This window comes from Callorhinchus milii, unplaced genomic scaffold (assembly GCF_018977255.1).
Source record: "Callorhinchus milii isolate IMCB2004 unplaced genomic scaffold, IMCB_Cmil_1.0 Scaffold4, whole genome shotgun sequence".
Taxonomy (NCBI): domain Eukaryota; kingdom Metazoa; phylum Chordata; class Chondrichthyes; order Chimaeriformes; family Callorhinchidae; genus Callorhinchus; species Callorhinchus milii.
Genome location: NW_024704745.1, coordinates 4,515,325 through 4,579,176, shown reverse-complemented (window position 1 = coordinate 4,579,176; position 63,852 = coordinate 4,515,325). Strand labels below are relative to the sequence as shown.

The window sequence follows — 63,852 nt, the reverse complement described above, 5'->3', positions numbered from 1 at the left end:
CCCCCAAAATTGCAGTCATTCAATCCACGATTGTTTGTGGGAACGCCGCTGTGTGCAATTGGCTGTCACGTTTCGTCCACAAAATACACAGTCAATTCACTTTACGGGATATTCTGTGCAGCGCTTTGAGGCTTTTGGAACCTTTTGGTTCCAACTGGAATGGCACTGAGTCAGACGGCTCAAACTCCATGTCGGGACTTTGAGCTCCGAGTCAAGGCTGACGCCCCAACAACAACTTGCATTTGTATAGCCCCCTTCACGCAGTGTAGTGTTCTGGAGCACTTACAGGCACTTCACAACAGTGAGACATTAAGATGAGCCGCAAGGACAGGTAGGCAAAGATTCTTTACGTTTAAGCTGAGGCTCCGTCTTTCTGTTCAGGTGGACAGTAAAGATAATAATAATCATAAAATCCTTGCATTTTGATATAGCGCCTTATCATGTCGTTGGAGGCGTCTCAAAGCGCTTCCCAGGATATACTGTAAAAGGAAGTGACTGTAATATTTTGTCCCGTAGCACTATTCAAAACGAGAAGGGAGTTTCTCCCAGTGCCTGGCCAAAGTGAAAGGTGCTATACAAAAGTAATTTTGTATTGTACTGTATTATTTTTCCAGGGCAACATTGGGGTTAACAGTTAGTTAATAGAATCACACTGGTTCTGGAGTGCATTACAGTGTCAATAAACACAATGTGCCGCGCTTTCAGACCTACTGGCGCCAGCCTAAAAATATCTGAATAGTCAGCATTTTCTCACAAGGTTTTCAAAGCTACAAGGTTTTTTTTCTTAAAAAACGAAGTAAACAGAGGGCAGCTACGTGAATCAATCTGAGATCTCGGAGTTTAATGCACTTGATAGGTTTAGGACGTGAAGAGCATACATATTGTTGAAGTGAATCTCGCAAGTGGGAACAACAACATGCATTTTATTAGTGCCCTTGATGGACGGACGGAAGTGTCTGAGCACTTAATAGTGGCGGAGCCTGATGCCGAGTCTGGGGAGGGAGGAGATGACCGTAAGCACAGTCGAAGAGGAAGGTCGTGATCTAAAAGAGGGGAAGGAGGGAGCAAGCCGGAGGGATTGGAGGAGAGAATGCTCCTAAGCTTTGGGGTGTAGTTGCTGAAAGCGTGGCCACCGATGGTGAAGCGGAGGGGACAAGGGACGAGCAGGAGGCTGGAGCCAGAGGGTAATGGAGTGGGGACAAAGCAGATCAGAGAGATAGGGAGATGCCAGGGTGTGAAGGGATTTGTATCAAGCGTTAGGATCAAGAAGAGGCAAAGAAGTTATTAACTGAGAGAACTTGGGGGGCGTGGGTGGGAGCTGGTTAGACCACAGCATAAACTGAGAATGAACCAAAATACTGAGTGCCACCGTTAGTGCTGCTGAGTGAAGAGAATTGTATTGTAATATAATACTAATAATAATCATTGCATTTTATACAGCGCCTTATCACGTCATTGAGACGTCTCAACCCGCTTCACAAAGTGTATATTGTGAAGTGGATTGCCTGTGTATTTTGTGGGCGAAACGTGGCAGCCAATTGCACGCTGAAGCGTCCCACAAACAGTCATGGATTGAGTGGCCAAATGTGTTTTTTGGAGGGATTATAACCCCCCCCGAAAGCTAATCGACTAGCAACCGGGTTCCTAATTACTGCTAGGTAAAAGAGAGGCGTGTCGATTAAGGAAACTTGCCCAAGGTTTGGCCCTGCCCGGGAATCGAACCCAGGTCCTCCATCTTGCGAGGCGAGAGCGCTAACCACAACACCTCAGGACTCCACGAGTTTAAGCCATTGACGCCGAGTGGAGTGGCTCTTATTGTAGTTACATTATGCAGAGGGTGGCCTTTCATGTCGGGAGGACGTCGCAGGGAGCTTAACAATACTTGCTGAGCACCTGAATCAGGGTGAAAGGGGAGGGAGGGAAGGAGGGAGGGGAAAGATGGCAGAGAGTGCAGCCAAAGAGGTACTTATTGAGAGAGGGAGGGTCAGTCAAGATGCACGGCTCTAGTTGAGCTAGAGACGAAAAGCGAGACTGACACGGTGGGAGTACTCACAGGTTCCCATCATCGGAGAATATTTCTTCATCTTCCTCCTCTCGCCCTCCGGTATTGAAAATGCTAGATAGGACGTGGAAAGGCTGTGGGCAAATGACAGGGATCCAGCACTTATAGTAATAATAATAATAATAATGCTTGCATTTGAGTTCACGCCTTATCATGTCATCGAGACATCTCAAAGTGCTTCGCAGGATATACTGCAAAGTGGAAATGCCCCGTAAACAGCCATGGAGTGAGTGACCAATTTTATTTGGGGGACTGTTGACCAGGACAATGGGAGAGAGAGAGAAACTCCCTTCTCTATACAAGTAGCGTAGGCGGGATCTTTAACATCTACCTGAACAGGTAGAATGGGATCTCGGTTTAACGTCTCATCTGAAGGATGGCATCTCTGACAATGCAACACCCCCCCTCCCACCCCCACCCCAAACACACTGCATTAGAACGTCTCCTTAGACTATGTGATTCCAAGTCCTGACGTGAGGCTAGAACCCATAACCTTCTGACTCAAGAGGCAAAGAGTTACCACTGAGTCGGGCTGATACAGAATCAGACAGGAACCTCTGCTGGTGCACAAAGTCAACGTCACATCCTTGCTTTTGCATTGAACGCTCCTACGTATGAAACCTGAGTGGCCGTGGCAGATTGTGAGTAGAATATTTGTGAGCATTGAATCCCTTTCCCCAACATGGACGCTGGGAGATAAAATCCTTCCCTCTGCCCCCCCTTCCCCCCCACAGACACACACACACACACACACACACACAGACAGATACACACAACACACAGACAGATACACACAAGACAGCTACACACACACACAAGACAGATACACACACACACACAGTTAGTTCTCAAATGCAGGCTAACCTTTGGATCTTTTAACTTCTTTTTTCTGTTCCTGATTTTACTTTTCAGGCCAATATTCTGCACCGGGGTGGGATGTGGGGGGCAAAAAAACAGACAATTACAAATATTTTACAACAAAAATCCACAAAATTCAGTGCAATTTATTCATTGAAACTTCATCACCTTGAGGACTGGCCTCAGGTCCTTTATTAACTATCGCATTTATTAACTATCGCAACCCCAAGATTTTAAGCTCCAAATATTCCCAATTAAAGAGCAACCACGATCAAACTCACAGATAATTCTTCATTTTCTTGCTTCTTTAGTGCAATAAACGGAGCATCTGAAGCGGGGGGGGAACCAGCACAAGTTATAACACGCAATAGTAATAATATTTCTTGCATTTGACACAGCGCCTTTCGCACGGGGAATGACATATTAATCCGTCACCACATGCGCACTTACTGGCTGCAATGAATTACGAGTGTAAATTATTGATTAAATTGGATTTTGTACGATTTATACAAGTTTGCCTGCAACTCGGACTTCGCGTAATTCATATCAAATGTGATGGTCCTGACTGATCAGATTTATGTGAGTTTTACTGTGTGTGTGTATATATATATATATATTTTATATCTTAAAAGTATATTTTGTTCGATTCCCTTTAATGCTCGATGGCAATTGCCAGCGATTGCCAGGTCCATCTCAAGACCTTCCTCAAGACCTTCCAGCTACAGTCGTCTTCCACCCCCACCCCACCCCTCAGGTCAGGTGCCAGACCAGGATTGTTAAGTGCCTCGGGATGATATCCGGACGTGAAAGGCACTGTATAGATGTAAATTTGTATTGTAAAGATCCTGCGGCGCTATTGGAAAAGAGAAGGGAGTTATTCTCTCTCCCGGTGTCCTGGGCAACAATCCCCCAAATAAAATTGGCGACTGACTCCATTTAGGCTATCTGTGGGACACTGTGCGCACAATTGGCTGCCCGCAAAATGCAGTCACTACACTTTGCAGCGTATCCTGTGAAGCGCTTTCAACAACAACAACAAGATTGCATTTATAGAGCGCCTTTCACGTTGGGAGGACGTCCCAAGGCGTTGGACAGTTGGGTCGGGATCCGAGCACGGGGGAAATGGTCAGGGTGAGGGGAGGGAAGGGAGGGAGCGAGGAGTGGGTAAATGGTCAGGGTGAGGGGAGGGAAGAGAGGGAGCGAGGAGAGGGTAGAGAGTCGAGAGGGGAGCTGAAGGCACGATTGAAGAGAAAGGTCTTGAGACCGACCTTGAAGGAGGAAAGGGAGGAAGCGGCGAAGGCACTGGGGGATGGAGTTTCAGACATCTCAACGCAGTGATCAGGCGCTCTATCAACTGGCAAGGATTATTACTGACGAAGCACGTACCCATTACGTTAAAATATTCGTCTAAAGCGTTGTGCAGGGAAGGGAAATTCTCTCTATTCTTCTCCAATATCCATATAAAAGTACGGGTGTTCACTGGCGAGACTATTTTTAGGGTCTCCACAATGTGTTCGGTGCCGTGACTCTCCGGGGCAGGATAATCCCTGCCTCGTCCAACACCTCCAGCAGTGGGCCCGCATCCAACCGCTCTATACAGTGCGAGTAGCGCAATACGAACAGCTCTGCGGCTTTGAGGCCTGGAAAAGGGGATGAAACGACAAGAGTAACTACTTCTGAATCACAGCCATTGGCAGCCGGGCGTTCCCAGTGAGGGATTTTATTCCCCCACTTGGTTCCCTTTCACCGTACAAAGCCAAAGCTCCAAAGGGTGATCCCAGTGGTCCTATAATAATAATTATAATAATAAGACACTGCTGCATGTAAATGACTGCGGTGTTTCGCCCACAAAGCACGCACAGTCACCGCACTTTACAGTACAGCAAAACTCACGTGAATCTGATCTGTATGAATCGTATAATCACCCAAGTTCTACATCTGCCCAAGTCCCGTTCAAGAAAGTTTATATTCTATGCAAGTTTGACGTAACTCGTACTCTGCGGCACAAGTCACATCAAATATACGGTCCAAACTGATACGACATACGGGAGGTTTACTGTATATCCTGTGAAGCGCTTTGAGATTAGTCAATGCCGTGGAAAAGCGCTACATCGACTGCAAGGATTATTATTATCATTATTATTATCTAGAATTATAGAATCTATTAGAAGATAAGAACTTGCTCAGCAAAAGAAGACCAAGGTCCATCTAATTCGCCATCCACCATCCCGGCAGTCGCTTGACAAGTCGTGCCCCAAACTATATAACGGATCCCGAAATATTACCTTCCAGTGGAGATCTATCTAATTTGTTCTCGAAACAGACAACATTTTCCGTACTTGTGTTATTTAAGCGGTTGATCCACTCCAGGAGCTTGTTATCGACCCCTTGGCACTTGGTGAGGGCGTAGAGAAACAGCCTGGTTTGCACACGGTTATTCCTGTGCACGATCAGGTCCAGGAGCCTCCCCATGGCCTCCTGGGCTTCGCAGGCTCCGGCGAAGATGGCGGCAGAGTCCTCCTCGCTCAGCACGTGAGACGACAGCAACTCGGGGAGCAGGCCCGAGAAGTCCTGAACCCCGCTTTGCAACTGCTCCTGGTTCTCGCTGACCAGCTGCAGCATCCAGTCTCGGTGAGCGCTCCGGGAGGGAGACAGACCTTCACGAAAAGGAGCACACAACGTCACAAGCAACAACAACAACAAATTACATTGATACAGCACCTTTCACGCTGGGAGGACGTCCCAAGACACTGGACAGGTAAGGGTTTGCGCCGAGCTGGGGGTTGGAGGAGAGGGAGTTCGGGAGATAATAATAGTGATGGTGATACTACTCGTATTTGATACAGTGCCTTAACACGTCATTGAGATGCCTCAAAGCGGCTTCACGGGATATACTGTAAAGATCTAGAACACGGCAGTGAACAGGCGCAGACGGGACCTGGGTTTAAGATCTCATCTGAAGGACGGCATCTCCGACCCCATGCGTGAGCTTAAAGTCCCGATGGGCTGACTTCTGACTCGGGGGCGAGAGTGCTACTAATCCAGCCAGGCAGACGTGAGACTGGAAAGTTGCGCAGAGAGCTGCTACGGTCTGGAACGCACTGCCTGAAAGGGCGTTGGAAGCAGATTCAATAATAACGTAACAAGGGAATTGGATATTTACTTGAAAAGGAAAAAAATTGCAAGGCTATGGGGGGCGGGGGTTGAGCGGGACTAGTTGGTAGCTCTTTCAAACAGTCGGCACTGGCACGATGGGCCGAATGGCCTCTTTCTCTCCTGTAAGATTCTATGATTCTATTCAATATTGGAATAAATCTCTTTTTTTTAATACCCATTTTGAAATTGGCCTCTTCGCATTTGCCGATGTTTGCGTGACTTTCCTTTGCCTGTCTCTCAGCGATGATTCGAGATGCTTCTTTTCTTGACTGTTTCCTCTTTAGTTTACGCTCCTCTTTAAACCTCAACTTGAAAGCACTGGATGGTGGTGGGGAGGGAGGGAGGGGGGAATAAATTATAATAATGATCCTACATTTGATGCACGCCTTTCACGCAGGGAGGACGCCTCAAAGAACTTCAACGGGATTTTACTGGAAAGTGCAATGACTGTGTATTTTGTGGACGAACGCCACGAATGAATTAATCCAGACCATAAGCCACGTACTAACGGACAGATGGGGGCAAGGGTGGAGGTGGGGGGGGGGAGAAGGAGCGACAGACACGGAGAGAGACGAATAACAAAAGGAAAGTAATAATGAGAGGGAGTGAAAAATAACAAGCAGTGAGACAAGGCAGACCAAGGTAAGTCACATCAATAATAAATATTAATCTCTTAATAATAATAATTATAATCCTTGGATTTGACACAGCTCCTTGTCGTGTCGTTCGAGACGCCTCAAATGCGCTTCACAGAATATACTGTGACTGTGTATTGCTTGGGTGAAACACGGAAGCCAGTTACGCACAGCAGTGTCCCACCACGAACAGTCATGGAGTGAGTGACCCATTTTATTTGGGGGATTGTTGGCCAGGACACCAGGAGTAACTGCCTCCTCTTTTCGACTTACCGCCACGGGGTCTTTAACGACAGTTAGACGGGACCTCGGTTTAACATCTCTCATGGCACCGCTGACAATGCATCACCCCCGCAGGGCTGCATTGGAGCGTCAGCTTATAGACTGTGCGACTGCAAGTCCCGAGGTGGGGGCTTGAACCCACAACCTTCTGACTCAAGAGGCGAGAGCGTTACCCACTGAGTCAGGCCGACACACTTATACCAACTCATTTGAAACTGGGGCTGAACTTGGTTGGGATCAAGGAGGGGAACATGTCTGCCTGGGTCAATTGGGAGGGCTCTCGCCTCCTGGGTTGTAAGGTTGAGGGTTCAAGCACCTATGTTGGGACGCTGAACTCACAGTCTAGACTGCTACCTTGATGGGGCGCTGGAGAAACTGTGCTGCGTTGTCTGAGGTCCCATCTCCTGCGGTTGAGACGTTGACCCGAGTTCCTCCTGTTGTCTCTGTTCAGGTAGACGTTAAACATCCCGTGGCTCTTTATTCGAAAAGAGGAGTGAGTTTCCCTCTCCCCGCCGCCCAGGCCAACAACTCCCCAGATTTAGTTTTTCACTTCACAGCTGTTACAGGACGTCGCTGTGTGCAAATCGGCTGCCATGTTCGCCAGCAAAAATAATACCGGCAAACTTTACAGTGATTCCCGCGAAGCGCTTTGAGATGTCCTCATGACGTGAAAGGCACTGCATCATATGCAAGGATTATTCAATAAAACCAGTAGAAAACAGGGAGGAATAGCGAAGCTGGAGCATTCCCTTTACGGCTGTCTCATTCGCAAGACCATAAAATTAACAACCAACGAGTGTAACAATGCGCCAACAACGACAAATTACATTGAAACAGCGCCTTTCGCGTCAGGAGGTAAGTCCCAAAGCACTGGGCAGTTAGGGATTTGGAGCAACAATGGCCAATAAATAAATAATAAATGTGTTATTTAATATCAAACGTTGTTTGAGAGGCACATGTTGACCAAGCAATCCAGCTCACGTTACGCTTGGAAAAGGAACACGGGGCTGAATGGTGTTTAATGAGTTTCTGAAGGGAACAGATTCCTGGTGGGCGACAGAGGCAGACTTTTTTTTTTGGGTGGGGGTGTGGGGGGGGGGAAGGGGGGGAGAGGAGGTGGTTGGGTACACACAATACTCCAACCCTTCCAATGCTCCACACACACAGCCTTGAAACATTTTGAAAGCAATAATTTGAGTGACTTGTAAATCTCTACCTCGAGCATTTCTGTTTGATGACAGCTTTCGGAGGTTCCGTGTCTCTTACCATTTTAGCTTCAAACTTGAAGAAAGGGACAAGAACAACACAGTTATTTAACTCCCGAGAGTAAAGGCACCAAGTATTTATTTCTACCTCGAGGCATATCAAGGATTCCCACAACCAGCTTTAATAATAATAATAATAATAATCCTTGCATTTGATATAACATGATTGGGACGTTTCAAAGCGCTTCACAGAATATACTGTGAAGTGAATTGACAGTAGATGTTTGTGGGTGAAACGCAGCCGCCAATTACACACAGTAGTGTCCCAGAAACAGTTGTGGATTGAGCATCCAAATCANTTTTTTTTTTGGAGGTATTATTACCCCAGGAAAGCGATCCACCGATCGACTAACAATTGGGTAAACAGGCGGGTGGAGTAAGAAAACTTGCCTAAGGTTTCTCTCTGCCCGGGAATCGAACCTGGGTCCTCTCTCTAACCACTAAACTACAGCACTCTGTCACCAATTCGCCACTGGACAGTGATTTAACAAACGCGGAAACGTTTTTTTCGGAATGAAAAACTCACTGAGCGACTCACAGCAGTTATACAATAATCCTTGTGTCTAGCTGTAGCTTCCAATAACATTAGAGCATATGAAATAGGAGCAGGAGTAGACCCCTCGAGCCTGCCCCGCCATTTAATAAGATCATGGCTGATCTTCTAACCTAATTCCATTTACCTGCCCTATCCCCATATTCCTTAATCCCTTTAGTTTTTAGGGACATCTCAAAGTGCTACACAGGAAATTGTTCTCAAAGTCAAGAGGCAGGGTGAAACCATAGGTAAGTTTCTTTACTCCGCACGCCTGTTTACCCAGCAGTAAGTAGGAACCCAGTTGTTAGTTGATTGGCAGATTGCTTTTCCGGGGGTAATAATTCCCTTCAAAAATAATAATAATTTGGTCACTCAATCCACGACTGTTTGTGGGACACTGTTGTGCGCAATTGGCAGCTGCATTTCGCCACCGTCAATTCACTTTACAGTATATTCTGTGAAGCGCTTTGAGACAATAGCAACTTACAGTTATATAGTGCTCTCCATGCAGAGGAGCGTCTCAGAGCGCTTAGTCTTGAAGTTGTGAAAGGCGTTATATCAAATACAAGGATTATTATTATTATTATTTGTGGGCACGATTCATGGCTGTTTGTGCGACTTTTGCGTTGAGCAAATTGGCTGCCAGGTTCGCCTCTAATACAGAGTCACTACACTTTACAGTGAATCCTATGCAGCTCTCTGAGACAACCTTGTAGCGCAAAAGACTCTAATCAAATGTGAAGATTATTTCCTTATTGTAAGAGCAACAGCCAATTTGTGAACAACAATGTCCCATAAATTGTTATGAAGTGAACAACCAATTTTTTCAGGGCGGGGGGAGGGGGGGTGTGGGGAATTCTAAATTTTTAACATCAACCTAAAAAGACAGACAAGACCTCGGGTTTAACATCCCATCTGAAGGATTGCACCTCTGACAATGCAGTTGCACCTGAGTGTTAGCCTAGACTTTGGGCTCGAAGTTTAGATAAATATCCTAATTGGAGGAATATTTGTAAGGGGAGAGGTATGAGAGGGTGTGGGGAAAAGGCAGGAGCACGAGACTAGATGGATAGCTCACGGAGAAAGCTGGCACAGATATCATTGCTGCTTTGTAAATTTCTATGTTTTTGGGCCGCTAAGTGCACGGTGGGGCTTGAACCCACAACCTTCCAACTCAAGGGGTGACTGTGCTCTCGACTGAGCCAGGCTGACGCTTATCTCTCTGATATTTATGCACCAGATATTTCGAAAGGAAATAAGACACTTAAAAGCAATGCTTCTTACATATTAAAGTAAAACTCACGCAAGTCGTATCAGTTGGGACCATAACATTTAATGAGACTTACGCAAAGTCTGAGCTGCAGGCCAACTGGATAAATCTTATAAAATCCGATTTAATCAATAATCTACACTGCGCTTGTGGAATTCAACACAGCTGGTAAGTGCGCAGGCGGTGATTCAAAGCAGCCGGTAGGTGCGGGAGCAATGGAGGGTAGGGGAGCAGGTGTTAGGAAGTGATTAACATGAGTAGTGCAAAGAAATCTACGTGGTTTCGAAAGGAAACTGAACAGGACTCGGATGAATGTACAAACTAGCCGTTTGAATGATTTATAAAGATATATGCAAGTTTTACTGTATTATAAGCATAAGATTGTAACAGGGCGACTCTAGTATTGAAAGTGTTTGCAAATTTTGCATATTTGTTGGCTGAATTTCATACAACTAAAATAAACATTAAAGATGCACTGTTTTAGAAACAGTCTATTAACGTTATGTGGATTTTCGCTTTATGTACAATAAGCAACTGGGATTTATTTAGTGATATTCATGCAGGGTAGCACCTCGGAGCATTTAATAACATGTGACGTAACATCTTCCTACCTCACACTTCATCAGACCCTTCGAGCTGAAGATGACAATTTTTGAGATTTTGCCCCCGCAGTCAGGAGTGAAACACGCACTCCTCAGAAAATCCTGCAGACAGAGAGGAGGCAAAGTATTCAGGCAGAATCAGACAGTGATTAGAGACTGCCGTCAGGGTGTATGGGGAGAGGGGAGAGGGAGGAAATGCGAGTTTGGCCACCATTCTAATCTAAACAATATTGGATACTGGCTCCCCATCCGCCAGAGGATCGAGTTCAAAATCCTCGTCCTCGCCTTCAAAGCCCTCCACGGACTTGCTCCTCCCTACCTCTGGTACCTGCTAACCCCCTATAGACCTGTCTGCTCCCTCCACTCAGTGGGCTCCAGCCTGCTCCTTGTCCCCCGACCTTCCAGCCCCACCATCGGCATTGAAGCCTTCATCCTCTCTGCCCCCAACCTTTGGAACTCTATGTCACAGTCCCTTCACCTCGCCTCCTTCCCCTCGCCTCCTTCCCTTGCCTCCTTCAAAATGTTATCCCCGACTGTCCAGCTCCTTGGGACATCCTCCCAATGTGAGAGGCGCTGTGCGAACGTAATCTGTTGTTGAAATAGTAAATGATTTATCATAAAATATGGGGGTGAGGCAAAGAGGGAGGCAGAGGAGTTGCTTCTTAAAATAGTAATTCGGGAATGACAGTCAACCATAAAATTATCCATTCTGTGTTGCAAAAACTTTCTCACGACTTCACACTACACCGCGAACAAATCAAAAACATTTTTTTTTTTGGGGGGAGGGGTGATTTGTTTGTGGCGTAGTGTGAAAAGATGATTTGTTGCTCACGAGAGTTGCTCACCTTGTCATTTTTATCCTCAAAGGCTATTGCCTTCAGCTTCTTCCAACAGTTGATGTGGTACTCCACGTGACACTTCAGGTAACACATCACCCGAATAAAGCCCTGAGATACGAGACACCTGGTAGTCAATAGTCATATGCACAAACTAAAGAATTTCTGCCTGTCTAATAGCTGCCCCATACCAACCTGCCTGCTCTCTCAGCTCGGTGGGCTGCGGCCTGCTTCACACCCCCCCCCACTCGGCCCACCCCACCATCGGCAATCAGGCGTTTAGCCTTACTGCCCCCAACCTATGGAACTCCATCCCAGTCGTCCCTTCGCCTTGCCCCTTCCTTGCCTCCTTCCTTTTCGACTGCACCTTTGGTCATCCTCCTAACCCCTACTGCCCTCCACCCCTCCTGAATACCAACCCCCAGCTCAGGTCCTGACGTGAAAGGCGCTGTACAAGAGTAATTTGTTGTTGTCAGTCCAACACAATGTAAATCTAGATCTTCAGCATTCGGGATGTCATCTAATCCTCACGGCAAATAAAGATGAGAGCACAGAATTACATATAATACCTCAGTGTGAGTCTGTGCCAGTGTGTATATGCCACATAAGCCCTCACCCCTCCTATCCCCTTCTACAAACCTCTATTCTCCCAAAATGTATTTAGCGCAGTTTTTCTTAAATGCATTGATAATAATAATAATAATAATAACAATGATACTCAAAGTACCTTAAAGTCTGGGTCTGAGAAGTAGATTTGGACTTTGGGGTGTCCCTGGCAATGTTGGTAGCGGCAAATGGCATCTGACTTCGGAGGAAATCGGCATTTTACAATATATTCCTCCAATGCTATCTGAAAGGTCAAAAGGGACCCAAATCAGTGACAGAGTTTAGATCGCTGACCAGCTGAGGGGGCAAGATCTACAATGGAAAAAAAGTCGGGTCACACGTATGAACAAATGCACAATATCTTTAAAAAAACACAACCTTTAAACGTCCACTGTCTGTTTCTTCAATGATCACGGCTGTCTTGGGCCAGGTCAGTATCCCGGGAACAATCTTACGGTTCACCATTGTGAGGGATTTGGTGAAAGTGCTGTGGGCGTCGGTAAATCTGGAAATAAAGTGATTTAAAGATGGGAAGAGCAGCCACAGTCACCGGGATGTTTAACAAGCTTTGCATTTGATACTGTGCCTTATCACATCGTCAAAATACTACGACTAATAATCCTTGCATTTGATATGGAGCCTTATCAAGTCGTTGAGACGTTTCAAAGCGCTTCACCGAATGTACCGTAAAGTAAACTGACTGTGTATTTTGCGGGTGAAACGCGGCAGCCAATTGCGCACGGCAGCGTCCCACAAAATGACTTGAGTGACCAAATTATTTTTGGGAAGGGTGGGCGGTTAGTGATGATTATCCCCTGTAAATCGATCGGCCATTTGACTAACAACCAGGGTTCCTACTTATTGTTAGGCAAACAAGAGGCACGTGGCGTAAGGAAAGTTGCCTAAGGTTTCACCCTGCCTGGGAATTGAACCCGGGTCCTCTCGCCTGCAAGACGAGCGAGCTAACGACTGAGCTACGGGACTCCATTGGGCCTCTTCATAGGGAATGCTCAAATCAAGAGCCACTTACTCCCTTCACTGACCTGTTCTGTTTGAAGCACACTCTGCCCAGCCCGTAGAAAGCCAAGCTTCCAAACCGCTCTTCTGAATACTGCACCAAGATACGATTAAACTGATGTTCTGCTTCGTCGAGTTCCTGTTTGGGCAAAACACTGATCAATGGTGTAAGGATTCTATAATTAATGTGTTAAATATAATCTGAAATGTTTATAACATATGCTTCTTGCACGCTTATAACATAATTTCTGATACAAGTAGCAAGGAACTTTGATGGTCGACTTGACCATAAGTAGCATACTTCTTTCTTGTATGTTTATAAATAATGACTTCCTTTGGGAATACTGGATATGAGTGGAAAGGAACTAGTGGTCAAGTTGACCATAGATAAAAAAAAAAGGTACATGATTGAATATATGCCCAAGGCTGAAAAACAGAATGGTCGCTTCATCAATATGTAATCATTTGTCACAAGATTGTTGGTACTGAGATCAACTGCATTGACAGGTGATGTTGCTCTTCACTGGAGCAACAAATCCAACTGCTAAAGGTCCCAGCTCGGCAAACAGCGAGAAGCTAGCCAGACAGTGTAGGTCGCGAGCTGGTTTGCGCAGGTTAAAAAGGGTACCAGAGGGCAACCACTGGGCATGAAACCTTACCCCAGCAAGAGGAGGCCAGACCAGAGGCAGAGAGATATTAGGCCAACGTGGTGAAAATTAGGAGAATAATTCAACGTGCCGAATTCAAATTCAAATGTTAACCCACTGTGTTCTATTGATTTAGGTTAACGGAACACAGTGATAACAATAATAATCCTTGCATTTGATACAGCGCCTTATCGTATCATCGAGACGTGTCAAAACGCTTTGCAGGATATACTGTAAAGGTCAGTGACTGTGTGTTTTGTGGGCGAAATGTTTGTGCACTGCAGTGTCCCACAAACAGCCATGGAGTAAGTGACCAATTTTATTTGTTGGCCAGGACACCAGGAGAGAGAAACTCCTTTCTCTTTTCGAACAGCGCCGCGGGATCTTTAACGTCCACTAGAACAGGCGCAGACGGGACCTCGGTTTAACGTCTCACCCGGAGGAGTATTCCTGAATCACTTCACAACAGCTTACCTTGGGGTGTCCTATACCAAGGAGAGCACAGGCACGACCATAGATCAGCACCACATAATCAGTGGTCGACAACGAAATCTCCTGCGAGCAACAAAAAGAAATACAAAGAACGGACATGTTACAACAAATGAAACCTACTTTAGTATCTGGTTAATTCAGAGATGTGGGGTTATGACGTCATTCTTTCTTATAAAATAGCGATCTTTTTAACAAAATAGTCATCCTTGCACTGAATGAGCACCTTATTACATTGTCGAGATGTCTCAAAGCACTTCACGGGATATACTGTAAAGTGGAGTGACTGTGTTCTTTGTTGGAGAAATCAGCAGCCAGTTGCACAAAGCAGTGAACAACCCAAAGCCCTAACGGGTAGGGTGGTCCTAGCTGGACAAGCAGCGGAAAAGCTTGCCGGACCATGTTATCAATGGCAAGCTATGTATTTTTAGCTGGTTAGGCTCCAGCAGTTATCCTCGACGCACACTCTGGTGTCCCCCCAAGCTTTGCCTCTTTCCAACCTGCGCCTAATACTTTGCGGAACGAGGTAAGAAGAATGCGTCCCACTGGGAAGAGAGAGAGTGCGCATTCCGGACACAGGGAAATAAAAGTGACCAATTTTATTCGGAGTATCATTGGGAGAAACTTCCCTTCTCTTTTCAAATAGCGCCGCGGGATCTTTAAGGTCCACCTGAACTGGTAGATGGCACCTCGGTTTAACGTCTCATCCGAAGGACTAAGCTCATACCTTTAACTTCGTGGGATCAAGCAGTTTGAGCGCCTGTAGGAAGTCGTGCTCTGCATTGCGGCAGCGTTGGCTTGATAAGGCTGTGTGCCCCGCTTGAATTAAAGACTTCAGCCTCTCCACCAAACGGGTCGAGTCGTGGGCCTGGCAAAGAAGAGGAACCCGTCCATCAGCCTCTCGCTCGCTTTTTATCAATTCCGCGATCGCAACCTCGGCTCAGTCAGCGTCGCTGTGGCTCTGGCACCGCGGCTTATCGTTTTACTACTTGAAGGCCGGCACCTCCGATAGTGCAACACTGCGCTGCACAGCCTAGACTATGCGAGTTCAGGTTCCGATGTGGGGCTCGAACCCACAACCTTCTAACCCAACAACCATTTGCGTGTATACAGCGACCTTCGAGGGGCGTAGCGTCATGGAGCGCTTGACAGTGGCGGAGACTAACCCCGAGACAGGGGCAGCGGGAGGGGGGTGGTGGGGAAGGGGCACGATCAAAAAGAAAGGTCTTTAGGCAGGATTTGAAAGCGGGGAGTAAGGGGGCAAGGCGAAGGGCTCGAGGGAGAGAGTTCAAGAGTTTGGGGTACAGTGGCTGAAAGGCCTGGTGGAGTTAGAGAGGATGAGAGATGACTGGGGGCCAGAGCCAGTCAAGTAGGAAGCCAGAGCCAGTTGAGCGGAGGCAGCGGGCGGTGGAGTGGGGTGGGGGTATCAAATCAGATAGATAGGGAGGTGCCAGGGATTGAAAGAATTTGAAAACGAGCGAGAGGATCTTGAATTAGATCCGTACGGTAATTGGGAGGCAGCGGAGCCTGGCAAGGACTGGTGTGATGCGATTACGGAGTTTTGTGCGGGTGAGTATCAGAGGCGAGAGTGCTACCGACTGAGCCGGGCATATAAGATCTGACGGCATTTTACGACAGTCACCTTTTCCGGGGCTGGCTGGGGAGGGGCCTTTGACCCATTTCTCTCCTGGCTCCTCTTGGAGATGCTCTTGCCGTGTGGGCAGACGTGCTGGTTTAGGGGTCTTGGCTGTTCTCTGATGGGGGAGAATCCAATTTGCAAAGAAAGGGGATTAGAGAAAAAATAAAAGTAACCTTCCTCGTGCTTAAATGACTGGAGGACATGGCACACGGTGCATTTTTGACACAGCAACTTATCACGTCTTCGAGGCGTCTCAAAGCCCTTCACAGAACATACTGTAAAGTGAATTGATCGTATATTTCGCGGGCGAAACGCGGCAGCCAATTGTCCACAACAACACGTTACATTTGTACAGCGCCCTTCCCGTCGGGAGGGCGTCCCACAAAGTCCTGTTAACCCCCCCCCACACACTTTTTTCACTTCGCAATGAATTTTTATTTTCCGTTGCAGGTGAGTGAAGTGTAACAATGTCTGATACCAGTAACTTCCTCCTCACTCCATCCATGTTACGGACGATGTAGCACCAAACATGGTGACGGATCATTATCTGCCATGAAAATGATGGGCTGGAACTAACAACTGGATTCCTAATTACTGATGGGTAAACAGAGGCACGTGGAATAAGGAAACGTACCTATAGTTTCACCCCGCCTGGGAATCGAGCCCAGGTTCTCTCGTTTGCGAGGCGAGTGCTCTCACCATCTTATCTTCCTAGCGAACAAAACTAAGCTCTCAGGAAGAAGAAATAACCTACCTGGACTTTCCTTCGGGTTTTCCGTTTGAGATATCCTTTGCTTTGATTTCTATCTTTTGCTCTTTGACAGCTGCATCCTCTGGTAGATAAAAACTCGTTTAATGTGAGAGGAATCACAATAGAGAACAATTTATTGTAAAACAATAAAACCTTTGTATTTGACAGAGAACCCATAACATCGAGATGCCTCAAAGGCCTTCCAGAGCAGCTTGTGAAGAAGTCCTTTAGGAACTATTTGGCGGTGAATGTGACAGCCAATTTATAGGAACGATTCTTGCATTTACCTTATCGCATTGACAAAACATCTTAAAGCATAGGATTTTATTGTAAAGGTGTCACTGTGTATTTTGCGCACAGTAATGTCTCACAAACAGCCATGAAGTGAGCAATCGATTTCAACTCAGGGATTGTTAGCCCAGACACGGGGGAGAGAGATACGTTCCCTTCTCTTTTCAACCAGTGTCACAGGATCTTTTATGTCCACCTGAACAGGCAGACGGGGCCTCGGTTTAACGTCTCAACCGCACCTCAGACAGCACAGCTTCCCCAGCGTCAGTCTAGACTGTGAGTTCAGTGGCCCAATGTGGACATGCATAATAATAATCCTTGCATTCGATATGGAGCCTTATCACGTCTTTGAGACTTCTCAAAGCGCTTCACAGAATATACTGTAAAATTGAATTGACTATATTTTGTGGGCGAATCGCGGGAGCCAATTGCGCGCAGCAGCGTCCCACAAACAGTCCAGTTGTGGATTAAGTGACCGATTTGTTATTTTTTTTTTTGAAGGGTTTATTACCTCTGGAAAAGTGATCCGCTGATTGAATAACAACAAGGTTACTGCTTACTGCTTGGTAAACAGATGCGTGTGGAGTAAGGAAACTTGCTCTATGTTTCCACCTTGCCTGGGAATCGGACCCAGGTCCTCTCGCTTGCGAGGCGAGTGCTCTAACCACTCAGCTACAGGATTCCATGTATGCAAGAGAAAACTCCCTTCTCTTTTCAATGAGTGTCAAGGGATTTCCACGTCCACCTGAACAGGCAGATGATTTCTATTCAATTTCCCACCCGGAGTGGGGGGGGGTTTGGGATTGGAAGGGTTCCCTAGAGCGTCAGGTTAGATGATTTGAGTTTCCAATGCCATCGTCGGGGCTTGAACCCACAACCATCTGGACACGGAAGTGAGAGCGCCACCGACTGAGGGGGCATTGCAACTGCATAAAAGGCTGAGCTGGTCTCAAGGCTCCAAAAGAAAATCCAGTTACCTATTGAGTGGCCAGTGGTACCGTCCCGGTTAGCCTCTAAATCCGTGACAGATCCAGGTTGCTAATGGGCAAAACCAATAGAACAAGTGGTTGATTTCATTCAAAGAACTGAATGCAGATATACATACACACACACACACACACACCCGACTTAACTCACTAACAACGTTGCATTATGTGGAAGAAGACTGTAGGACGGGAAAGAAAAAAGAACTCGTTTTCTTAAAATAAATAAATAATAATCCTTGCATTTGGTATAGCGCCTTATCACGTCATTGAGACGTCTCAAAGCGCTTCACAAAATAAGACTGTGAAGTGGATTGACTGCGTATTTTGTGGGCGAAACGTGGCAGCCAATTGCGTACAGCGGTGTCCCACAAACATGCCGTGGATTGAGTGACTAATTTTTTTTTGAGGGACCATAACCGACAAACAACTGGGTTCCTAATTACTATTAGGCAAACAGAGGCGTGTGGAGTAAGGAAACTTGCACGGGAATGAAACCCGGGTCCTCTCGTTTACGAGGTGAGCGCTCTAACCACTACCCTACAGGACTACACAATTATAGGGCCTGATCAAGTGGAAGGATCTTGAAGAGCCGCAAGGGTGATATCTTGCAGGAACCTTGCAGATCTGAATGCATCAGGCAAGAATTAATGCCCAAACCACTGGCAGCAATAGGGCACGTGCAACCCTAACCCGCGCGGGGTGGGGGGGGGGGTGCCTTGACATGATGGGACAACTCGCCACAGCTAATCCCTGGCCTCTCTGGGCCCACACCGGCCACCCTCCAGGCAATAGCTGCACCGCAAGGTAAGACATCCTTCCACTAATTTCGGTAGCCCAGGGGCCCCGCTGACAATGTTGGCAGGGCCCCCGGAATCAAGCTTTGCAAAAATGAATCGTTGCGTTTGATGCAGCGCCTTATCAATTCTTCGAGACATCTCAAAGCACTTCGCGGGATACACCGCAAGTTGAATTAGTCTCCTCAACAGCCAAAGATCTGTCACTCATCATTCGCTGCCACAACTTCGTCACCAATACCTTGCTGTCGGTCTCACATTTCCCCACATCCTTTTGCACCCGAGTGTTTGAGTCCTTTTCGTGCTTGCAGGCATCTTTAACGCCCTTTGACTCCCGGGAGCTCAGCTCTGAGGCTTGACCACCGTCAGTCCTTTTGAAAACACAACACACGTCTTGGTCTAACAGGAATCCTTGAATCGTTTGAACGTGTTAAAGAGTTGGAATCACAGGTTTTCAGCCGAAAGGGAGACTGTTCGGCCCATCGTGTGTGTGCTGGTGCTCGCTTCCCCCACTGGAGCTCTCTACTCTAATCCCATTCCCTGCTCTCTCCCCGTCATGTCTGTGCTGGTGTTCTCTCCCCCACTGGAGCTCTCTCATCCCATTTCCTGCTTTTCCCCTCCCATCGTGTCTGTGCCTGATGCTCATTCCCCCACTGGAGCGTTCTTCTCTTATCCCATTCCCTATTCTTTCCCTATCGTGTCTGTGCTGGTGCTCGCTCTCTCACTGGAGCTCTTCGCTCTGATCCCATTCCCTACTTTTTCTCCATTGTGTCCGTGCTGGTGCTCTTTCCAAGCAGGGGAATGGGACCAGGGTTGAGAGCTCCAGTGGGAGAGCTAGCGCTAGTTCAGCGACGTTCATTCCTTCAGCTGCGCTGTAGGCATCCTATATTTTATTGCAAAAGAACCCTATACACAACCACACTTGCTTTTTGTGTCCGATTCTGGCTGGGACTTTACACAAGGGCTCAGAACGCTAGACGGCTTGCTGTTCCTACAATCTTGGGAGGCCATTCGACCCATTGTGCCTTTGCCGGCTCTTTGAAAGTGCCACCAACTCGTCCCGCTCCCCCGCTCTTATCTCACAGCCCTGCAATTTTATGCTTTCCAAGTACCTATCCAATTCCCTTTAAAAATTATCATTGAATCAGCTTCCAGCATCCTTTCAGGCAGTGCATTCCAGATCGTGACAACTCTCTGGGTTAAAGAAAATAAATAATTCTCCTCACCTCCCCTCTGGTTCTTTTGCCAATTATTTTTATTTTAAATCTGTGTCGCTGACTCACTTTTTAGCAAACGTCTCATTCTTTAACCTATCCGTCCTCGGTTTTCCACAATCTAAAGAACAAACAAATGTTTGATTAATGGAATGAAGAGCCCAACCTCCCCACCTCCAAAAAAAAAACTCTTCACTTGTGCTTTTTCAGAGCGTAAAAAGGACAATAAATAAGAGGAATAAACACAAGCGTGAACTCTCACCAACAATCTCAACGACAGTCATCATTACCAGGCCTCAAACAACATGAACACTCTGAGGCATCAATGCTCAACATAAGCACTAATATAGAGAGAGGGTCAAAGAAGCAAAGCATAGGAAGCATTTGGCTCATTATAACTGTGCTGGAACTTGCTACCCCACCACCCACACTGTAGTTATCTACTGGGATCCCATTTCCCTAATCTCTTCATATTAATAGGGAGACGCACCAGAACAGGGGTGGGCGTTGTGGGATGGGGGGGAGGGGGTGGAAGAAGAGAAGGGGATAGATAGAGAGAGAGAGAGAGAGAGGCAGGCAGTGGCAAAGAGAGAGAGAGGCGCAGAGAGAGAAAGAGAGAGATACTCAACGGAAGTCAAGAGGCAACATCGACTCTCTAATGCATTACCAGCGCATACATAGTTAGGAAGTTAATATGTAATTACTAATAATATCAATAATTCATTTTGAGACATCCTCCCAATGTGAAAGGATCGATATAAATGTAAAATCGTTGTTGTAATCCCTGCATCTGATACAGTGGTGTCAGTACCAAGATATCTCCGAACAGCTATTTGCTGCGAAGTGTAGTGACCGGGTACTTGTAGGCGAACCCGGCAGCCAATTTTGCGTAAGCTGCTGCGATCGCCAACAAAACACACAGTCACTGCACTTTACAGAAACTTGAGGAATCGCTTTGAGAGATCCCACAAACAGCCACAAAGTAAGTGGGTGACCAACTTGTAACCGGGAGCTAGCTGGTCTGGAGAAACTGCTTTCTCACCGTTCCGCAACTCTTGCTTCTCGCTCTGGCAAAGGTGGTGGGAAGATGGCCAAAGGCACGGTCGAAGAGGAAGGCCTTGAGACGGGCTTTGAAGAAGGCGAGGGAGGCAGTTCCAGAGGGCGGGGTGGGCAGGAAGCCTAAAAGCCTGATGCACACACCCAAGGCTAAAGGCATATACACAGGCACACGCCACACCACACCACGTGCACGCACACACACGCGCGCACCACATTAACCAGTAAACTCACTGCTCCAGGCAGGCGATCCTGCAGTGACTAGGAGTTGTATGTGCTTAGCTGCCGAACGTGCACTTCTATTTATTTCACTAAAAAAATAATAAGCCTCGCCCTCTGACAGCCAAGCTGGGGGTGTTGAGCCACACCCTACTGGGAGTTGGATTCACTCCGGTGTCCTTCACTGCTCTCTGCCACACCACAGCGACTGTGCTGTCATGTGTAAATGTAATTTGTTGTTGATGTTGTTTAAACCAAGTCTGCCCGAAAAGTCCCGCAGAATCTAACTGTTGTCCCCCAGGGTGAGGTCTATTGTTGTCTCATTCAGTCCCCAAGGCCAGGTGGACATTAAACATCCCCCAAACTGCCACTGCAGTGTCCTGGCCGACAATCTCCCCTTCCACCCCCCCAATCCTAACCCTAACCCCCCACTCCACCTAGAAAAATCAGTCGCTCCCTTCGTGTCTGTTCGCGGGGACGTTTCTGCGCGCAAACTGGCTGAAACAGAAACCGAGCGAACTGCTTCAAGGCTGCCTCGAACGCAAGAATTGTCGCTCTATCATCATGACAACCCCGACATCAAACACGTAAAATACACGGGTTAAAAAACCAATACCACGGCTTGCTTCCTGTTGTCTTCTGGTGAACTTTTTCTTCTGCTGGACGAGGTCCTGAAACCCCTCTTGGTTTTGCTTGCACAGCGACTGTGCTGTGATGTTGGCACTGATGGCCCGCTGATGCTCCCCCATCGAAAACAAGGCAGTGCAGAAACGATAGTGACCCTGGCAAATCAAAGTTAAGAGTCATCCACAACAACCCGCACTTAGAACCGTAGACTTATATGGCACAGAAGGAGGCCATTTGGCCCGTCGTGCCCGTGCCGACTCTTGAAAGAACTACGCAAATTAATCTCACCCCGCCTCCCACCCTCCTCCGCGCTCTCCCCGTAGCCTCGCAAATATGTCCTCCGCAAATAGCTATCCTCTTCTCTCTTAGAAAATTGTTATCGAGTCGGCTTTCCGCCACCCTTTCAGGAAGTGCATTTGAGATCCGAACAACTCGCTGTGTCCTCTGGTTACCGACCCACCCGGCAGTGGAAACAGTTTCTCCCTGTTCACTCTACCAAATCCCCTCATAATTTTGAACAAATCTCTATTAAATCTCCCCTTGACCTTCTCTGCTCCAATGAGAACAATCCTAGCTTCTCTAGTCTAATCTTATATTGACATTTATGTGCACTTTTGCCTGGAAAATATAGTCAATTCACTTTACAGTGGGCGTTTCAACGACGTGATAGGGCTCTATATTAATAATAAAAATCCCTGCATTTAATACAGCGCCTTATCAAGTTGTTGAGATATCTCAAAGGCGCTTCACAGGATATAGTGTAAAGTGAGTTGACTGTGTATTTTTGGGGTGAAACACACCTGGAGTAGGGTTACCAGGAAGTGTGGTTGGGACCCGTTTAAAAAGCATCTTGATCCAATGATTGTGGGGTAGGGGGGGAATGGAGGCATCTGGGTGGGTGTTCTGGAAGGATGAGATTGGATGGGCTGAAGGGTCTTCTGCATCCAGACCAATTAATATACAGCACCTTACAGGTAGGGAAATATCTCAGAGCTGTACAGGGATGGGGTCGGATGAGTTTGTGGGGCGGTGGGGGGGGAGGGAGAGGGAGAGGCGCGTTCAAAGAGGTAGGTTTTGAGGTAGGTCTTAAAAGATAGACGAGAGATGGAGTGGTAGATAGAGGGATTTCCAGAGGTTGAGGACATAGGAACTGATTGCTGGGCGGCTGGTGGTGAGGCCGGGGAACAAGCCCCAGTCAGCTGAATGGAAGGGAGGAGGGGGTGGGGGGGGAGAGGGAAAGCGGTAGGGAAGAAGATCACTAGCGTGAAAAGGGTCGTCTGGGATGAGCCACCAATTGGTACGCTACAAAACTCAACACAAGCTACACACCCGCTCGAGCAAACCGAGCTGCCACATCCGTGGCTGGTTTTGTTGCTCTCAAACTGCCGAGGCCCCAAATTCCACCTAGTCTTACGCAGGCCCTTCGCCTCGCCCCTCCCTTGAATCCTTCAAGGCAAGGTCTCAAGACCTTCCTCCTCCACCGGGCCTTCGGTCATCCTCCTACCCCCAACCTTCCCCCCCCTCCTGATCCCAACTCCCAATTCGGGTCCAAATCCCCGACTGTCCAGCGCCTTGGGACGTCCTTCCAATGTGAAGGGCACTGTACAAACATAATTCGTTGCTCTTGTTAACTCCATGACTGTTTGTGGGACATTCAACAACCTTTTACAAACGGTGGAAAAACTGGCTCAAATCAAGACAGGATTGAAGAACTTTGCACCATTCTGCGCCACATTCAATTTCCAGACCAAAAGGGGAGCCTTTATTAATATAATAGTAGTAGTAAGCGCTATTTTGGGGCATGACTGTATTGTGAACTTCTGACATTGGGGGCAGGTGATTGGGGGAGCGAGGCCAGAGGTATTCCACCCGCGACTTGGGAAGAACATTTACATCACAAGCGGAATAGAGATACGGTAAACAGTTTCAGTGTCGCATGTCCGAACGCACAACAAACACTGGAAACGTTCAGTGCCGATCGATGGGTCACACTCACAAAGGTCAAGCAAACCGGCACCACTCACTCATACTCTGCAGCACGAGGCTAGGCATGTCCACGCGGTCTCGGCCTTAGTAACAATAATAATCCTTGCATTTGATATATGTCTCAAAGACGTCTCAAAGCGGTTCACAAGAACATACTGTTAAGTGAATTGACTGTGTATTCTGTGGGTGAAACGCCCCCTTGGTGGGGGAGGTATAAGTGGAACCCAGGCCCTCTCGTTTGCGAGGCGAGTGCTCTAACCAAAACATTTGCATCTAAGATCGAGGCTTGCAAAATTCTGCACGAAGTGAATTTGGGACGGTTTTCCGCCATTCTTAAAAGGAAGCGGAGAGGAGTTGGGATGTGTTAACAATAACACAGTGAGGGGGGGGTGGAGGTCGGGGGCTGGGGCTTTACAAATATACAAACCACAGCTCTCACCTTCGGCCAATCAGACTTTAACAAAGTGGCTCTTTTTCCGTCACCGAGTGCATTTCTGTGTGTTTAAGGAAAAATATTAATTATCCTTGCATTTCAAACAGCACCCCATCACCTCGTTGAGACGTCTCAAAACGCTTCGCAGAATATATTGTAAAGTGGATTGACTGTGTATTTTGTGGGTGAAACACAGCAGCTAATTGTGCACAGCAGTGTCCCACAAACAGTCGTTTGATTTGACTATTTTTTAGGGATTTTTGCCCCAGAAAGCGATCCGCCATTCGACTAACAACCAGGTTCCTACTTACTGCTAGGTAACCGGGTGTGTGGAGTAAGGAAACCTGGCTAAGGTTTCGCCCCGCCCGTGAATCGAACCTAGGTCCTCTCGCTTGCGAGGCAACTGCTGTAACGACTGCGCTACGGGACTCAAGTGTGAGGATGACTATTGTTTTAAAAAAGATGATGGGAGTGAGAGGAACGCAATGGCCAAATTGGAAGTGCCAGTTGAGGTGTCATGTCCACAAACTGACCGTCAACCGGGGGAGGGAAGCCCTCGAAAGGGCATAAAGAACACCAGCAGCGGATTCTCAGCCCTTTGAGATCCTCACAGAGCTGAGAACCTTGTGACAGACAGTAATAGTTTATGTCACAGTGCTACCTTTGTCTGAGGTACCAGCGCTTGTTAAAACATCCACTGTGTTCACTACCTGAGACTCGATACTGCAGGATATAGACACGTGCATTTTATTTGGTCAGCCAGGTGTCTGCCACCCATGGAAACCCATCGCTGTGCTTGTAAGTATCCGAATTAGACTGAGTTCCACACATGTTTGCCACCTATCTAAACTTTCCCTGTGTCCGGAATGGGATGCTCACTCTCCGTCCAGGGTAACGTACCTTGCTTACCTAATCCTGGGAAGTAGTTGGCATGGTTTGGCCGGAGCCGAAGCTTGTGGACCCCAGTGTGTGCGTTGGGGTAACTGCTGGAGTCTAACCAGCTAACCAGTTTGCCATTGAGCGTGCTGTCTGGCAAGCTTTCCCGCTGCTTGTCCAGTTAGGACCACCTTACCCATTGGGGCTTTGGCTTGCAGGGTTAACAGGAGCTGAGTGGGAAGATTCCCTTCCCCCAGTGACTGGTCTGCCCTTCCAAGTCCTGCCGATGATCCAGGTTGGTTGTCAGCAGTGCCCTGGAATACTGCAGTCCCGCCTGGCTCAGGAATCGGACTCTCCTCTCCCTCTGCCTGCCTCGACTGCTATCCCTCCTCGACTCCCCCACGGCCTCCCTCTGCTCCTCTCTTCACATTCTCCGTCGTGCCCTCCGTGGTAGACGCCGTCGGCTGTCCCACAGCACCCACCCTGACTATCCCTTCCCACACTCCCGCCGCAAGGCCCACCTGCCCTCACCCACGGGAGCCAACCTTTCCTCCCTCACTCACGTCCCCATCTAACCCGTCTGCCCAGCCCCTCACCCCACCATCTCCCCCACACTCTTACCACTAACTGTCCCCTCCGCATCGGTCTGCAGAATGTCCGCTCACTAACCAACAAGTTCTTCACAATCCATGACCTCACCGTCGAGGAAACATCGACATCCTCGCCCTCAACTAACCTGGGTCACCCCAGGCGACACCTTCCCACTAGTCGAGGCCACACCTCCAGGTTACACCTTTCACCAAACTCCACGGCCTAATCTCCGTGGCGGTGGAGTGGCTCTCATCTCCCAATCCCCCCTCGGCCTTTCCCCTTACTCCTCCAGAACCTTCCCTTCCTTTGAACACCTTACCTTCCACCACCTCTCCAGGTTTTCCCTCAAAATCCTCCTTGTTTACCGTCCCCCCAAGCCTTTCCCCACCTTCATCTCAGACATCTCCACCCTCCTATCTTCCCTCTCCCTCTGCTCTGAATGCTTCCTAATCTTAGGCAATTTCAACCTCCACTTTACCCCTCCTACTCTTCCTCTGCCGACTTCTCCTCCCTCCTCTCTTCCATTAACCTCTCCCTCCTCATCCACTCCCCCACCCACGTCCGTGGTTACCCCCTTGACCTGGTGATCACCCGGGGCCTCACTGTCTCGGACACCACCATCATCGATAAAGCCATCTCGGACCACCTCCCTCTCCTTCTCCACTGCCCTGGAGTCATTTGAACTCCTACACCTCTGGGCCTCACTGACCGATCTCCCGTCCTCACTCTCTTTTCTCCACAACTCCCTCTCCTCCATTCTAGACTCCCTTGCTCCCCCCACTTCCTGAACTGCCTCATGCTCCCGTAAATCCCCCTGGTACACCAGCCATCTCCGTTCCCTCAAGGCAGAAGTGCGAGCTGCCGAACGCGCCTGGACCAAATCCAAATTAATGGTCCATCAGCAGATTTGGCTTCACCACACCAATACCTACCGCTGCGCTCTTGCCACCGCCAAATCCTCCTTCTACTCCAAGGTTATCTGGCAAAGGACAGCCCCCGGCTTCTCTTTTCCACCACAAACCGTCTCCTCCGCCCACCCTCACACGCCTCGCCCATCCTCTCCTCAAACTCCAACTGTGAGGAGATGCTGGAATTCCTCGAATCCAAAATCGAGGGGATACGTTCAGCCACCTCTGCCTCGTCCGCCGCCACCCTCACATCACCTCGTCCACCGCCATCCCCCAGTCACTCCGCCTTGCCCCCTCCTTAGCCTCCTTCAAGTCCCGCCTCAAAACTTCCTCTTCGACCACACCATCGGCCACCCCCTTCCCCTCCCATCCCTTCTCCCCCCTGACCCCAGCTCGGGTCTGAAATCCTGTACACTGTCCAGAACCTTGGGACGTCCTCCCGACGTGAAAGGCGCCATACAAATGTAATCTTGTTGTTGTTGTAAAGACCTTCACATTCTGTTGTCGAGCTTGTGACTCTAGACCCAGCTCAGCCCCGAGGAGACCTGGTTTACCTTTCCCACAAGGAGAACAGTTGACATCCGACAAGTGGAGGTTTGAATCCTCCCTAACTGGATGGCTGGTACCAGGAACTCCCTGTGAGCTTGCCGGTGAGCAGCAACGGTCAGTATGAAATGTCTGAGAGCATTGACACTACAACCAGTGACGTAATCACTGCACTGGAGCGCCAATCTGAACTGTGAGCTCAAAGCCCTTGATGTGGGGGTTTGAACCACCCAAACTTCTGACTTAGAGGCGAGCGTGCTACTGACGGAGCCAGGCGGGCACAAAATTCCCAGCGAGTAATGAGGAACTGCTTTAGAATATGGGCAAGTCGAACCGGTTTGGTGACTGCTTGTACTGTTTCCCGAAGCTATCACAATGGAGCTTCTGAAGTCTGTTCGCGTAACCCATTGGTGTTTGGTTAACAAAAAGTTGCCCGACATGTTTCACAGGCTCTCACAAATACGCACACACATCTTTATTCACTCACATCTTCACATACGCCTGCACGCATACACACTCACCCACACGCTGAAACATTCTCACACATGCCTTGGCTTTTGCCAATCGGCGCCTACTGCTTTCCGGGATTGCCCAACGCGTCTCACATGCGCACACACACACAAGCACGCACGTGTACACACACCCACACACGTGTCTACACACACACACATACACCGACACACACGTGTACACACACGTGTACAGATACACGTATACAGACAGAGGGATTATTACAGGGGAAAAGGGATATTTACCCCCAGAAAGCGATCCATCAATCGACTACAACCAGGTTTCTACTTACTGCTAGGCAAACAGAGAAGTATAGTGTAAGGAAACTTGCGTAGGGTTTTGCTCTGCCCAGAAATCGAACCTAGGTCCTCTCGCTTGCAAAGCGAGTGCTCTACCCAATGCTCTATACAGACTTGCGATGCGCTACAGGATCCCCGCTTATAGGGGAGAAGGACGGACAGGGGCAATGTTGCAGAGGCTCAGGTTGAAAACTCAGCGACTTATCAACAACAACAACAAGATTCCATTTATAGAGCGGCTTTCACGTCAGGAGGAATCGTATCAAAACATTTCAAAGCGATGGGTTTTTCGCACTTACCCGTAATTTTCTATACGTAAAAAGCAGAGGGCTCGGTTTCCATATAGAATTTCATTGATTGGACTGAAAGAAAATAAAAGAGAGTAGAGTATAAGTGTCTTAACGATTAATAATCAGCAGACTGGTTTGGCCGAATGGCGTGTTACAATATAACAATAATATAAGTGTTTTCATGTTTATTACATTCTCTGCAATTCTACGCTGGGCTACAACAGTTGAGTTTAGATCCTCACACTTCATACTCAGGCAGTACAGTGCTTTGGTCAGGCTGCACCTTGAATACTATACATGGCTCTGGTTACCACAACACAAAGAGAGACTACCTAGGCCCTAGAGGTAGTGTGCAGAGGAGGGCAGCGAGGATGCTCTCTGGTGTTTGAGGACTGAGCTATGAACTGGACAAGCTGGGGCTCTTCAGTCTTGAGAGAAGACGAGAGGGGGGAGTTCATCGACTTTAGGATGCAACACGGCAGTAGAACAAGAGGACCTAAGTTTAGAGTTACACAGAGGAATTTCAGGACAGACACCAGAAAGCTTTTCTTTACCCAGAAGGGAAATCAACAATAATAATAATAACCCTTGCATTTGGTACAGAGCCTTATCACGTCATTATGTCTAAGTGCGTCACAGAATATACCGTAAAGTGAACTGACTGTGTATTTTGTGGACGAAACGCAACTGGAGCAGGGTTACCAGGAAGGGTGGTTGAGGCCAGGATACTGGGACTCGTTTGAAAAGCATCGTGATGCAGTGATGGGGGTGGGGGGGGTGGGGTAGGCATTTGGGTGGGCTTTCTGGAGGGATGAGATTGGATGGGCTGAAGGGTCTTCTTCATCCAGACCAATCTTGCGATCTTGGCTCAAAGCCTCAGAGTCAGAGTTGCATGCAAGTGTAAGTTAGAATTTCACACCATTCTCCTTCAGTGCACTCTGTTCCAATCACTTACAACAGCTTGAGGATGTTCCAAAGAGCTTCCCAGGACACACTGTCACGTGTGGTGATTGTGTATTTTGTGGGCAAATGCAACAGCTAACTTAGGTAGAGCAATTCCACCTGGCCGGTGTAGATTTATTAATAAAATAATCCTTGCATTTGATCGTTGAGACGTCTGAAAGCCCCTCACAGAATATACTGTAAAGTAAATTGACTGTGCATTTTGTGGGTAAAACGCAGCAGCCAATCGCGCACAGCAGCGTCCCACAAACTCTAATTGGCTGCCGCAATTCACCCACAAAATACACAGTCGATTCACTTTACAGAATATTCTGAGAAGGCTTTGAGACGTCTCGGAAGACGTGATAAGGTGTTATATCAAATGCAAGGATTATTATTAATATAGCATTTCAGAACGTCCAAGATTGGGTGAATTCTTAAACACAGCCCTCGATGTTGAAGCTGTTTTTCTGTACGTTTCTTTCCAGGACAAACAGAACCCGAGATCAACGTTAAGATTGAATTCAACAACGTTAAATTCTGCATGTTTTAAAATCCTACGTTAACAACACATTACATTTATATAAATAAATAAGTCACTATAATTGGAAATCGTTAACACTCCTCAAAACAGCACGTACCTCATATCTATTGCCTTGGAGTATAGGCTGACAGCAGCTGAGTAGTTTCCTTTGTTGAACTCTTCATTGCCTTTGGTTTTATAGTCTTCGCTTTTCTTCAACTGGCAAAATAAAGAGAAATTTGAGATCGCCCACGTTTCATTGCTCGTTGCTCAAGACCTTCCCGTTCTCATCCACACCAACCTACAGATTCATAGACATTTACAGCGCGGAAGAAAGCCCACCCAGCCTGCACTGGCTCTTAGAACATGCTATATACAGGGTGTCCACAAAGTCCTCTTACTCCACCCCCCGCCCGCCCACCCCCATTACAAAACACTCACTCACCCACCCAGTCAGGGATCTGGACCTGAGCTGTGCGGGGTTGGGATACGGGAGGGTAGATCGGGTGGCTGCAGGCAAGGTTGAAGATGATCTTGAGACATGTCTTGAAAGAGGCGAGGGAGGGAGCGAGGCGAAAGGAATGAAGTTGGGGCAGAGAGGCTGAAGGCCCGACCACCGATGGCGGGGTGGGCTGGAGCCTGCTGAGCGGACAGGTTGACAAAGGGTTAGCGGGTCACAGCGGTGGGAAGGGGCAAGACAGTGGAGGGCCTTAAAGGTGAGGACCAGGATTTTGAGCTCTATCCTCTGAGAGATGGTGAGCCAGTGGAGCCAGCGGAGCCGGGCGAGGGTGGGGGGTGATAGGTCACGGAGCCTCGTGCGGGAGAGGACAGGAGCTGTGGAGTTAAGTACTTCTAAATACCATCATTTAGACCCACATGTTTCAGTTGTGGGTCAGTGCACTGTAGGGAAAACATAGAGATAAGAGAACTTTGTGGACACCTGTACTATCAATCCCACTGCCCTGCCCTCTTCCCATCGCTGTCTTATTTTCAGTGGCTCGAAAAGCAGTGTTTCGCCATTTTAAAAATAAGTCTCTTTAACTCCGTACGACGACTCACTTCTGCACGTCAAGCTTTAGTCCACATTTACGCACAATCTTCAGACAGGTCATAAGGGAGGAAAGGGGTAGACGAGGAGACCTTTCGTCAGAGAGTTGTTAGGTAGCAGAACACCCTGTGAACTGCAGTGGTTGAGGCAGGATCCAGATTACAACAACTTGCAATTTATATAGCGGAACCTCATGCAGGGCAGTGTCGTGGAATGCTTAACATAATATTATGCTTGAGAGAAAACTAGATAGATAATAATAATAATCTGAAGAGGAATAATCTGCAGGGGTTGAGGCGGGGGTGGGGGTGGGAGATAAATGGGACTAAATAGATTGCCCGTTCATCAGCACGGACATTATGCTCCGAAAGTAAGGTTCTATGATCGAGTCAGATTGCGCTAAATTACAAAACTCAGAAGATAAGACGTGAAGAAACATGATGGCGTGACAAGATTCTTCCATATTTGGAAAGGGAATAAAAAGAGGGAAGGAAAGAAAGACCGAGACTCGCACACACAACTAATATCTCTACCCCGCATTTCTTACTCTCACTTGTACAGTACCTGTTCACTGCCTACGTAACTCTTTAGCGAGTGCAGGTTCTCATTATCTACGGCCGCCATCTTTACACAAAAAGCATCTGTGGGCAGAAATAATAATAATAATCATAACGACCCTTACATTTGATATAGCATCTGATCACATTGTTGAGACGGCTCAAAGCGCTTCACAGAATATCCCGCAAAGTATATTTGGACGGTATATGTTGTGGGCAAAACGCAGCAACCAACTGCAGCACAGCAACGACCCCGCGAACGGTCGTGGATTGAGAGATCAAAGCGGCTTGGTCGATCCCTGCGCGAGACAGGTCCCTTCCTCCCCGCGCAGTCCACCAAGAGTCGTGAACAGGACTCAGGTCGTAGTTAGCGAGCCGGGGCTGGACTCATCCCTTACGTCTTGGGGCGCTTTACTTACACTGAAAGCAGCAAATGGCAATGGCTGTCATGCGTAACCTCCTCTTTCTGAAATTGACCTCTCCTCGCAACGAGTTGAACTCTCCCGTCTTCTCGATCAGGGCAATGACACCATCCAGGTCACAGTTGGCCTGCGGAAACGGGAAGGAACGAGTCAAGAGGGAGAGGAGGAGTAGTAGTTCCGGAGCTACCCTCCGCGCCCCCCCCCCCCCCCCCCCCACCCCCGCCAGTCTGAGAGCAGCTCCCACAAGACGCCAAGTTCACACGGACCAAAGAAACTTTCAAGAGGCCAGATGCCCTGAATTCCATCTAGTCTTAGCCCGTAAGGCCGTGGGGCCTTCAAATTTGAGGTGGAGCAAAATCAGGAGCATAGGAAAGGGAGTAAGCCAATTCAGCCCCCTTCCTCGAGCCTGTTCCACCATTCTATCAGATCGCGGCTGATGTGTACCTCAACTCCATTTAGCTCCAGATAAGGCGTTACATCAAATGCAAGGATTATTATTATTATCATAATAAATTTCAAGACACAACAGCCAAAGGCAGAAAGAAGGGAAGAGAGGAAGATGAAGAGGTGACGGGGTAAGCGAACTTTTGGAACGTTTGCTGTTTTAAAGAATCATCGCTCCTTGCCACTCGATGCCCAAGATCCAAAAGGCGCCGGAGCCCTTCGCGTGCGTGGCGACTGCCTGCCGGGTTGCGGAGGCCCGCAGCCGCCGACTCGTGCGGCGAGTTCGCCCAAGCGGCCGAGTTGCGACCGACCGAATTACAGCAACCGCGGGCGGTTGGTTCCCTCCTCCTTTCCAGCGGCCTGGTGGGATCCGCGCAGGCCGCCGCCTGAAGTCGGGCCCTGGGCTCGTCCCCACTTCTGAAGGGCGGCGCCTCCGACAAGGCAGCGGCCCCTTAAGCCGCGCGTTAAAGCGCTCTGAGGCGCCGTCTGGTGTGGAGGGAGCTATACAAATCCAAGTTGTTGTTGCTGTTGTTGTTGACTGTCTGTCTCGGGAGCCATGATTGGCTCGGGGCCTGCTCATCGGCTTCCATCTGCTCATTGGACAATGCAGCTGGAAGCGGCCCGCGGGCCGGATGTAATCAATCGCCCACCCCCCCACCCCCCACCCAGGCCAGATGTAGTAGCCTGCGGGCCGACTGTTCGACCACCCCTGGCCTAGACCGTGAGCTCAGATACCTGATGTGAGCGGCCCGAGCCCGTAGCTGTCTGACTCGAGAGCGGAGAGAGAGCGACCGGCTGAGCCAGGTTAACACCGGAACTTAGTGATGTCCTCTCAGGTTGAAATTCCTTTATTGAAGGAATTTTCTTTTAAGAACATCAGAAAACGTCATACGATAAAAGACCGAGGTCCATCTAGTTCGGCTTCCACCTTCCTGGCGGTCGCATGCACATGTGTCCCAAACTACCCACGTACTGTATCCCATAGTGTGATTTCCTAAAAGAAAACGATCTTAATCTGTGTTTGAGAGAATCAACACTTCCTGCTTGAACCGTGTCCCTGGAGAGCTTGTTGCACAGGTTCACTGTTCGTTCACTGAAATAGTGTTTGGCTAGATTCGTTCTGAATTTACCCCCTTTCAGTCGCAGGCCGTGCCCTCTGGTTTTATTATCCTGGACGAGTTGAAACAGCCTGTCATGATCAATATTGTCTTGCCCCTCTAGAATCTTAAAGACAGTAATTATGTCGCCTCTCAATCTTCTCTTTTCCAGCGTGAACGTGCCCAATTTCCTCAGTCGCTCCTCATAGCTCAGTCCTTCCATTCCCTCAATCGTCTTGGTTGCCTTACTTTGTACCTTCTTGATTTCTTCAATATCCTTTTTGTACTGCGGTGACCAGAACTATACACAGTACTCCAAGTATGGTCTCACCAAAGATTTATACAATGGCAGGATTACCCCTCTATTTCGGCTTGCTGTCGATCTTTCGATACATCCCAACACCTTGCTTGACTCGCTGCCACAGAGTATTGTTGGGAGAGCTTCAGTTTATTGTCAATCAGATCCCCCAGGTCCTTTTCATTTTACATACATATTATTTTTCTTCTGTTCAATTAATAGTCTCTTCCTGGATTTTTTGTCTGCATGTGAAGTACTTTACATTTCTCCATGTTACGTTTCATCTGCCACCGATCTGCCCAATTCCCAAGTATGTTCAAATCCTCCTGTAACCTATCTTGTTCAGCTTCGCAATCTACCACTTTCATTAGCTTGATGTCACCTGCAAACTGAGCCACTGGGCTTGCGACTCCTAGTTCCAGATCACTGATAAAAATATTAAACAAAAGAAGTCTCACAACAGACCCTTGTGGAACTCCATTGGTCACATTTTCCCAGTGTGATGACATTCCCTATACCAGCACCTTCTGGGTTCTTCCGGTCAACCAGTTGCATATCCTTTGTAATATACCTCCACTGATTCCCTCTTTCTTTACTTTTAGTACCAGCCTCTTAAGAGGAACTGTATCAAAGGCCTTACAACAACAACAACAACAACAAGATTGCATTTATAGAGCGTCTTTCACTTCGGGAGGACGTCCCAAGGCGCTGGACAGTTGGGTTGGGACCCGAGCAGCGGGGACATGGTCAGGGTGAGGGGAAGGAAGGGAGGGAGCGAGGAGGGGGTAGAGAGTCGAGAGGGGAGGTGAAGGCACGGTCAAAGAGAAAGGTCTTGAGACCGGCCTTGAAGGAGGAAAGGGAGGAGGCGGCGAAGGCACTGGGGGATAGAGTTCCAGAGCCTCGGGGCTGAGAGGTTGAAGGTCCAGCCACCAATAGTAGGGCAGTTAGTGCGGGGGATGTGGAGCAGACCGGAGCCAGAGGAGCAGAGGGTACGGGCAGGTAAGTAGGGGGATAGTAGGTCGGAGAGGTAGGAGTGAGCAAGGCCGTGAATGGCCTTGTAGGTGAGGATGAGGATCTGAGGATCTTACTGAAATCCAGATATACAACATCAACAGCCTTACCGTTATCAAGCTCCCTTGTCACACCATCAAAGAAAACCAGCAAATTAGATTGGCAAGACCTTCCCTTCAAGAACTCATATTGGCTATCATTTATGATTTTATTTCTGTCCAGATGCTCCATAATTTTATCCTTAATAAGAGTCTCCATAATTTTACCCACCATGGACGTCAAACTTACTGGTCTGTAGTTTCCTGAATCACTTTTGTTATCTTCCTTAAAAATAGGAGTAATATCTGCCTTTTCGCTTACCTTTTGTGTTTTATCCAATAAATCCAATAAACAGGAGACAAATTTCGTGGATTTCTACAAGAGACGAGTTCAGAGAAACTTGTGAGAAATACTTGCCATATACCTTGCTGCAAGAACCCAGTTATCCAACTCGTGATATTTATACAATCATATAGAAGCATACAATCCTGCAGCAAAGGAGTGCCTGTGCTGATTCTTTGAAAGAGCTATCCAACTAGTTCCACTCCCCCACTCTTTCCCCATAGCAGATTTTTTCTTTTCAAGCATATATCCAATTTCCTTTTGAAAGTTATTATTGAAACTGCTTTCAGGCAGAAATTCAGATCAAGCAGTTTCAGGCAGTGCGTTCCAGATATTCTATTGTTTTATCAGTTGTTATTATATCAATTATTATTGTTATAGAGTATAAAAGCAAGGAAGTTCTGGTATCACTTTAATTGTTACTGATCAGGCCTCAGTTGGAGTATTGTGTCCAATTCCATGCACCACACTTTAGGAAAGATATCAAGATCTTGGAGAGGGTCCAGAAGATATCTGCCAGAGTTTTACGAAGGATGAGGGACTTTAGTTATGTGGAGAGACTTGAGAAGCTGGGATTGTTCCTCTTAGATCAGAGAAGGTTAAGAGGAGACTTAATAGGTGTCCAAAATTATGAGGGGTTTTGAGAGTAGATAGGAAGAAACAGTGGCAGGTGGCTCAGTAACCAGGGTACATAGTTTTACAAAAATTGGCAAAAGAACCAGAGGGGAAATGAAAAGAAATTTGTTTGCATAGTTATTACGGTCTGGAATGCATTGCCTGAAAGAGTGATGGAAACAGATTCAGTAACAACTTTCAAAAGGGAATTGGATAGGTACTTGAAAAGGAAAAATTTGCAAGGATATGGGGAGAGCACGGGGCAGTGGGACTCCCAAGAGCTGCTGGCACAGGCATGATGGGCCAAATGGCCTCCTTCTGTGCTCTAATACTCTATGATTCTATTATTAGATTCATCATTATATTCATCATTATATTCAAATATTCCAGATTTCTCAAGAAGAAATGCGCTTCTGCCAAATTGCCAAATCGAATGACTTTCTGCTGTGATTTTTTTTCCGCCAATTCCACGTTTCTTATTGAAACATCGGTTAAGAAATCAGCAGAGGTTTGGGAAAATCTTATTACTTGTTGAGGAAAATTTCTGATTAAGGAGCGTCACAAAGGCCCCAATATTTTGAAGTTCGATTCTCAACACAAACACGAGATGCAGGGAACTCCTAATTGCCATTCAATTCAAGATAAGCATACCGTTTTCCCACGACGGCTAATAATAGGAAAGTGCAAATAAATGCCTCTAAGTGTGACACAAAATCTAACTAACTTGTTATGCAGTCAAACACCTAGTTGCACACAATAAGATGAGTAGCCAAATTTGTTTTTTTGGGGGGTCAGCCGGGTGTCTGACACATGCAGAAACTCATCACCGTGCTTAAGGAGTCTCCGAACTCGAAATTCCATGCATCCCACCTACACGTGGAAGTTCCAGCGGTATATTGTTGGAATGGAACATGCATTCCTTTGCCAAATATGCCACCTTGGAGCCAGTTCAGCTCCAAGGAAAACCCGCTTACCTGCCCCCCAAGGAGGAGTTTCACCCACAAAATATAAAGCCAATTCACTTTACAGTATATTCGGCAAAGCGGTTTGAGACAGCTCAAAGACGTGATAAGGCGCTATATCAAATGCAAGGATTATTAAATGCAAATGCAAGGATTATTATAAATTTAGGATAATTTAGGACGAGGAATGTAAACCAAGATAAAGCGGGGAGAAAGATTCCATGTATAATATTCCTTGCATTTGGTATAGCACCATATCATGTCGGAAGGACATCTCAAACCGCTTTATGTGGGAATTACTGTGAAATGGAAGTGACTGTGCTATTTGTAGAGAAACGCAGCAGCCAGTTTGCACACAGCAGCATCCCACAAACAGCTACGGAGTGAGCAACCAATTTTATTTGGGGATTTATTAGCCAGGACACCGGGAGAGAGAAATTCCCTTCTCTTTTCGAACAGCGCCGCGGGATCTTTAACGCCCACCTGAACAGGCAGACGGGAACCTCGGTTTAACATCTCATGCGAAAAACGGCACCTCCGACAATGCAACACTCCCCCAGCGCTGCAATGGAGCGTCATCTTAGACCATGTGAGTTTAAGTCCCACCTGCCACATTGCAATGACTGACCTGACCCTCATTAGAGCCACCGACCTGAAGCTCGCACAGTTCGCCAAACCGTACTTACAATTCGTTTCTTCATGAATCTCAGCACTGATTCCAGCAGCTCCACGCGGTCCAGCTTATCCATAGTTAATCCGAGGGCATCATAATCCCTGACGAGGGCAGAAAATGTAATCACGCGAGACATCAAACCTCATCGACAACATCAGATTGCATTTACACAGCGCCTTTCACGTGGGAAGGACATTCCAAGGCGCTGGACAAATAAGTAGTAGCATCCAAGCTGGATCAAGAGGGGATGGAGGGCAAAGGGATGGGGGGGGGGGGGGGGGAGGGAAGATGAACGAAGGCACTGTCAAAGAGGAAGGTCTTGAGAGGTACCTTGAAGGAGGCAAAGGAGGGGGTGAGGTGAGAGGGCTCCTGGCTGGAGTTCCAGAGGGTGGGGGCAAAAAAGGCTGAATTATGGAGCGGGCAGGATGGGAGACATGGAGCAGGCTTGTGCCCTGTCGAACGGAGGGAGCGGAATGTTTTAGCAGGTCGCAGAGAGGACGGGGGTCTTGAACTCAATCCTCTGGGGGATTAGGGAGCCAGTGAAGCCGGGCGAGGGTGGGGGCGATTGGTTCCTGGAGCTTGGTGCCAGAGAGGACATGAGCTGCGGAGTTCTTAGTAATCTACAGCTTGTAGAGAGAGAGTCACCAGATTAATAATAAATAATGATCCCACATTCTGATATAGAGCCTTATCACACCATCAAACGATCTGATCGCTTCAAGGGTTCACTGAAAAATATGACTGCATGTTTTGTAGGCTTTCAACTTGACACAGCAATATCTCACACACAGCCGTGGAGCAAGTGACCAATTTTATCTGGGGGATTGTTGGCTGGGACACCAGGAGAGAGAAACTCCCTTCTCTTTTCGCAAAGTGCTTTAGGATCTTTCATCTTCATTTGAACACTGGGACCTCAGTTTAACATCTCATCCAAGGGATGGCGTCTCTGATAAAGCAACACTCCCTCCAGCATTGCACTGGAGCGTCAGCCTAGACAGTGAGCTCAAAGTCAAAGAGGTGAGGACACAGGGACACAGGGACATGCACAAGCAATCTGATTTAGGAGACTCTTAAGCAAGGCAGACACCCAGCTGAGCAAAACAAAAGGAACGCTAAAGGCAACTAATAACTGCATAAACCCGGAACCACAAAGGACTTACACCTCATCGATGAATTGGGCTGTGAATGCCCACTGTATATAACGGTCAGGTTTTTCATTCCGGGTGAACAGAAAGGGCCATAAAATATTCAAGTCTATGGTGTGGCAGTAATCCTTCATCTGATCATCAGGAATGCGGGAGCACCAGATCTCAGCTGCTTCCACTATAGGAGGGAGAGGAAATAGAAATAAGACACTTATTAAAAAAGACATGTGAGAGCACGTTTACAGTCGGAAGACCAGGACTAAACTCAGCTTGGCTCACGAGGATGATAATACTAGTAATAATAATCCTTGATTTTGATACACCACCTTATCACGTCTTGGAGACGTCTCAAATAACTTCACAGAATATACTATAAAGTGAAGTGACTGTGTTTGGTCGAATGACAGCATCTTTGACAGCTTGTTTCAGCTCCGCTGTCGTCTCAGAAAATAAAAATTCATTGTAAAGAAAAAAAACGGGGGTGGGCGGGAGTTAAAGGGACTTTGTGAACACCCTGTACATTTAACACGGACTGTCTGAGCTGACAGTGCTGAGGGGACACATTACTAAGGTGACAAAGCCATGCCGATGACTGTACTTACAATTGTTTTTTGGCTTCGGTACAGCAGGCCTTTTAGATTCCGCTGGACTCTGAAAGAGAGCAAAAGGGAGAAACGACCGCATTACTATTTGGGCTACTGAACACACAACTGGTCACCACAATAAACGTTCACATTACAGTACGTCCTGTCAAGCGCTTTGAAACGTCTCAACGATGTGAAAAGGCTGTATATCAAATTCAAGGTTATTATTTTTATTACAAGAACGAGCGAGGCGCAGATTGATTCCGAGGAGTTGACATGCACGTCTGGAAAGAGTGGACAAGTCAGAGCTTTTTTTTTCTCTCTGGAGTTAAGACGACTCATAGGGGACCTGATCGAGGGGTTTAAGATGAAAGGATTTCGATTAGGTGCACGTTGTGGAGTCTTGTAGCTCAGTGGTTAGAGCACTCGCCTTGCAAGCGAGAAACCTGGGTTCAATTCCAGGCAGAGGGCGAAACCTTGGGCAAGTTTCCTTACTCCACACAGAGCCTAATAATAATCCCTCCAAAACCAAAAACAATAATAAATTGGTCATTTTCAATCTACGACTGTTTGTGGGACATTGCTGTGCGGAATTGGCTGCCGCGTTCGCCCACAAATATACAGTCAATTCACTTTACAGTGTATTCTGTGAAGCGCTTTGGGACGTCCTCTCGACGTGAAAAGTGCTATATCAAATGCAAGGATTATTATTATTATTATTATCAGCTGTGGCCGGGCTGTGCTGTCATCAGCAGTGCCCTGGATTACTGCGGAACCCCCTGGCTCAGTAACCGGACTAAAGATCGTCACGGAGGGCTGAGCTCGATTCCAACTTTCCGTTGCCAAACGCGTCACCTTTGAAGCCAGTTCAGCTCCAAGGAATTAGAGGAGGAGAGGAGAGGGGAATAGAAAGGTGTGGATAGAGGGGAATAGAGGGATGTGGAAAAGGGGAATAGAGGGGTGGAGGAGAGGGTGGAGTACAAACACCGGCACGGTAGGCTGTTTCCGTGCTGCATTATTCCATGAGACACCACTGCAACTTAGCAGCGCTGGAAATATTGGGCTTTCCCTGGGGCAGAACCAGTCTGCCTGTTCAGGGTGGATGTTAAAGAACCCAAGACGCAATTGGAAAAGAAAGGGAGGTTTCTCTCTCTCGTTGTCCTGCCCGACAATCCTCCAAATAAAAGCGGTCACTCACTCCGTGGCTATTCGGTGGGATTTTGCTGGGTATGAATCGTCTAAACTTATAACAATAATAACGATCCTTGCATTTGATGTAGCGACTTATGAGCGCTTCACAGGAATCCCCCGCCCCAACCGCCCTACCATCGGTGGTCGGGCCTTCAGCCTCTCAGCCCCGAGGCTCTGGAACTCTATCCCCCAGTGCCTTCGCCGCTTCCTCCCTTTCCTCCTTCAAGGCCGGTCTCAACACCTTTCTCTTTGACCGTCTGTGCCTTCACCTCCTCTCTCGACTCTCTACCCCCTCCTCGCCCCCTCCCTTCCCTCCCCTCACCCTGACCATTTCCCCGCTGCTCGGGTCCCGACCCAACTGTGCAGCGCCTTGGGACGTCCTCCCGACGTGAAAGGCGCTCTGTAAATGGAATCTTGTTGTTGTTGTTGTTGTTGCATTCCCTGCCAAGAGCGTGAGCTCAAAGTCCCAACACTGGGCTTGAACCCACATCCTTCCGACTCAGCAGTGACTAAGACAGGCTGACTGACACCTGTGTGCAAATTTGTAGGCAAATATGGGAGCTACTTTGAATTTGTGCACAGCAAAGTTCCGCAAACAGGCTGTTGCCTTTACTAAAAATAGTAATAAGCCTGAATTTGATGCAGCACCTTATCACGTCGTTGAGATGTCTCAAACGGTTTATACTGTAAAGAACAACAACAACAACATTACATTTGTATAGCGCCTTTCGGGTCGGGAGGACGTCCCAAGGCGCTGGACAGAATATACTGTAAAGTGAACCGACTGCGCCTTTGTGGGCGAAACGCGGCAGCCAACTGCGCACAGCCGAGTGTCTACAAATACGCAGTCACTGGGCTAGAAAACAATTAGCTGTGAAGCGCTTTGAGACGTTCAGACAGGATGGGTGGCTGAATCCAAGCATTATTATTCTTACATAAATAAGAGAATTTGAATAGGACGTGGTTCCTTACCCGACTGTCACTGCGGCTGGTAGTCAGCTTGGCGTCGTCCGAATCCGAGCTCAAATCATCCATGGTGGCAGAACCTGAAATCACAACACTCAATCGTATCAGCTCTACATTCCCCCCAGCTCACTCCAGACCGCAAGCAACTCTGCACCTGTATTCTACTTCCTGTAGTGAGACCTTAACCCTGGCTGCAGAACCTGACAAAACTCTGCTCCCTTTACACAAATGGACATACGCCTAAACCCGTTGCGTTGGGGTAACCAGCTATGACCACATCGCTTGCCGTTGATGGCGTAGGTCCCTTCGGATGAGGCTTTAAACCGAGGTCCTATCTGCCTGTCGTTCAGGTGGACGTTAATGATCCCGTAGTGGTTTTCGAACAGAAAAAGAAGAAGAAACTTCACCCAATAAACTAATCATTTAGACATTCACCTCCCGGCTGTCAGCAGGACTGTGCTGCAATGTATAATAGTTTAACTCCTTAGCTCAGGGGCACTGAGGACAAACTTTCCATCTAGTCTTTGCGTATATGACACAGAATTGTGGAAAATTCTTAAATTTAGCTTTAATTTGGAACCTGGTTCTAAGCAGTTCTTAAAAAAAGTTAACTGGTTTCCAAATTGAGAACATTTTCCACAATTGACGGTTGAAGCAGAAAGCGTCGGCTCTTCAAGAACAAATCAGATAAGATTTCTGTTCGGGAATATCATCTCAGGACAACAGTATACAGTTTGGGACACAACATGTCATGCGACTGCCAGGATGTGGAAGGCAAACTGGACGGACCTTGGGCCTTCCTTCGTCTCGGAATTCTTACGCGCTTAAGACAAAAGGATCTCACGACATCCAGCGTCTTTCGCAAGGCTAAACGTCTCTTCAAAGCGTTTTTATAGAGATGGGAATGGGAGACGGGGCATTAGGAGGGCGATGCCTGAAGGTGCAATCAAAAACCAAGGTATCAGTAATAATAATAACAATCCTTGCATTTGATATAGAGACTTAGTCCTGTAGCTCAGTGGTTAGAGCACTCGCTTTGCAAGTGAGAGACCTGAGTTCAATTCCAGGCAGAGGGCGAAACCTTGGGCAAGTTTCCTTACTCCACACAGAGCCTAATAATAATCCCTCCAAAACCCAAAACAATAATAAATTGGTCATTTTCAATCCACGACTGTTTGTGGGACATCGCTGTGCGCAATTGGCTGCCGCGTTCGCCCACAAATTTACAGTCAATTCACTTCACAGTGTGTTCTGTGAAGCGCTTTGGGACGTCTTCCCGACGTGAAAAGCGCTATATCAAATGCAAGGACTATTATTATTATCACATCATTGAGACGTCTCACAGCGCTTCACAGGATTTATTGCAAAGTGAACTGACTTTGTATTTTTGTGGGCGGAACGCGGCAGCCAAATTGCGCGCAGCAACGTCCCACAAACCGTTGTGGAGTGAGTGAGTGACCGCATTTTTTTTATATAGGGTTTATGACCTCCTGAAAGAAATCCTTCAAGGGACTAACAACCAGGTTCCCTTACTTACTGCTCGGCAAACAGAGTGACACGGAGTAAAGGAAACCTGCCTAAGGTTTCGCGCCCCCCACCCCGGGAGACCAGCGAGGCAACGGCAAGCGTTGCTGGTTAGACTTCAGCGGTTACTCCCAAGCCTTGGCTCGCGCCAACGCTGTGCCCAATACTCCCCAGATTTAGGTTGGTAGGGGTGCGTCCCTCTACTTCACTAAAAAAAAATACCAGTCGGTGGAATTCGGGCCGTTGACAATCCACACTGACGTAAATGCAGCGCTGAGTCCCGTAGACAAGTTCGAACAACACCCTCTGCCGAGTCAGCCGACGAAATAAAATGGGCGTCCTGGTCGGTCGCTGCCCTCCCTGGCAGTTTGTGGGGCACTGCCGCGCGCAAACCTGGCGTGAAGGCGCGATATCGACCGCGAGGATGGGGATCTCAGTGGGGGGGCCCCGGTTGGGATGCTGCGATCATGTTGGGATAATTCGCACCCCAAGTTAGATGGGGTGGAAAAGAATAATATTGCACAACAAGCGAAGCAAGTCCCCGCGAGGCAGATGAGTAATATAACTGGAGTGTTGTTGGCCGCGGCACACCCAGGGCACACACCCTTCTCTTTTCCAACCGGATCAGCGGAAGTAACAATCATAATAATAGTAACGCGCGCATTTGGTATCGCGCCTCATCGCATCTTCGAGACGTCTCAAAGTACTTCACAGGATATCCTGCAAAGCGAATTGGCCGTATATTTCACGGGCGAAACGCGGCGGCCAATTGGGCGCAGCGATGTCGCACGAACCGCCGTGGATTGAGCGACCAGTTTTTTCTTTAGGGGTTATTACTTCAGACGCAGACCCCGGGATCAGACACACAGACCACGGGATCAGACACAGACCCCGGACTCAGAAACAAAGACTCCGGGATCAGACACAGACTCCGGGATCAGAAACAGACTCCAGGATCAGACACAGACTCCGGGATCAGACACACAGACTCCGGGATCAGAAACAGACTCCGGGATCAGACACACAGACTCAGGGATCAGACACAGACCCCGGGATCAGACACACAGACTCAGGGATCAGACACAGACCCCGGGATCAGACATACAGACCCCGGGATGAGACACACAGACTCAGGGATCAGACACAGACCCCGGGATCAGACAGAGACTCCGGGATCAGACACAGACCCCGGGATCAGACACAGACTCCGGGATCAGACACAGACTCAGGGATCAGACACAGACTCCGGGATCAGACACAGACTCCGGGATCAGACACAGACTCCGGGATCAGAAACAGACTCCGGGATCAGACACACAGACCCCAGAATCAGACACACAGACTCCGGGATCAGACACAGACTCCGGGATCAGACACAGACTCCGGGATCAGACACACAGACTCAGGGATCAGACACAGACTCAGGGATCAGACACAGACTCCGGGATCAGACACAGACTCCGGGATCAGACACAGACCCCGGAATCAGAAACACAGACTCCGGGATCAGACACAGACTCCGGGATCAGAAACAGACTCAGGGATCAGACACAGACTCCGGAATCAGACACAGACTCCGGGATCATACACACAGACCCCGGGATCAGACACACAGACCCCGGGATCAGACACAGACTCCGGGATCAGACACACAGACTCCGGGATCAGACACAGACTCCGGGATCAGACACAGACTCCGGGATCAGACACAGACTCCGGGATCAGACACAGACTCCGGGATCAGACACAGACTCCGGGATCAGAAACAGACTCCGGGATCAGACACAGACTCAGGGATCAGACACAGACTCCGGAATCAGACACAGACTCCGGGATCAGACACAGACTCCGGGATCAGACACACAGACTCCGGGATCAGACACACAGACTCCGGGATCGGACACACAGACTCCGGGATCAGAAACAGACTCCGGGATCAGACACACAGACCCCGGGATCAGACACACAGACTCCGGGATCAGACACAGACTCAGGGATCAGACACAGACTCCGGGATCAGACACAGACTCCGGGATCAGACACAGACTCAGGGATCAGACACAGACTCCGGAATCAGACACAGACTCCGGGATCAGACACAGACTCCGGGATCAGACACACAGACTCCGGGATCAGACACACAGACTCCGGGATCGGACACACAGACTCCGGGATCAGAAACAGACTCCGGGATCAGACACACAGACCCCGGGATCAGACACACAGACTCCGGGATCAGACACAGACTCAGGGATCAGACACAGACTCCGGGATCAGACACAGACTCCGGGATCAGACACAGACTCCGGGATCAGACACACAGACTCCGGGATCAGACACACAGACTCCGGGATCGGACACACAGACCCCGGGATCAGAGACACAGACTCCGGGATCAGTCACAGACTCCGGGATCAGACACAGACTCCGGGATCAGACACAGACTCAGGGATCAGACACAGATTCCGGGATCAGACACAGACTCCGGGATCAGACACAGACTCCGGGATCAGACACAGACTCCGAGATCAGACACAGACTCCGGGATCAGACACAGACTCCGGGATCAGAAACAGACTCCGGGATCAGAAACAGACTCCAGGATCAGACACACAGACTCCGAGATCAGACACAGACCCCGGGATCAGACACAGACTCCGGAATCAGACACAGACTCCGGGATCATACACACAGACTCCGGGATCAGACACAGACTCCGGGATCAGACACAGACTCCGGGATCAGACACAGACTCCGAGATCAGACACAGACTCCGGGATCAGACACAGACTCCGGGATCAGAAACAGACTCCGGGATCAGAAACAGACTCCAGGATCAGACACACAGACTCCGAGATCAGACACAGACCCCGGGATCAGACACAGACTCTGGGATCAGACACAGACCCCGGGATCAGACACAGACTCCGGGATCAGACACAGACCCCGGGATCAGACACAGACTCCGAGATCAGACACAGACTCCGGGGTCAGACACAGACTCCGGGATCAGACACAGACTCAGGGATCAGACACAGATTCCGGGATCAGACACAGACTCCGGGATCAGACACAGACTCCGGGATCAGACACAGACTCCGGGATCAGACACAGACTCCGGGATCAGACACAGACTCCGGGATCAGACACAGACTCCGGGATCAGACACAGACTCCGGGATCAGACACAGACCCCGGGATCAGACACAGACTCCGGGATCAGACACAGACTCCGGGATCAGACACAGACTCCGGGATCAGACACAGACTCCGGGATCAGACACAGATCCGGGATCAGACACAGACTCCGGAATCAGACACAGACCCCGGGATCAGAAACAGACTCCGGGATCAGACACACAGACTCCGGGATCAGACACAGACTCCGGGATCAGACACAGACTCCGGGATCAGACACAGACTCCGGGATCAGACACAGACTCCGGGATCAGACACAGACTCCGGGATCAGACACAGACTCCGGGATCAGACACAGACCCCGGGATCAGAAACAGACTCCGGGATCAGACACACAGACTCCGGGATCAGACACACAGACTCCGGGATCAGACACAGACTCCGGGATCAGACACAGACTCAGGGATCAGACACAGACTCCGGAATCAGACACAGACTCCGGGATCAGACACAGACTCCGGGATCAGACACACAGACTCCGGGATCAGACACACAGACTCCGGGATCGGACACACAGACTCCGGGATCAGAAACAGACTCCGGGATCAGACACAGACCCGGGATCAGACACACAGACTCAGGGATCAGACACAGACCCCGGATCAGACACACAGACCCGGGATCAGACACACAGACTCCGGGATCAGACACAGACTCAGGCATCAGACACAGACTCCAGGATCAGACACAGACTCCAGGATCAGACACAGACTCCGGGATCAGACACAGACCCCGGGATCAGACACAGACTCCGGGATCAGACACAGACTCCGGGATCAGACACAGACTCCGGGATTAGACACAGACTCCGGGATCAGACACAGACTCCGGGATCAGAAACAGACTCCGGGATCAGACACACAGACCCCGGGATCAGACACACAGACTCCGGGATCAGTCACAGACTCCGGGATCAGACACAGACTCCGGGATCAGACACAGACTCCGGGATCAGACACAGACCCCGGGATCAGACACAGACTCCGGGATCAGACACAGACTCCGGGATCAGACACAGACTCCGGAATCAGACACAGACTCCGGGATCAGACACAGACTCCGGGATCAGACACAGACTCCGGGATCAGACACAGACTCCGGGATCAGACACAGACTCCGGGATCAGACACAGACTCCGAGATCAGACACAGACTCCGGAATCAGACACAGACTCCGGGATCATACACACAGACTCCGGGATCAGACACAGACTCCGGGATCAGACACAGACTCCGGGATCAGACACAGACTCCGGGATCAGAAACAGACTCCGGGATCAGAAACAGACTCCAGGATCAGACACACAGACTCCGAGATCAGACACAGACCCCGGGATCAGACACAGACTCAGGGATCAGACACAGACTCCGAGATCAGACACAGACTCCGGGGTCAGACACAGACTCCGGGATCACACACAGACTCCGGGATCAGACACAGACTCAGGGATCAGACACAGATTCCGGGATCAGACACAGACTCCGGGATCAGACACAGACTCCGGAATCAGACACAGACTCCGGGATCAGACACAGACTCCGGGATCAGACACAGACTCCGGGATCAGACACAGACTCCGGGATCAGACACAGACTCCGGGATCAGACACAGACTCCGGGATCAGACACAGACTCCGGGATCAGACACAGACTCCGGGATCAGACACAGACTCCGGGATCAGACACAGACCCCGGGATCAGACACAGACTCCGGGATCAGACACAGACTCCGGGATCAGACACAGACTCCGGGATCAGACACAGACTCCGGGATCAGACACACAGACTCCGGGATCAGACACACAGACCCGGGGGGGGTGGGGGGGGGTGTAGGGGCACAGCCCCCGGTCCCGGGGGGGGGTCGGGGGTGGGGGATCTCAGCCCCCGGTCCCGGGGGGGGGGGTGGGGGGTGTGGGAGGTCTCTGTTTGACTCACTGCTGCTGTTGTTGCTCCGTGGCCGCGCGCACCTGCCGCCCGCCCCCTTGTCACTTCCGCCTGTCAGCGTCGTCACTTCCGCCCGCCCCTCCCCCGCCTCCGTCGGTCCAGGTTGTCCGATTCGTCACTTCCGGCTACGCCCGACGGGCGGATCGTCACTTCCGACCTCCTTTCTGGCCTCCCTCTGACGTCATCCGGGCTGTCCTCTGACGTCATCCAGGATTTTCTCTGACGTCGCCCCAGATGCCACTGACGTCATCCAGGATTTCCTCTGACGTCACCCCAGATGTCACTGACGTCATCCAGGATTCCCCCCCCCCCCCCCCACCCCCTGAGGCCATTCAGGCTCCCGGTCACTTCTCCTGGGTTCTTGGTTAGAGAGCTCACACCGCAAGCGAGAGGACCCGGGTTCAATCCCTGGCCCTGCCCCACACGCCGGGGTTTTACCAGCAGTCATTAGCAACCCTTTTCCGGGGGTGGGGGGGGGTGTTAATGATCCCTTTTCCGGGGGGGTGGGGGTGTACATAATCCCTTTTCCGGGGTGGGGGGTTTGTTCATAATCCCTTTTCCCGGGGGGGGGTGTTCATAATCCTTTTTCCGGGGGGGGGGGGGGTGTTCATAATCCCTTTTCCGGGGGTGGGGGCGGGGTGTTAATGATCCCTTTTCCGGGGGTGAGGGGGGGGTGTACATAATCCCTTTTCCGGGGGTGGGGGGTGTTCATAATCCCTTTTCCGGAGGTGGGGGCGGGGGGGATGTTAATACTCGATTGACTGCTCGCGTTTTACCCACAAAATACACCGTCAATTCACTTTGCGGTATGTTCTGTGAAGCGCTTCGAGAGGCCTCGATGACGTGATGACAACAACAACAACAACAACAACAAGATTACATTTGTACAGCGCCATTCACGTCGGGAGGACGTGGACGTCCCGAGGCGCTGGACAGTGCATAGTATTTCAGACCCGAGCGGGGGAGAAGGGAGGGGAGAAGGGAGGGGAGAGGAAGGGGTGACCGACGGCATGGAGGGTTTTGAGGCGGGACTTGAAAGAGGCTCAGGAGGGGGAGAGGCGGAGTGGTTGGGGGATAAGAAGCTATATATCAAATGCAAGGATTATTATTGTTAAGAGAACAAATACTTGAAACAACTCACAATGGTAACTCTCCCACCGTCTGTTTCTCAGAGTTGGAGACTGCCATTACACCCCCTGTTACTTTTATGCAGAAGTGGGAGTACAGCCCCTACTCCCACTTCTGCATCAAAAGCTCCTCGACACATATCGCTCTTCTACAATGACCACACAGGGACGTTGGATTAGGGAAGAACAGACACTATTCATTCGTATCAAGACTGCAAAAGTTCTCAGCGGATATTTAGCTAAAACGGTATAATAATAATAATCTTTGCATTCGATATAGCACCGTTATCATGACGTTGACGCTTCCCGAAAGTGCTTCACAGAATTTATTGTAAAGCGGAGGGAGTGAGGGTATTTTGTGGGTGAAACGCGGCAGCCAATTGTGCACAGCACAGCCAATGGTCGTGGGTTGAGTGACCACATTTTTTGGGGGGAGGGATTATTACCCCCCAGAAAACGATCAGTCAATCAAATAATGGTGGAATGAGTGACCAAATTGTTTTTATTTTTTTTTGATTGAGTGACTGAATTGACCAAGAGTATCCAAACCAAACTGAGTTTGGTTTGGAAACCGCACATCCCACCGACACATGGAAATCTCAGAGATAGATTGTTGGAATGGAATATGCGCTCTCTCCTTGGAGGGACGCACCCTGCTTACCCAATTCCGGTTGGCAAGAACCAAAGCTTGGGGACCCCAGAGTGTGCTTTGGGGGTAACAGTTAAAACCACGTAGCTTGCCATTGATATCGCTGTCTGGCTAGCTTGCCGACTGCTTGTCCAGCTAGGACCACGCTTAGCCTTTAGGGCTTTGGTTTACAGGGTTATCAGTCGCCAAATGGGAGGATTCCCTGCTCCTGGTGACTAGTCTGCCCCTCTAGTACCTGCCAATGAGCCAGGCTGGTTGTGCTGTCATCACCAGTGCCTTGAAATACTGGATGCGAGATTGTCACAGAGGACTGGCTCGATTCCGATATTCCATTGCCAGACATATCCAAGGAGACCCTGGTTACTCTCCCCCCACCCAGGAGGACAGAGCAATTTATAGTGAAATCCTGGGAAAGGCTTTGAGATGTCCTAATAACATGAATGGCACTGTATTGAATGCAAAATATCGCATTGTACATTGATGCTTTCGTGTTGCAATAAGAATAGCCACTTGGAGGAGCTGCAGGAAAACAGACAGTATTCATGTCCTCAGACTTCTCATAAAAGATGAAATGCCGCCAGGCTCGTCTGTGGGGGGAGGGCGTACAAATATTGCCTAGCCTTTACAATACGCTAATAATAATCCTTCCATTTGATACAGTGCCTCATCATGTCGTTGAGACGTCTCAAAGCTTGTCACAGAGTATACCATAAAGTGAATTGACTGTATATTTTCTGGGTGAAACGCAGCAGCCAATTGTGCACAGCATCGTCCCACAAACAGTCGTGGATTGAGCACCAACTTATTATTATTATTATTATTATTATTTGAGGGGATTATTAACCCTACTGCTAGGTAAACAGAGGCGTGTGAAGTAAGGAAACTTGCCTAAGGTTTTGTCCCGCCTGGTAATCGAGCCCTGGTCCTCTCGCTTGCGAGGCAAATGCTCTAACCACTACACTACAGGACTTCAAAGTACAATGAGAAAACACTGAAGGTTCGATGAGGAGATGAGGGAAAGGTAGAGCCCATCGTATACTGTGAAGTGCTTTGAGATGTCCTGCTGTCGTGAAAGGCGCCGTATCAAACACATGGATTGTTATTTATCACTTATAATGTACCTATGATAGGTATCCCTGGGGTTGAGAGTGGAGAAACAGTTAGGTGTCTATCGAATAGAGTGCGTGTTCTGAACGGAACAGACCAGATAGGTCAAAGGGCCTTTTTCATCCAAACAAATCTTGTGATAGTAGCTCTGTGGTTGTGTTTCCTCTGTCGTTCTCTCAGGAATTCTCTTCACTGCTTCTTTCAACAACATTTAAACCCTCCAGAGGGTATTTATAGTCTGTGCTGCCAGATTGCTGAGGGCTATTTTTAGCGGTGCTGTTTCCTGCCTGTTCCCTGGATAATTTTACTTTTCCCAGCAGTGATGTTTCCTTACAGATTCCTATTCCTAATCGGGTTATTACAGAAGCTTGGCTCGGTGGGTAGCATTCGTGACTCTGGGTCAGAAGCTTGTGGGTTCTGAGCGCTGACATTGCTTCATGCCCTCGCACCTCCCTATGTATCCGATTCGCTTACCCCCTAATTCATCACCCGTTGCCTCCGCTCGGCCGGCTCCGGCCTCCTCTTTTTGTCCCTCGTGTCCTCCGCTCCACCATCGGTTGCCGTGCCTTCAGCCACTATCACCCCCGAAACTCTGGAGTTGCGGTTCATACGGCGTAGTCTGGCACCTCCAGCGCAGCGTTGGGGAGGGAGCGCTGCAATGTCGGAGGTGCCGTCCTTCGTCTGACACGTTAAACCGAGGACTGTTCAGGTGGACGTTAAAGCTATCGTTGCCACTTCTCTGAAAGAGGAGAGAATTTCTTGGCTAACATAGAATTTGGTCATTCACTTCACAGCTGTTTACTACTAATAATAATGTACAATATGTAATATAATACAATACAATATAATATAATATAATATAATATAATATAATATAATATAATATAATATAATATAATATAATATAATATATAGCGCCTTATCACATCGTCAAAACGTCTTAAGGCGCTTCACAGGATTCACTGTAAAGTGGATTGACTGTGTATTTTGTATTCACTACACATTACTTACCTGAGCTGCAGCAATAAAACTGCCTGTCAGCTCTTTGGTAAATGAAATAAATCATTTATTGTATGGAGCGATTCAGTGGTAATGTCCTGAGTATTTACATTCTCTCATTCCTTTATCATGCGCTCACCTCAACATCCCACTATTTACCTAGCAGTAAGTAGGAACCCAGTTGTTAAGCGGATCGCTTTCCGGGGGTAATAAACCCTTTTTAAAAAAAATGATGATTTATTATTATTGTTATGTTCTTACTTTCTTATGATTGGGTCAATCAATCCACGACGGTTTGTGGGACACTGTTTTGCCTGCAAAATATACCGTCAATTCACTTTACAATATATTATGTGAAGCGCTTTGAGACGTCTCAATGGCATGATAAGGTGATATATTAAATGCAAGGATTATTATCATTCCTGCTCCTCCCTCAGGCATTAGTTACATAGTGAGAGTAGGACCCTACCCGTTGGGCACGATTTCATTTACTACAACAACACGTTACATTTATACAGTGCCTTTCACGCCAGGATGCCGTCCCAAGATGCTGGACAGTCAAGTGTTTGCACCCGAGCTGGGGGTTTGGGATCGGGAGGGTTGGAGGGCAGGGAGTGTGGGGGCAGGAGGGTGACCGAAGGCACGGTTGAAGAGGAGGGACTTGAGCCGGGCTGTGAAAGAGTCACGGGAGGGGGTGACGTCGAGGGACTGTGGGATGAAGTTCCAAAGGGCAGAGAGGCTGAAGGGCCAACTACGGATGGGGGGGAGGGCGGTGGAGTGGGCAGGGCGGGACTGGAACCCACTGAACGGAAGGATTGGGCAGGTTGATGTGGGTTTAGCAGGTCAGAGGTAGGAGGAGCAAGGCTGTGAGAGCTTTGAAAGCGAGTTCGAGGATTTTGAACTCTATCCTCTGGCAGATGTATACAGAGACTGATTCTGTTCCTGACGTCTGCTGGTTGGACCCGTTTCATTAGAGATTTTCAGCTGATAATAATAATAATAACCCTTGCTTTTGATATAGCGCTTTATCACATCATTGGGATGTCTCAAAGAGCTTCACAGAATATGCTATTAATTCACTAATTGACTGTGTATTTTGTTGCCGAAATGCGGTAGCCAATTGCCTACAGCAGTATCCCATATACAGTCGTGTATTCAGTAACCAAATTGTTATGATTTATTATTTTGGAGGGATTATTACTCCCGGAAAAGCCATCCTCCAATCGACTAACCACTGGGTTCCTACTTACTGCTAGGTAAACAGTGGCCTGTGGAGTAAGGAAACTTGCCTAAGGTTTTGCCCCACCCGGGTTGCAAGGCGAACGCTCTACCCAATACTCTACGCACTTCACGATACGCTACAAGACTCCCGTTCATAGGTGAGGAGGGCGGATGGGGGCAATGTTATAGAGGCTCAGCTTATCGCTTGCGAGACAAGCCTTATAACCAATACGCTACAGGACTCAACTAACAATCATCATGGCAATTATTATCTGATCTGGCAAGCGATTGCAGGGTTTCGGGTGAAAGGGATTGGGGTGGGTTGGGGTGGGGTGGAGTTTCATAGTGTGACACTGTGCTGTGGTAGGTTTCAAGACGCAAGACACTGGTTAAATATTAAGCCTCTGCAGACTTTAACCTTTCGGTCAACGAATGCTTCTCTGACATTGGACCTGAAAGGCCAATTTCCCCTCCTTCTCTGAGTGACGTTTGTACTTTATTTCCGAAACGCTGTCTGCTTCTCTCTCTGTTTCTCTCCGTGAACTCCTCACTCTCCGTTGCTAGACTGTAAACCTTTTTACCCCTCACCCCCACCTCACCGCCGCCGTGCCACCCACTCTCTCTTTATTGAGACATCATCGCAGGGAAGTGGAGAGATTCCTGATCAACAGGAGCCAGGGACACTGGTGGAAAAGGTGAGTGCCGGAGTCCCTTAGTTGTAGTGGTGGTCCTGCTCGCCTCGCAAAGTTTGCAACATGGTGATTCCCAGTGTGGGATGAAACCTCAGGCAGGTTTCCTCACTCCACACACCTCAGTTTAAGTAGGAAAGCGGTTGTTAGTCGATTGGCAGATTGATTTCTGGGGGTAACCACATGATAAGGGTCTGCGGTATTCCAAAAATAATAATAATAATTTTGTCGTTCAATCCACGGCTGTTGGTGGGGACGCTGCTGTGCGCAATTGGCTGCCGCGTTTCGGCCACAAAATATCCAGTCAATTCACTTTACAGGATATTCTGTGAAGTGCATTGAGACATCTCAATGACGTGATAAGGCGCTGTATCCAATGCAAGGATTATTATTTGTATTATTATTCTCCCACTCAGCTCATGTTCACCCTGCAAGCCAAAGCCCTAACAGGTAGGAAGTGCAGAGATCCCCAAACGGTAGGGGACAAGCAGCAGAAAGCTTGCCGAACAGTGCTCTCGATGGCAAGCAGTTTCAGATAGTTAAACTCCAGGGCTTACTGCTGCTGAATAATAATAATAATAATCCTTGCATTTGATATAGCGCTTTTCACGTCTTCTCGATGTCTCAAAGCGCTTCACAGAATAGACTATAAAGTGAATTGACCGTATATTTGTGGGCGAAACGCGGCAGCCAATTGCGCACAGCAGCGTCCCCACAAACAGTCGTGGATTGAAAATGACCAATTTATTATTGCTTTTGTTTTGTGGAGGGATTATTATTAGGCTCTGTGTGGAGTAAGGAAACTTGCCCGAGGTTTCGCCCTCTGCCTGGAATTGAACCCAGGTGTCTCGCTTGCAAGGCGAGTGCTCTAACCGCTGAGCTACAGGACTCCCCAAGGAGACTTGCTGAAAGTTTCGCCAAGCCAGGGAATCGAACCTGGGTCCTCTCGCTTGTGAGGCGAGTGCTCTAACCGCTACGCAAGTTTGTGCGTCCTTTGTCTTCTCGCCAACCTTGGGCCTGATATTTTCTGGTGCCCTTTGAGAGTTTGCGGTCCACCCCAGACACAAGGGGAGATATAACATTGACACAGCACTGTTCACAGTGGGCGGACTGTGCTTTACACAGCTGCCTTGGGAGCCCTTTGGGAGGGGGAAGGGAAAGAGAAAAGGTGACGATCGAAAGTGTGAGTTGGCCGAAAGTGAGCTCGAAGGGATTAAGTCTTAAATCAGGAAGCAAGGGAGGGTGGGGTGAGGCAAAGGGAATCTGGGATAATAATAAAGCAATGCTAATAATACTAATCCTTGCATTTGATCCAGTGCCATATCACGTCTCAAAAAGGGTATATTGTGAAGTGGATTTTGTATTTTGGACTGGATTTGGGATTTTGTGGGCGGAACGTGGAAGCCGTTTGCCAAGAGCAGTGTCCCACAAAAAGTCGCGGGAGCCATGGGAAGGGTTGGAGTTCCTCTCTCAAAAGTGGGGGGTGGGAGTGGGGGGGGGGGGGGGGAAAGAGAGGGGCAGAGTGGCTAAAAGATACAGGTGTGTGTGTGAAGTAGGTTTGCTGAGTTGAGGTTGAAAGCCCATCGCTTCAGTCAGAATGACAGTCCAGGCTGACGATGCATTACGCTGAGAGGGGAGGGGGTTGGAATGGGTCGGGGGTGGCGGGGGGAGGGTGGGGGGATGGGTGGGTGGTGCGAAGTGCTCCATTGTCAGAGGTGCCGTCCTTTGGCTGAGACTTTTAACAGACTAAAACCACCAATAAAGCTCCCCCCTTTCTTCAGATTGTGTGTTAAGGATCTTGCGGCGCTATTCAGAGAGAGAAGGGAGTTACTCCGACGATTCCCCCAGATTAACTGCTCGTTCACTTTGCTGCTGTTGATAATAATCATCCTTGCATTTGATGCAGCGCCCCATTAGAGAAGTCTCAAAGCGAGCGCTCGCTTCACAGGATACACTCCAAAGTGGAGAGACTGTATTTTGTGCGCAAAACTTGGCAGTCAATTTCGCGCACAGCGGTGCCCCACAAACAGCCATGGAGCGAGTGACCAATTTTATTTGGGGGGGATTGTCGGTCAGGACACCGGGAGAGAGAAAAACTCCCTTGTCTTTACTAATAGCGCCGCGGGATCTTTAAGGTCCACCTGAACAGGCAGATGGGACCTCGGTGTAACATCTCATCCGAAGAACGGCACCTCCGACATTGCTAACACATTGAACCCACAAACTTTGGGACCAGGAACAGAGAGTGGTTCAACTGAGCCAAAAAGTTGTCGAGGCGCTGTTGGCTACAATTGTTTAACCCTTTACTAACCTCAGCCAGGAATTTCTGGGTCATGGTGGTGACGGGAAGGTTCGTGCTGCTACTCAGCATATCTGTAGGTAAGTGATCTGGTGCGGACTGACGCGTGGGTTGTTCTGTAGCAACAGGGACTTGCGCTTAAATAATAATTAATGTTAATAATAATAATAGTGATCCTTGAATTTGACATAGCTCCTTATTACGTCATCGAGACGTCTCAAAGCGCTTCACAGAATATATTGTAAAGTGGGTTGGCTGTGTATCTTGTGGGTGAAAAGCGGCAGCCAATTGGGCACAGCGGCGTCCCACAAACCGCCTTACTTCAATTGCCTCTGTTTAGCTAGCAGTAAGCAGCTGGTCGATTGGCGGATTGCTTACCTGGGGTCATGGTTTCCGCCAGTGCTGTTATCGGATATTACTTGATACCAGGTTACACTGTTTGCCCCCTAAGAACCTCTCTCCTGAAATTCTGGAACGCTCGCCCTCTATCTCGCCATCTTGTCCCCTTCCTTACTCAGCTTCAGGTCCCTTCCTCTTCAACTGTGCTCACGGTCACCTCCATCTGCCCCCAACCCACCCCCAACCCACCCCCCCCGCCCGCCCCCTCCCCAGCTCGGAGTCATACTCCGCCACTGTCAAGCCCTCCGGGACGCTACCCTGCAATGAGAGGCGCGATATCAATGCAAGTTGTCGTAAGAGTGGGGTCACTGTGCGCCCAGTAGCTCCTCCAATTCCCCCCCCACCCCTCGCTGTTCACATTGTGTGAGCGGCCTTCGGATACACAGGGCAACCACTATTTATTATGTGGTAAGATGTTAAAAACAGTCTCTCTCTCACTGCTTCCTTTCAGGTACCTGTTTATCTGCTACAGTGGTGAGAGGTCCAGGCAACTCCACTGTATCGGTTGGCCAGACTGCTTCGTTCACGTGCACAGTGACCACCGACTGGGAAATTATCACGTGGTCGCTGAGGGGAAACCCAGTTGTGAGCGAGACTAGGACAGGATCTATTATCTCAGACCCGCGGCTGAACCACTCTTACACCAGCAGCGCTCAAGGGGACATTTTCACGGTCACCATCTCCCGTGTGGTGACAAGCGACACCGGTTCAGTGAATTGCGGTGTCCATTCTAATCTTGGGTTTGACTCCAAAGACGCCTACCTGATTGTCCAAGGTGTGTTCAATGTCTTCCTTCTGTTATAGATTTGTCACAGGCACTTCTCCGCTGTCAGCCTTGCACCCGCGTTTTCCGTCTTCAGGTCGGGCCGGAAGACTTTCCTCTTTGACCGTGTCTACGGTCACCTTCCCCCCACCCCCCCCCACCACCAGCTCGACATCATGTCTCCGCCACTGTCAAGGGCTCTGGGATGCTGCCCTGTGTGAAGGGTGCGATACAAATGCAAGTTGTTCTTGTTGTCTCAAAGACGTGCTAAAGCACCGCTGGATGTCAAATGCAAGAATCATTAGTATTAATAGTAGTATTAGTACTAGTGGTATTATTGTTAGTATTAAAATTGGTCACTCACTCCATGGCTGTTTGTGGGCGCATTGCTGTCAGCAAAATGGCTACTGTGTTTGCCCACAAAATGGGTTGTATCCTGTGAAGTGCTTTGAGACAGCTTGACGAGGTAATCATAAAGTCATACAGCACCGAAGGAGGCCATTCGGCCCATCGTGTCTGTGCCGGTTCTTTGAAAAGAGCTATCCAAATCAATCCCACTCCCCCGCTCTCTCTCCCCATCCCAATAGCCCCGCAAACTTGTCCTCCCCAAATAATTATCTCCTTCTCTCTTAAAAGCCTTTATCTAATCGGCTTCCACCACCCTTTCAGGCAGTGCATTCCAGATCCGAACAACTGGCTGTGTGAAAAAAATTCTCCTCTCCTCCCCTCTGTTTCTTTTAACAACTATTTTGTCTGTGGCCTGTTGAGTTGGATGTTAAAAGACCCCGTGGCACTATTTGAAAAGGGAAAGGGGTTTCCCTCTCCTGGTGTCCTGGCCGACATTTGGGGAATCCTCCAAGCAAAAATTGATAAATTAGCGTCGCGATTGCGTGTGGGGCCATTACCTTGCGCTGTGCAAATCCGTGACCGTCCAGCCCTTGCGAGAATCCTCTCGACTTGAAAGGTGTCGTTGTCGTCGTAGTGTAAGTTTGGGTCTGGGTTTGTTGTTGTTGTTGTTGCGTAAGTTTGAGCGTGAGGATTGTGCCGCTTCTGTGGATTGTGATCCATGTACCTACTTGATTCTTCACCAGAGGAATCAGCAGATCAAAACGACTGGCTGATCATCGCTATTGCGGTGCCTCTCGCAGCGGTTGTCTTGCTTGCCATAATCATCCTGATCATTGTGATCTGCAGGAAAAGAGCCAGACGGACATGTAAGTTTTACCCCCCCCACCCCCCACCCCATAACCCCACTCCCATTCCAACCCTTTTGTGAATGAATTGACTGCTCTCATTCATCTACGCATTCATCTGGGATCTGGGTGGAGTCCTGTAGCTCAGTGGTTAGAGCACTCGCCTTGCAAGCGAGACACCTCGGTTCAATTCCCCGCAAGGCGAAACCTTGGGCAATTTCCTTACTCCGCACGCCTAATAATAATCCCTCCAAAAAATAAAACAATAATAAATTGGTCACTTCAATCCACGATTCTTTGTAGGGACGCTGCTGTGCGCAATTGGCTGCCGCGTTTCTCCCACAAATATACGGTCAATTCACTTTACAGTATATTCTGTGAAGCTCTTTGAGACGTCGAGAAGATGTGAAAAGCACTATATCAAAATGCAAGGATTATTATTATTATTAATCACATAGACTGCGCTAACAGCCAGTGCAGCACTGTGGGGGGAATCGTCGGATGTGTTGTACTTAAAACTCTCCGAACCCGTGTGCAAATTAGGCGTCGGGTTTGATCCCCAGTTATCCTTCCTCCCCCACATCCGGTCCCTGACCAGCACCGCTTTCTTCCACCTCCGCCACATTGTTATCTCCGACAATGCCTCACCCCCAAATCTGCCCAAACCCTTGTCCATGCCTTTATCACCACTCGGCTGGACTAATCTACTGCCCTCCTCGCCGGTCTCCCCTCCTCCACTATTCATAAAATCCAGCTCATTCAAAACCCCACCGCCCGTATTCTCACCGGCACTTCGTACCCCGATTACTCCGGTCCTTGCCAAACTCCGCTGGCTCCCTGTCACAGAACGGATCGACTTCAAGATCCTCCACTCTAGTGTTTAAATCCCTCCATTCCTTGGCAGCCCCCTATCTCACTAACCTCCTCTCTCCCCACTGCCTCCGCTCTACTGGGTCCAGCCTCCTCCGTGTCCCCCGAATCTTCCGTTCCAACATCGGCGGCCGTGCCTTCAGCCACACTACCCGTATAAATCACCTCCTAACCCGTAACACCACTCCCCTACCCTCCATTACTCCCGCGCTTACCGGCTGCATTGAATCTCGAGTAACCTAGTCTTGATCCGTCGACACATGTGTAGAAGGACTTCTTTTCCCGCGATTCAATGTGATTCCAACGTTTCACAGTAAGTGCGTATGTGGCAACAGGACAAGACCTATTGAATCGCAGGAAATGCAGTGGCACCTACCGGCTGCATTAAATCACACATGTGCAGTGTAGATTATTGATTAAATCGGATTTTATACGATTATAGAGTGTGTGCCTGCAACTCAGACTTCGTGTAAGTGTAAGTCATATTGAACATTACGGTCCCAACTGAAACTACTTACGTGAGTTTTACTGTGTTAGTAAATAACTGATCAATTGAGTTGCATCGAAAATACCTAGACGTTCTGAGACACTAGCCCGAGCAAAGGGCTGCATTTAAATGGAAACTGTTGCTGCTGTTGTTGCTGGTGGAGGTGGTGGTGGTGTGAAAGCTATATTTTAATAATTGGTTAAAAGATTTGGTTGCGTGGGATTTACTGATGCCTCTCTCCTCTGTCTCTAGCATACACTCACCAGAACAAGACGAGGTACGTGAGGACCATGTGTCCAAATGGCTGCCGCGCTTTGCCCACTAAATACCCATGCAAGGATTATGATTATTATTATTATTAATATTATAATAAAATGTTATCCCTCTAAGTGTAGGTGCTGCACTGGATGTGGCTTGCAACGTTAATTGCATGTATTGATGTTGCTTCACACAGAACAGCAAGGCCAGTATCAATCAATCTCTGGTCGGTCAGTCAGACCCAGACTGGTAATACGTGATTTGGAGGGTCATTACAGTGGTCTCAGGTGCCAGCCTGGCTCAGTCAGTCACGCTCTGGCCTCTGAGTCAGAAGGTTGTGGGTTCAAGCACCACATTGGGACTTTGAGTTCACGCAGTCTAGACTGTAGGAACCCGGTTGTTGGTCGATGTGTGGATCGCTTTCCCGGGGGGGGGAATAATTCCTCCAAAAAGCAATAAAATTTAAAAATAATAATAAATCAGTCAGGCAGTCCACGACCGTTTGTGGACACTGCTGTGCACAATTGACTGCCCCGTTTCGCCCACAAAATACACAGTCAATCCGCATTGCAGTAATTCCCGTGAAGCGCTTTGAGACGTCTCAACAACGTGATAATAACAATCATCAACATAATAATCCTTGCATTTGATATAATGCCTTAGCTCGTCTTCGAGATATCTCAAAATGCAAGGATTATTATCATTATGATTATTATTATCACATCGTTGAGACGTCTCAAAGCGCTTCACAGGATATACTGTAAAATGAATTGACTGTATATTTTGTGGGCGAAACGCGGAAGCCAATTGCGCACAGCAGATAAGGCGCTGTATCAAATGCAAGGATTATTATAAATCCTGTGAAGCGCTTTGAGGCATCTTTCCAACATGATAAGAGTCTATATCAAATGTAAGAATCTTTATAATAATTTATACCCATTTTTTCTCGCTCCCTAAGGGTGCCATCCAAGAACCCAGTCGAGATACCGCGTGACGGGCAAATGATTGCTTGGGTGGAAAACTCGGGAATTTGGGAAGAGGACATGAACAGCGTTGTGAATTACACAGGTGGTTAAAGGAAAGAGCAGAATAATTCTGTGCAGCCCCGAACACCTCCTGTTGCTCCAAAATGCGTGTGTCAGCCTGACGCAGTGAGTCAGAAGGTTGTGGGTTCAAGTCCCGCAAGTTAAAGATCCTGATCCTCACCTTTAAAGCCCTCCATGGCCTTGCTCCCCCCTACCTGTATGACCTCTTAACCCCCTGCCAACCTTACCCACTCCCTCTGTTCAGCGGGCTCTGGCCTGCTTCACTTCCCCCGCTTCGCCCGCCCCACCATTGGCGGGTGGGCCTCCAGCCTCTGTGCCGCCACCCTCTGGATCTCCATCCACCTTGCCCCCTCCGTTGCTTCCATCTCAAGACCCTCCTCTTCAACCGGAGGATTCCCAGGCTGGAGAAGAGGGAGGCTGTGGGACGGTCAAGAGGGGATATGAGGCGAGGAGGATGGAGGGAGAGGAGGACAGAGCACGAGTGATGGAGGGTAGAGGACAGGGATGGGGACATTTTGGGGGAAAACAGCTTGGGTCGGGGGCCGCAGCCAAAATGCGCACGCTGAGACGAAGAACAAGCGATCAAGGAGTCAGCGGGGGCTTGGTTAGCCAACTGACATGGGGGAGGGGGCTAAGGAGAGCAGCGCCATGTGTGCTCGTGTGAGTGTGCGTGTGCGTGTTAGAGTCTGGGGCGCTGAGAACAGGGCTCATAATTAGAAGTAGAGGTGACCGGGTTAGAGAGGGTTTGAGGGAGTGAGAGAAAGAGAGAGAGAGGGGGGGAAAGAGGAGAAAAGTGGGGCCTGGGAGAGAGGTGAGAGAGGATTGGAGATGAAGGGAAGGAGGTCGTAGAGAAGGATAATAAAGTCAGCAGTAACACCTGAAATTAGTTTGTTGATCTTTACTGACTCAGAGGCGAGAGCGCCGCTGACTGAGCCAGGCCGAGTGAAATACCGGGAATATAAGTTGTTTCGCGAGGTTGCTTCAGAATAAGGGAATCATTTCAATCACGGAAACGATCGGACATCACTCACTCACTCACTCACTCACTTACTCGCTCACTGCTCTGTTAATAGGTTCTCCTTCACTCGGCTACACAGATAAACAGTCCCAGCAAAGCAGCAGAACGGTGCTTAACAACACTTCAGAGGTGAGCAAAGGCGGACAGGAGCACGGCTCAGTAATGACTTTGGAGTTAGCTGTGAGTCACTGATATAATTCGTCTGTGGCCTCAGATATTCCAGCCACAGAGACAGCCCTATTCAACGACCCACCAGCCAAACCTCACACAGCAATTGGGGTCACTTTTCAAACGCTGACTTATTGCCCACTGAAACAGACCCAAGCCTCAATCCTTAAATCTCTGCTGCCTGCTAACGCTGACTAATTTATGATCTAATAAGCGAAATGCCCCAAGCCTCTGCGGTTCCAGCCATCCAATGCACACTCTGGGGTTCCCAAGCCTTTGGCTCTTGACAACCTGTGCCTAATGCTTTCTGGAATTACGTCTCTCCGGGGAATCCATTCCAACAATCCTGCTGTGTGCTGTCGTGCTTCACCCACAAATTATGCGTCAATCCACTTTACACGTGAAGCGCTTTGAGGCGTCTCAACGACGCGATAAGCCGCTATATCAAATGCAAGGATTATTATTGTTATTATTATGATTATTATTATTATTGTTGTTGTATGTATTGTGACATGTCTCTTTCTCTCCACTTTTCCCCCCTCCAAGACGCAATATGTGGTTCCAGAGAGGGAACGCCAGTGGCCGATACTGAACCAGCCCGTCATTGTACCTAAGAACACGAAACACGTGACCGCGGTTTAGGGGTTGAAGTGGAGCCAGACAGTCGTCAGATCTGCCAGCCCACTCCTCTTACACCCTCTCCCACCCTCGTGTGTCCCGTCTCGAAGGCTATTTATAATCTAGAGCCCTTGCATCTCATCGCGTCGTCAAAATGTCACCAAGAGCTTCATAGGATTCACTGTAAAGTGTAGTGACTGTGTGTCTTGTGGGCGAGAGAGGCAGCTAAATTTTGCATACACGTCAGGAGGACGTCCCAAGGCGCTGGGCAGTGAAGGATTTGGGCCCGAGCTGGGGGCGCTGGGCGGGGGCTGGGATCAGGAGGGGTTGGAGGACAGGGAGAGTTAGGCTAGGAGGGTGAGCAGAGGCACGGTTGAAAAGGAGGGTCTCGGAGGAGGCAAGGAGGGAGCGAGGCGAAGGCACTGTGGGATGGAGTTCCAAAAGGGGTGGGGGCAGAAAGGCTGAAGGCCCAAACGCCGATGGCGGGGCGGGGGCCGGGGACACGGGGCAAGCCAGCACCTGCCGAGTGGAGGGAGGTAGCGGAGCACCGTTAGCAGGTCACAGAGGTAGAGAGGAGCAGGACCATAGGCCTGACTAACTCTACCAATACAATGTAATGCAAAATTTACTTTTGTGTATACGTTGCCTGCAAAATACACAAGTCACTGCACACTCTAAAGATAAAAACATCCCGCGAATCGCTTTGAGATGTTGCTCCTGACGTGAAAGGTGCTATATCAAAAGCAAGGATTATCATCATTTACGCCCGTCTCCAGAAACACGAGTCCAAGAGTTAGGAATCAGCACAAAGTATTTTTTTTTTCGGCCCATTTCCCCGGGCTTTTATTCCAGAAAATATTTTGATTTCGAAATGTCCATTACGAGAGCTGATCACTCAAACAATTCCATTATCTTAAAACAACAACGATAACTCCTCGCGTTTATAATAGCGCCCCTCGCGCCGGGTAGAGTCCCCAGATCGAGTGACAGAGGCAGAGCATGATTCCGAGCCGGGGGAAAAGGGGGCGGTGACCGTAGGCACGGTCGAAGAGGAGGGTCTTCAGGGGCGACCTGAAAATAGGGAAGGAAGGGGCAAGGCGGTGGGACAGAAGAAGAGTGCTCCAGAATTTCAGGGGCATCGT

General features: G+C 48.8%; 2 protein-coding genes across 2 annotated transcripts; one reads left to right on the top strand and one right to left on the bottom strand.

Moving 5' to 3' along the window:
• Positions 1 to 4,278: 4,278 nt before the first annotated feature.
• On the bottom strand, positions 4,279 to 47,847 carry LOC103189166 (E3 ubiquitin-protein ligase TTC3-like). Its single transcript, XM_042334063.1, has 28 exons — positions 47,791 to 47,847; positions 41,142 to 41,215; positions 38,997 to 39,045; positions 38,410 to 38,572; positions 37,263 to 37,350; positions 34,979 to 35,032; positions 31,766 to 31,895; positions 31,354 to 31,430; positions 29,860 to 29,960; positions 28,286 to 28,348; positions 24,263 to 24,317; positions 21,827 to 21,992; positions 20,005 to 20,056; positions 18,963 to 19,092; positions 17,919 to 17,979; positions 16,654 to 16,732; positions 15,903 to 16,014; positions 14,988 to 15,128; positions 14,246 to 14,326; positions 13,151 to 13,263; positions 12,486 to 12,612; positions 12,229 to 12,351; positions 11,511 to 11,612; positions 10,675 to 10,767; positions 8,210 to 8,274; positions 6,252 to 6,394; positions 5,260 to 5,577; positions 4,279 to 4,560 (listed from the first exon to the last, which is right to left on the bottom strand). The coding sequence occupies exons 2-28, from the start codon at positions 41,202 to 41,204 to the stop codon at positions 4,415 to 4,417; spliced, it is 2,895 nt and encodes a 964-aa protein (XP_042189997.1). The 5' UTR covers positions 41,205 to 41,215; positions 47,791 to 47,847; the 3' UTR covers positions 4,279 to 4,414.
• Positions 47,848 to 53,462: 5,615 nt separating this feature from the next.
• On the top strand, positions 53,463 to 62,987 carry LOC103191287. The gene is made up of 8 exons (XM_007912269.2): positions 53,463 to 53,597; positions 55,908 to 55,970; positions 56,741 to 57,064; positions 58,144 to 58,266; positions 59,855 to 59,879; positions 60,819 to 60,928; positions 61,980 to 62,053; positions 62,639 to 62,987. Exons 2-8 carry the CDS (start codon positions 55,925 to 55,927, stop codon positions 62,732 to 62,734), a joined length of 798 nt encoding a protein of 265 aa, XP_007910460.2. The 5' UTR covers positions 53,463 to 53,597; positions 55,908 to 55,924; the 3' UTR covers positions 62,735 to 62,987.
• Positions 62,988 to 63,852: the final 865 nt, after the last annotated feature.

Excerpts from the sequence above, each read along its gene's own strand:
- LOC103189166 (XM_042334063.1), bottom strand. The coding sequence starts at position 41,204 with ATGGATGATTTGAGCTCGGATTCGGACGACGCCAAGCTGACTACCAGC. Across the intron at positions 35,033-37,262 it reads GATTCATGAAGAAACGAATT|AAATCCACGAAATTTGTCTC; the intron begins GTAAGTACGGTT and ends CGTCTCTTGTAG. Across the intron at positions 11,613-12,228 it reads TCTCAGACCCAGACTTTAAG|GGCTTTATTCGGGTGATGTG; the intron begins GTACTTTGAGTA and ends CTCGTATCTCAG.
- LOC103191287 (XM_007912269.2), top strand. The coding sequence starts at position 55,925 with ATGGTGGTGACGGGAAGGTTCGTGCTGCTACTCAGCATATCTGTAG. Across the intron at positions 60,929-61,979 it reads CAGCGTTGTGAATTACACAG|GTTCTCCTTCACTCGGCTAC; the intron begins GTGGTTAAAGGA and ends CTCTGTTAATAG. Across the intron at positions 62,054-62,638 it reads TGCTTAACAACACTTCAGAG|ACGCAATATGTGGTTCCAGA; the intron begins GTGAGCAAAGGC and ends CCCCCCTCCAAG.